This window comes from Arachis hypogaea, chromosome 14, assembly GCF_003086295.3.
Source record: "Arachis hypogaea cultivar Tifrunner chromosome 14, arahy.Tifrunner.gnm2.J5K5, whole genome shotgun sequence".
NCBI lineage: Eukaryota > Viridiplantae > Streptophyta > Magnoliopsida > Fabales > Fabaceae > Arachis > Arachis hypogaea.
Genome location: NC_092049.1, coordinates 126,822,597 through 126,894,685, shown reverse-complemented (window position 1 = coordinate 126,894,685; position 72,089 = coordinate 126,822,597). Strand labels below are relative to the sequence as shown.

The 72,089-nt window shown below is 34.0% G+C and overlaps 3 long non-coding RNA genes and 1 other non-coding gene across 5 annotated transcripts; 2 read left to right on the top strand and 2 right to left on the bottom strand.

Annotated features, from left to right (window-relative positions):
• The first annotated feature begins 17,349 nt into the window (after nt 1–17,349).
• LOC112746708 (small nucleolar RNA R71) lies at nt 17,350–17,457 on the top strand. The gene has a single exon (XR_003174577.1). It is a non-coding gene; the product is annotated as a small nucleolar RNA R71 (small nucleolar RNA).
• An 8,429-nt stretch (nt 17,458–25,886) lies between these two features.
• On the top strand, nt 25,887–30,886 carry LOC140178352 (uncharacterized). Of its 2 annotated transcripts, none has more exons than XR_011871259.1 (4): nt 25,887–26,522; nt 26,621–26,720; nt 26,833–26,947; nt 30,581–30,886. It is a non-coding gene; the product is annotated as an uncharacterized lncRNA (long non-coding RNA). The 2 variants fall into 2 exon arrangements; XR_011871260.1 differs by lacking the exon at nt 30,581–30,886 and adding an exon at nt 28,358–30,574.
• Nucleotides 30,887–33,845: 2,959 nt separating this feature from the next.
• On the bottom strand, nt 33,846–35,275 carry LOC114925103 (uncharacterized). The gene is made up of 2 exons (XR_003813287.2): nt 35,175–35,275; nt 33,846–34,128 (listed from the first exon to the last, which is right to left on the bottom strand). It is a non-coding gene; the product is annotated as an uncharacterized lncRNA (long non-coding RNA).
• A 15,177-nt stretch (nt 35,276–50,452) lies between these two features.
• LOC112740609 (uncharacterized) lies at nt 50,453–51,390 on the bottom strand. The gene is made up of 2 exons (XR_003171247.3): nt 51,278–51,390; nt 50,453–50,769 (listed from the first exon to the last, which is right to left on the bottom strand). It is a non-coding gene; the product is annotated as an uncharacterized lncRNA (long non-coding RNA).
• Between the last annotated feature and the right edge of the window lie 20,699 nt (nt 51,391–72,089).

Below are 72,089 nucleotides of genomic sequence, written 5' to 3'. Positions count from 1 at the left end.
GTTATAACCCTTGTTTGATCTTCAAACCATCATAATTTTTGATTTAGAGCTCTGATTGCCGCACCGTTTGCGGCCATGCGTTCATCGTGAAGAGCTCTACAAAACCATACAATCAATATTTTGAGGTAAGTCAGTTTTATCTTCGAATTTCCAGCCTTGATTTCGAGTTTCATGGGTAAAAATGTTGAGATTTTGAGCTCCTTTGTGTAATAGGATCAAATTAGCTTGAGGAGAAGGCTTGTTCTTGCCTCCTTGGTCATTGGATAAGGTAAGATATCTCAAACCCTAGTGAGAATGTTGGATTTGTGGTTTTGGGTATTGAGCTATTGTGTATTGGTGTGATATTGTGGCTTAGGCATTTTATATATGTATATTGGAGCTTGATTGGTGATTTTGGAAAGTTTGGAGAGGAGCTTTGTGTTTGAAAAATATGTTCTTGGAGGTGTTGAAACCTTGAGAGCTTGTGGAAAAGTGGTTTGAAAGTGGTCCGGGTTGAGCGGGGAAATCGGCTAAGGTATGGTCTCGGTTTCTTGTATCTAAAATGTAATATGGTGGGAAATACTTGGGCTAGAGGCCCTAAGATGGGGATTGAATTATTGAGGTTGTTGAATGATTGAGATATATTGTGTGGTCATATATATGATTATGAATATTGATGTTTTGATGGTATGATGTATGAGAAATATGCATGTTTGATATATGCTTGATGATTGATTGAGGTTGGATTGTGGGTGAAACCATGTTGATGGTGAGGGTGATATTGATTATATGTAATGATGGTTGATTGGATATGGTGTTGTTGGAAATTGGGATAAGAAAGAGTATATGACATGAAAATGTGCTTGAAATTGTGTTATTTGGGTGAGATGGGTTAAAATGATGGGATGGTGTTTTGTCATTGTTGATAAACATGTTAATGTATGAGTTGAGGAGGCTTGAGGTTAATTTTTGGTATGTCTTGGGTTGATTTCAAAAATGGGTTGAAATTGGTATGTTTTGGTTGATTTTGAAAAGAGATGAAATTGGTTTGTTCTGAAAATGGCACTTTGTGGTTTTGTATAAAAATATGGTTTTTATGCATACTTTGACGGGGCATAACTTGGACTCCAGATCTTCGTTTTGTACCAAACTTATTTAGAAATGAAATTGGATCCGGGATGTTCATGCCATTCAAAGAACGGGCGAAAAATGATTTGAAACAGGGAAGTTATGCCCGTCGGAAGATTGGGGTGTGAATCTGTGAATTCTGCAGCTTTTAACTTAGAAAATTTTTTGGCAAAATGCACCCCCACGCGTAGGTGTGACTGACGCGTACGCGTCGTCTTTCGAAAATGCACTATCCACGCGTGCCCGTGGCCTACGCGTGCGCGTCGATGCGCTGCACCAAATGCCCAGCCTAATTCCCTAGAGTTGGGTGAGAATTGTGCCAGTTTTGTGCGTGGGGCACAAACTGTACCCACGCGTACGCGTGGTTGATGCGTAGGCGTCCCTTGGCTGTTTTCCCATCCACGCGTGCGCGTGGGTGACGCATACGCGTCGATGTGTTTTTTTTTTTGGCTTTTCACGCGTGCACATGGGCGACGCGCACGCGTGACCCTATTTTCATCCCAAAGTTGATTTTTTGAGTTTTAAAAGCCAAATTTCATACTTCTAGGCCTCCGATCTCACCCCTTGTGTCTTGAATTATTATGATATACTTAGCGATGGGATGAAGCTAGGGAGATGTGGTAACTTGTGAATGAAGAAAGGGGAGAAATAATGATCAATGATGATCAATGATGATTGTATGAGTTACGGAGGATGGCGGTGGAAGTGCTTTATGTGCCATGAGCCGAAGGGCTGTAATTGTTAATGAATTGGTTGGTTATGGATTTAACCGTGAGCCAGATGGCTGGATGATTGCCGTGCTACGGCAGGGCCATTATTGAATTATGGCTGAGTATAAATGCATATATGCTGTTGAATGAAATGCGAATGTTGCACTTCCACTATTTGAGATACGAGTTTTCCTGGATGAAAGCAGTGGCCTAGCCACCACGTGCTCCAGGTGGAGACTCGATACTCTACTAACCCTATGTCATAAGTGTGGCCGGACACTGTGAAAGTTCCGGATGAGCTCGCCCCCGTGAACAAACACCAATGTAGGTTTTGTATGATTATGATTATGATCATGATGATGATCGAGAATAACTCGAGTTGGGGATGCACGACAGAGGGACAGTCCAACAGTTAGCTACCGGGACTTGTCGGGCTGGCTTTATAACCGCCAGATGAGACTCATCAGCCATTAGGACAGGCATTCATCATATGCATACTATGTGAATTGTTTGGAATTGCCTAATTGATTGCATATTACTTGCTAATTGTCTAAATATCGTATCTATTTCCTATTTGTATATCTCTTGTCTGATATAACTGTGTTTGCCATATTATACTCCTGCTGGTGGTTGGGAGGTCTGAAGGAATTGGAAAGGGAAGTATTAGTTAGACTGAAGATCTTTAGTCAGTTGCCATTTATGGTTTAGCCTGTTTATAAGCTTTGATTTATCTGGTGGAAGTTCTAGGATTGACTTTGACTTTTCCAGGATATTTCATGTTAGATATGTGGGAACTGTTACCATGCTGGGAACCTCTGGTTCTCACCCATGCGAATTTTTGTGGTTTTCAGATGCAGGACGTAAGGCTCCTCGCTGAGACATGCTGGAGACTTCTGGATTAGCGAAGATCCTTTGTTCTTGGGTTTTATGTTTTGCTCTTAGATACTTTTATCTCCACTAAATAATACATACTATGTTGTTTCCTCTTAGAGGATGTTTTGGAGAGCAAGTTTTGTATTTTTCGCCCTTTGGATTTCCTTTGGGTTCCTTACTTTACATTTATGTATATACTTCTATGCTCGGGTCGGTTATCTTCGCAACCGGGTCTTGAGTTTTGATATTCGTGTTTTTGACACTCTTTTGTATATATATAAGCTCGTGTTAGCTCATTCCTTTATCTGTTTCGTTACGTTATCGATCGGAGTGTTGTGCTTTTCGAGTTACGATTTTTGTTTTACCCCTTTTTCTTCAAGGCTCCTAGTTATAATCATTTTTCACACTACTATACGTACTAAATTTTATTTTAGAGGTCGTAATACCTTGCCATCCCTGTTTTATGACTTAAGCATAAGACTCCGTATGGTAGGGTGTTACAATTTTCAAGTGTCCAAACTTATATACTTATATCATTACAAAAGCTATTAGATTGATTAATATTCCTTGGTAATATTACAAAAATACCATCATTGAGTATTAGTTTGTGTGAAAAAAAAAATAAGATAACTTTGCAAATGAATTATTATCCCTAGATTGATAAAAACATTTTTATTTTATTTTTTACACTATTTTATTTAGCAATAATTTAAAAAATGAATGGCTACATTATTTTATAATATGTTGAATAAAATAATTTTTTATTTTGTAATTAATTCTGATTAGTGAGATAAATTTAAATATTTTTTTGCACAAATTTAAATTTAAATTTATAATTGATTAAGAATTCAATTTTTTTTAATTTTAATAACAAAAACAAAATTAGTTAGGTATAAAATATTCAACATTTAATAATTTCAATCATTTAAATTTCAGTACATAAATAATATATATATATATATATTAGTACATAAATAATAATATCTAATATATATTTTATTTATTTTTTGACAAGACTAATGTATAATTTAGGTTTAATTACTTTGTTGGTCCCTATAGTTTCGCGAAATTTTCAATTAGGTCCCTATACTTTTTTTCCTTTTAATTGGGTCCCTGCATCAATTTTTTTTAATTGGGTCCTTACACTTTTTTTTTCCTTTTATTTGAGTCCCTGTACCAAGTTTTTTTTAGTTGAGTCCCTAGACAATTAAGTCAATTACTACTAAGAGGGATCTAATTGAAAAAAAAATTGGTGCAGGGACCCAATTAAAAAGAAAAAAAAGTATAGGGACCTAATTGAAAATTTTGCGAAACTAAGCGACCAACAGAGTAATTAAACCTATAATTTATTGAGGATTGATATAAGTTTTGTAGTATGTGAAAACAGTGATCTTATTTTTATTGTGTAATTAACTTTATTAATAACCTTTACTATTATTTTTCTACCAAAAAATCATGTTTATACTATTTATATATTTTTTCAATACTAATAAATCAGTAGTGATCCGTCACCACCTTATAATAACTTAGTCTTTATTGTGCATTATGAGTTATAACTCGACCTTAATTATCATTCATTCTTTGCTTGTAACCAACACCTTCATTACCGACTTAATGACCATCATTTCCATCTTAATGACCAAACGGTCATAACATGAATATCATTCATCACCTCTATACCTATAAAAGGCACCAATTTTTATATCTCAAAACAGACAAAAAGTACATGATAACTTATACTTCATGTCTTATATTCTATATTCATAGAATTATTATAATAGAACACATGATAAGATCTATTTTCATATCTTACATTATATATTCATAGAATTATTATAAGGACACACACGTGATAAGTTCTATTTCATGTTTTACATTCTATATTCATAGAATTATTATATGCCTCTTAAATACTTACTGACCTGATCACCGGAGTGTCTTTTGCAGGTACCCACCCTCTTGTTATCTCATTGCCGACGTATACCTCATCTGGACAGAGAGCTTACAAGCATTCAACGGCGGACGAGTTATACACCGACTAACCTCTACAAGAACAATTGGTGCCCACCGTGAGGCCTGGTAAACTAATTTCCTGCTCCACCGAATAGATTCAAAGAATTTGAATTATATTCAAATACTTGAATCAATTTTTAAATAACATTTATATATTTTAGCAATTTATGTATTCTATTTTTTTTTATTTCTCAACCTCTATTCAAAACTTAATTTCATAAGGCCAAATAATATTCATTGAGGATTTTACAAATAATTCATTTAGAATAATGAAATGACTATTCACACTAATCTTTAATTTGTTATACTTTCTATCAATAATTTCAAGCCTAAAAATATGCACTTCAAACTCCTAAAAATTTAAATAAATCAATGTATGTCACCTACAAAATTTTTTTAATTTCATGCTCTTTAATTACTTGTCGTGTTCTATCTTTTTTATTCTTGACCAAAAGTAATTAAAAAGAGTACAAAACCTGCTATATTCTTATAATTTTGTTTTTTGCTTTTGGGATCATTTACTATACAGTAGCCTCATCTCTTATATTTTCCTTATCTATTGTCATGAGAGTGTTGATAAAACCTCTCCCTATATATAATTGTCATTTTAAATCCAAACGTACCATGATTCATTCTTTGCATTAGCAATTCTTATCCACATGTCACACTTGTTGAACATGTTTTGCTCTCTATACTCCAAAACAAACATTTGCAAATCTATTGAATTTTTTCAAAATTCATTCTTAAATTTTGATAAACTATAACATCAAATAAAAAATATGAATATTATTTGCTAGTTATTTCTTTAGCACTTTTTTAATTTCAATTTATATAAGGTAAAGTACTAAATTGGTCCCCTACGTTTGGGCGTAATCCTGTTTTGGTTTTTAAGGTTTAAAGTGTTCTATTTGAATCCAAAAAAGTTTCATTTAGCTTCAATTTAGTCCCACCATAGGGTCAAAGTTAAATAATTAATGAAATGTTCTACATGACAGCAGTACAAGAACAAGATCGATAATCTGGAGAACAAGTACAAGCTCCAAAGGTCAAAATCAACTGTGGATACATCAATACATTTATTTATCATTCTCCTTAATTCTATAGAAAATATTTCATTTAAATGGTAAGAAAAATGATAAATAAATGTATTGATGCATCCACGGTTGATTTTGTGCCTCTGGAGCTTGTACTTGTTCTCCAGATTATCAATATTGTTCTTATACTGCTATCATGTAGGACATTCCATTAATTATTTAACTTTGACCTCACGATGGGACTACATTAAAACTAAATAAAACTTTTCTGGATTCAAATAAGACATTTTAAACATTAAGGACCAAAACAGAATTACGCCTAAACGTAAAGGACCAATTTAGTACTTTACCCATTTATAATTCATTCATCACACATGAACAAATTCCAAACATATCATCATGGTGTTATAATTTCTATACCATCATGCTAATTTTTTTTTCATGAATTATATTTATTTATTTATTTTTATTATCATCTATACAATTAGATGAGTCCAAGTCTAAAATGTAATTGAATTTTTTCAAAACTTATAATGAAATTTTTCAACAATACTATTTTAATCTCTATTATTTATTTTATTATCAATGCTTTATTCTTTCTTCCTACTACATTTACAAATTTAAATGTATTTTTGCATAAACTTAAATTCAAAATTGAATTGTTCAAAAATAGTCCTAATAGCTCTATGTCATTTGATTGATTATATATTCTTTATTCTCTAGCAATATATAACTGTTGCACTTTTCATTTTATTGATTTTTATGTTACTATTGATTTAATATAAAAAACAATGTTCTGAAAATCGGTTCAAACCGATCGGTCGGACCAATTGAACCGGGAACCGTTAGCAAATACGGTTCGAATAGATGACAAAACCGCATGATTTAAAAACCGAAGTTGACCCGTCAAACCAGCCGAGAACCGGTTGGTCGAACCGAACCGTGACCCGACCAATTTTTGAAATTTTCCCTAAACGCCGCATTTTGCATGCTGAAGGGCCAAAGGGAACCCTAACCCTAGTCAGTAGTCACTAGTCACAGAGGCACACAGACCTCACCCCTCTCCTCTCTCGAGCCTCCACTCTCACCTCTCATGTTTCCAGTCTCCATTCTCACTCTCCGTTGAGCCACCGCCACTTCTGTCCAGCCACCGCCGCCGTCGCAACATCCGTTGAGCCAACGTTAGCCAACGTTGTTTGCACAGCCACGAACCGTCGCGAAGTTAGCCTTTGAAAATCGCAACCACTGCTAGAGCCAGTTTTCATCGTGCAGTGTCCTCCCACCGGCGTTAGCTCTGTTCGACACTTTCTGTCGTGCCACTGTCCCCGCCAGCTCTACATTTTTTCAGGTTTCTAGCTTCTAACCCTAGGATTACACTCTGTTGATTGTAATAATAATTGTTGAAACATGATTAATTCATTTAATTATTGAATCTGATTGCTAGTTATTAAAATATTTTTCAGAAACTGTTTGTAATGTTCTTCACATCAAAAGTGATTACTTGTTGGTTCTAAATTTTGTTGTTGATTGCTTGAGCCTTGAAGCTTGAATAATTGTTGAAGCTGATTGCTGGTTATTAGAATATTTTTCAGACACTGTTTAAAATGTTCTTCACATCAAGAGTGATTAATTGTTTGTTCTAAACCTTGTTTTTTATTACTTAAAGCATGATTAATTGTTGAAGCTGATTGCTTGAAGGGTGAAGCATGATTAATTGTTGATAGATTTATTTTTTTCTTGTCTCTGTTTCCAGGAAATCATTCAACTATCCTTTTTCTCTCAACCTGATGGCCCAGTGATTAGAAATGGCTCCTTTAAATCGTCATTCTTATTTCCAGGGTATGAATGGGTTTCTATTCCTTCATATCTACCTACATTTGTATGTTTTGTTTTGTTGTCATGTTGACTTTTGTTTATTGATAGTATAAAAGAAGGATTTTATCTGGGTCCACCACCGAAAGATAAGCTTCCCAAGGTATATTCTCCTTTGTTAACCTTTTGGATATTGCCAGTGATAATATATAATCCTGTTTGTAATATTTGTGCAGAATTCTACACAAGATTTTGTATTGTTAGGGTAATTTCATATGGAAAACTGTCATTTTCTAGGGGGAGAATAAAAATTCAGAAAAGCACCCTGCATCATATTAACTAATAATACACAAGGTTCTGTATTGTTAGTGATTAAATGTTTGTTCTAAACCCTGCTGCGGTTGTTTTTAAATTTATGAGTATGCTATTTTTGAATTTTTGTTGATAGATTTATTGATTTTAGAGTTTAGGGTGATTCATAAAATTGAGAATTAGATTGTTGGTACTTTTCTATATGTATAATTATTCTATGTCTTGGTGCTGAGTCTCACAAATATTCTTAATTAATTACAGCTATGGTTTCCTTCTTGAATGAGATTTTATTTTTCCAAAAGAAATCATAGAGGATTAGGGTTGTGGATTTTTTAATTGAGTGATGAGTGTCAAGATGAAGATGATGATGACAAAAGTGCTTGGAAATATATATTTTAAGAGTGTTTTAAAAAAACTTTTGAGTTTGTAAATTGATAAGATCATATAGTTTTGGTGTGTGTATTTATATTTTATTTATTATTTTATTATAAAACGGTTTTTCCGATTCAACCACGATTGAACCGATTAAACCTGTAAACCAGTAAACCAGTAGCTAGAGCGGTTCGATGACTGGTTTGATTTTCAGAACCTTGATAAAAAATTTAGCAAAAATATGTGGAAACATTCAAAATTTACTATTGTTGCACAAGAAATATCACTCATCATACTGTAACTGTTAAAAACATTATAATAAATGTATCATTTAATGATTATTATTTTATTGCTTTATTATCAAATTAAAGTATGTCCTACAAAACAAAATTCAGATATTCATATTTGACATGTATGACATTTATATATGTCGTCTTCTTCTCTACAATAATTATCAACTTTTAAGGTATATTTTTCTACTTTGAACTCTTTTACTTTTACAATATATATTATTATTCAATATAAGTTGCGACTTTGTACATATTCATTTTCTCAATTTATCTTATTCATGTCAGACATTCACTATAAATTGTAAATATTCAATAACTAATTGTTTTGAGCGAGAAATTTATCAGTAAGTTGTTGTGGGCCGAAAAAATTTCCAAGACAGTTAACCATTATATCCTCGGATCATACAATCGATTTCGTCAATGGATATCTATTTCTGAACTTTTCAGTTCATATACAATCAAATGCTAAAATTGTTCTTAAGCGGAAAAGTATCCCCCACACAACTATCTTGATTGAATAACTCTTATCACTCAATTATTTTTTGAATAAGTGCTGACATAATAACCCGACTAAGCTTGGGGCTCACCATATCATTATTCACTTATCTTTTAACCGAGTTATAACTCATTTTATTTTCTAAGCTTAGCCTGGATCATATGATCGGCAGTCAAAGCTTGGGGGCTGTGATCCGTCACCTTATAATAACTCAGTCTTTATTGTGCATTATGAGTTATAACTCAGCCTTAATTATCATTCATTCTTTGCTTGTGTCCGACACCTTCATTACCGACTTAATGACCATCATTTCCATCTTAATGACCAAACGGTCATAACATGAATATCATTCATCAACTCTATGCCTATAAAAGGCACCAATTTCTATATCTCAACAAAGACAAAAAATACCTAATAACTTCTATTTCATGTCTTATATCCTATATTCATATAATTATTATAATAGAACACATGATAAGTTCTATTTTCACGTCTTATATTCTATATTCATAGAATTATTATAAGGACACACACGTGATAAGTTCTATTTCATGTCTTACATTTTATATTCATAGAATTATTATATGCCTCTTAAATACTTACTGACTTGAGCGTCGGAGTGTCTTTTGCAGGTACCCACCCCCTTATTCTCTCATTGTCGACGTATACCTTATCTGGACAGAGAGCTTACAAGCATTTACCGACGGACGAGTTATACACCGGCTAACTTCTACAAGAACAAGTAGGTTTTTGTATTATTATATTTATTTCATAGATAAAGGCTTAAGTTGTTTATTTCACATGTCAAATAATATAAATTTTTATTGTATATTAAATTTATTAATTTACCCATATTAAGAGAAAAAAATTATACAATAAATTATATGTTATAAAGATTAGTTGATTTACACATAAATTATCTTCATAAACAAAAGTTTATCATATATAATAAATTCTTGATATATGTAGTGTCATATACATATTAAGATATTCTATTTTAATTATCTGAGTGATTATTATTATTATTATTATTATTATTATTATTATTATTATTATTATTATTATTCACTTTTTTATTACGTTAGTAAATAATATTTAAAATTAAAAGATAGAAAAAAAGATAATTAAATTTTTTTAGTTTGATTAAAAAATCTTTTGTAAGTATTTATTGAAAGAGTATTGCTACACATACAAGTCCTTTTAGCATACAAGTCACTTACATAACGCGCGTGTAAAATCACATCGTTCCTCTTTGTATCCCGCGTTCCTCCTCCTCCTCTTCTTCCTTCTTCTTCTCCTTCTTTTCTACGTTTCTCCTCTTTTTTCTTCGTGTGTTTTATCTTCATCGTTATTTTTTATTACTGTTGTTGTTGGTGTATTTTTTTTTCTCCTCCTCTTTCAATTGATTTTGTAACATTATATATTTTTTTTGTTTGATTTTTTCCTTTCAAGAAGAATTATGAGAATATGAAATAAGAAGATGAAGAAAAAAAGCAGCAGAAGATGAGGAGGAGAAAGAGAAAGAGTTTTGAATTACGCAGAACTTATCAGCATACATACACCGAAAATTCTTTAACAATACACGCAAATATCTTCGTGTTACATCCAAATATCTTGGTGTTACACTAAAATTTACTGCAAATGCAAAAAAATATTTGCTCTAATACTGCATATATTTTTCTTCTTCTTTTCCTTATTTATTTCTTTCTTTTAGTTGAATGAATGTAAATTCATCCTCTTCCAAGTAATTTTGCAGCATTATGTGTTTCTTCTTCTTCTTTGTTTGATTTTTTTATTTTTATTCTTATTAAAAGAGTAAAACAAGAAGAAATTTGAGAAGATAAAATGTAAAACCCGGTCAAACCGTAATTAATTAAATAATAAATTAAATAGGAGCGAATATGGTTAGAAAATTTAGCAATCGGAATTTGATAATTTAAATATGATATTTGGACTCAATGAATTTTTCTGAGTCGGAAAACATAGTTTCTGAATAAAAAATGTGCACTGAAAATTTGACTGGCAGTACCGGCTGCGGTTAGTCTGGTACTGTGGCTGAGAAAGCTAATTAGAAGTGAATAATTTTAAGAAATAAGAATTTATAATTTGAAAAGATAGAAATATTTAAAATACGATTTAAAAATTCTAATCTTAAAGATTTTGGCCCATAGTTGGGCCAACGGACTAAAACAAGTGAACCGGGCCTAAGTGGATCCAAGACCCAACATATATAAACATTAGTTATGAGCATTTCATCTCATTTACCCTAGAGAATGAGAGAGGGGGCGGATAGAGAGAAGAGAGAAAGAAAACTTAGCTTTCCAAACTTTAAATCACCATAACTTTCGACTTCACGGTTTATCTTTTAGTTGTTGATGCGTGAGTGATACATCTTCGTGATTTTATTTTTACTCTTTTCAGGCTTCTCGATTAATTCTCCTTTCAATTTTACTTATAACTACATATTAAAAATCACCCTCGAGAGTCGTACCACCTTATTATCATTGACTTATGACTCGAGCATAAGGATTTGAATATTAGGGTGTTACATTATGGTATCAGAGCAGTTCGTCATGAGCCTGAGGGATGGAACTGCTTATGCTTCAATGCAAACTCTGAGTCTGTGCCTGTGCTAGTTAGGGTATCTAACAGATACATCTAGCATGAAGTTCATGAGTGTACTTTTGGTAATTTGAAGCACTTAACTTGAGATATTGAGTCTAATCACCTCGATATCGCTTGTCTAGTGTGGACAAGACCCGAAGGGTGTCTCATGGACATGAATGAAGTAACCGGAAAGAGGAATTCCCAAGAATAAACTGGTGAGGAAACGCTGGTATGCGAAATTGTTACTCTGAGGTTGTAAAATTTGTTGTTCGTTTTCTCCCTGGCAATGGCGCCAATAACTGGTGCACAATACCATGGTCCAAACATAACTTCACAACTTCGCACAACTAACCAGCAAGTGCACTGGGTCGTCCAAGTAATAAAACCTTACGTGAGTAAGGGTCGATCCCACGGAGATTGTTGGTATGAAGCAAGCTATGGTCACCTTGTAAATCTCAGTCAGGCGGATAATAATTGATTATGGAGTTTTTGAAAATAAATAATAAATAAATAGAAAATAAAGATAGAAACACTTATGTAATTCATTGGTGAGAATTTCAGATAAGCGTATAGAGATGCTTTCGTTCCTCTGAACCTCTGCTTTCCTGCTGTCTTCATCCAATCCTTCCTACTCCTTTCTATGGCAAGCTTTCTGTAAGGGCATCACCGTTGTCAATGGCTACATCCCATCCTCTCTGTGAAAATGGTCCAAATGCTCTGTCACGGCATGGCTAATCATCTGGAGGTTCTCGATCATACTGGAATAGGATTTCCTATCCTTTTGCGTCTGTCACTATGCCCAGCACTCGCGAGTTTGAAGCTCGTCACAGCCATCCCTTCTCAGATCCTACTCGGAATACCACAGACAAGGTTTAGACTTTCTGGATTTCAGGAATGGCCATCCATGGGTTCTAACTTATACCACGAAGATACTAATAACTCGGGCTCGGTCCCCTGTATTAGATATCTAAGAGATACTCATTCTAGCTTGGTTGCATGTAGAACGGAAGTGTTTGTCAGGCACGCGTTCATAAGTGAGAATGATGATGAGCGTCACAAAATCATCACATTCATCATGTTCTTGGGTGCGAATGGATATCTTAGAAGCGGAATAAGTTGAATTGAATAGAAAACAGTAGTACTTTGCATTAATTCATGAGGAACAGCAGAGCTCCACACCTTAATCTATGGAGTGTAGAAACTCTACTGTTGAAAATACATAAGTGAAAGGTTCAGGCATGGCCGAGAGGCCAGCCCCTAAAACGTGATCACAGGATCAAAAATACAATCCCGGATGTCTAATACAATAGTAAAAAGTCCTATTTATACTAAACTAGCTACTAGGGTTTACAGAAGTAAGTAATTGATGCATAAATCCACTTCCGGAGCCCACTTGGTGTGTGCTTGGGCTGAGCTTGAATGTTACATGTGCAGAGGCTTCTTCTGGAGTTGAACGCCAAGTTGTAACATGTTTTTGGCGTTCAACTCTGGTTCGTGACGTGTTTTTGGCGTTTAACCCCAGACTACAGCGTAGAACTGGCGTTCAACGCCCTTTTGCGTTGTCTAGACTCGGCCAAAGTATGGACTATTATATATATTGCTGGAAAGCCCTGGATGTCTACTTTCCAACGCAATTAGAAGCGCGCCATTTTGAGTTCTGTAGCTCCATAAAATCCCCTTTGAGTGCAGGAAGGTCAGAATCCAACAACATCAGCAGTCCTTCTTCTACCTCTGAATCTGATTTTTGCTCAAGTTCCTCAATTTCAGCCAGAAAATACCTGAAATCATAGAAAAACACACAAACTCATAGTAAAGTCCAGAAATGTGAATTTAACATAAAAACTAATGAAAACATCCCTAAAAGTAACTAGATTCTTCTAAAAACATACTAAAAACAATGCCAAAAAGCATATAAATTATCCGCTCATCACAACACCAAACTTAAATTCTTGCTTGTACCCAAGCAACTGAAAATAAAATAGGATAAAAAGAAGAGAATATACTATAAATTCCAAACTATCAATGAAACATAGCTCCAATCAGATGAGCGGGACTTGTAGCTTTTTGCCTCTTGAATAGTTTTGGCATCTCACTTTATCCATTGAGGTTCAGAATGATTGGCATCTATAGGAACTCAGAGTTCAGATAGTGTTATTGATCCTCCTAGTTCAGTATGATGATTCTTGAACACAGCTACCTTATGAGTCTTGGCCGTGGCCCTAAACACTTTGTTTTCCAGTATTACCACCGGATACATAAATGCCACAGACACATAACTGGGTGAACCTTTTCAGATTGTGACTCAGCTTTGCTAGAGTCCCCAATTAGAGGTGTCCAGGGTTCTTATACACACTCTTCTTTTACTTTGGACCTTGACTTTAACCGCTCAGTCTCAAGTTTTCACTTGACACCTTCACGCCACAAGCACATGGTTAGGGACAGCTTGGTTTAGCCGCTTAGGCCAGGATTTTATTCCTTTAGGCCCTCCTATCCACTGATGCTCAAAGCCTTGGGATCCTTTTTATTTACCCTTGCCTTTTGGTTTTAAGGGTTACTGGCTTTTTGCTTTTGCCTCTTGGTTTTAAGAGCTTTTGGCTTTTTCTGCTTGCTTTTTCTTTTTTTTCTTTTTTTTTTTTGCCATTTTTTTTCTGCAAGCTTTTGTATTCACTGCTTTTTCTTGCTTCAAGAATCATTTTTATGATTTTTCAGATTATCAAATAACATGTCTCCTTGTCATCATTCTTTCAAGAGCCAACATATTTAACATTCATAAACAACAACTTCAAAAGACATATGCACTGTTCAAGCATTCATTCAGAAAACAAGAAGCATTGTCACCACATCAATATAATTAAACTAAGTTCAAGGATAAATTCGAAACTCATGTACTTCTTGTTCTTTTGAATTAAAACATTTTTCCATTTAAGAGAGGTGATGGATTCATATTCACTACTTTAAGGCATAGACACTTAGACACTAATGATCATGTAATAAAGACACAAACATAGATAAACATTTAACATAAGAAAACAAAAAATAGAAAGTTTAAGAACAAGGAATGGGTCCACCTTAGTGATGGTGGCGTTTTCTCCTTGAGGAACCAATGATGTCCTTGAGCTCTTCTATGTCTCTTCCTTGTCTCTGTTGCTTGATCCCTAGTGATTTTGGTGCTCCTATCCTTAGTTGCTCCCAATAGTTGTGTGGGGAAAAATGTATCCCCTGAGGTATCTCAGGGATCTCTTGATTTGCAGTCAAATGTTCTACCACCGAGCTATAGATCCTTTACATGAATCTCTCCATCTCCCTTGACTTGGAGGTGGAAGCTTTTGTCTTCCCTTTTCTCTTCTCTCTCTTTTTTTTTGAGGTTTCTCTGGCCTTAGGTGCCATCAATGGTTATGGAAAAGCAAAATAAGCAATGCTTTTACCATACCAAACTTAGAATGTTGCTCGTCCTCGAGTAGGAGAAGAAAGAATAGATGAAGAAGAAGATGTGGAAAAAAAACTAGGATTATGAGGAGGGAAGGTGGGGATCCTGTGGGGTCCACAGATCCTGAGGTGTCAAGGATTTGCATCCCTGCACCAATTAGGCATGTAAAATGCCTTTGCATGCAATTCTGGCGTTTAAACGCCGAATTGATGCTTGTTCTGGGCGTTCATCGCCCAGATGCAGCATATTTCTGGCGTTGAACGCCAGTTCTATGCTTGTTTCTAGCATTCAGCGCTAGATTTTCCTCACTGTGCATTTCTGGCATCTGAACGCCAGGATGCTGCTTGTTTCTGGCGTTCAACGCTAGATGCTCCTTACTGGCGTTTAAACGCCAATAAGATCCTCCTTCAGGGTGTGATTTTTCTTCTGCTGTTTTTGATTACGTTTTCAATTTTTATATTTATTTTGTGACTCCACATGATCATGAACCTAATAAAACATGAAATAACAATAAAAATAAATTAAAATTAGATAAATAAAAATTGGGTTGCCTCCCAACAAGCGCTTCTTTAATGTCAATAGCTTGACAGTAGGCTCTCATAGAGCCTCACAGATGTTCAGAGCATTGTTGAGACTCCCCAACACCAAACTTAGAGATTGGATATAGGAGTTCAACACCAAACTTAGAGTTTGGTTGTGGCCTCCCAACACTAAACTTAGAGTTTGACTGTGGGGGCTCTGGTTGACTCTGCAGTGAAAGAAGCTTACTGTGCCTCTTTTCCATGTTTACAGAAGGGTAACCTTGAGTTTTAAATACAAGGGAATCCCCATTTAATTGAAGGACTATTTCACCTCTGTCAACATCAATCACAGCTCTTGCTGTGGCTAGGAAGGGTCTTCCAAGGATGATGGATTCACCCTCATCCTTCCCAGTATCTAGCATTATGAAATCAGCAGGGATGTAAAGGCCTTCAACCTTTACTAACATGTCCTCTACTTGTCCATAAGCCTGTTTTCTGGAATTGTCTGCCATCTCTAATGAGATTTTAGCAGCTTGTACCTCAAAGATTCCCAATTTCTCCATTACAGAGAGTGGCATGAGGTTTATTCCTGACCCCAGGTCACATAGAGCCTTCTCAAAGGTCATGGTGCCTATGGTACAAGGTATTAGGAACTTTCCAGGATCCTGTTTCTTCTGAGGCAATCTCAGTTGATCCAATGCATTTAGTTCATTGGTGAACAGGGGAGGTTCATCTCCCCAAGTCTCACTACCAAATAAATTAGAATTCAGCTTCATGATTGCACCAAGGAACTTGGCAACTAGCTCTTCAGTAACATCCTCATTCTCTTCAGAAGAAGAATACTCATCAGAGCTCATGAAGGGCGTAAGGAAGTTTAATGGAATCTCTAAGGTCTCTAGATGAGTCTCAAATTCCTTTGGTTCCTCAGAGGGAAACTCCTTATTTATCACTGGACGTCCTAGGAGGTCTTCCTCCTTGGGATTCACGTCCTCTCCTTCCTCCTTGGATTCGACCATGATGGTTAATTCAATGGCCTTGCACTCTCCTTTTGGATTTTCTTCTGTATTGCTTGGGAGAGTACTAGGAGGGATTTCAGTTATCCTTTTACTTAGCTGGCCCACTTGTGCTTCCAAATTTCTAATGGAGGACCTTGTTTCATTCATGAAACTCACAGTGGCCTTAGATAGATCAGAGACTAAATTTGCTAAGCTAGATGGATTCTGCTCAGAATTCTCTGTCTGTTGCTGAGTGGATGATGGAAAAGGCTTGCTATTAAACCTGTTTATTCCACAATTGTTAAAGCCTTGTTGAGGCTTTTGTTGATCCTTCCATGAGAGATTTGGGTGATTTCTCCATGAGGGATTATAGGTGTTTCCATAAGGTTCACCTAAGTAATTCACCTCTGCTATTGCAGGGTTTTCAGGATCATAAGCTTCTTCTTCAGAAGAGGCCTCTTGAGTACTGTTGGATGCAGCTTGCATTCCGTTCAGACTCTGAGAAATCATATTGACTTGCTGAGTCAATATTTTATTCTGAGCCAGTATGGCATTCAGAGTATCGATTTCAAGAACTCCCTTCTTCTGAGGCGTCCCATTACTCACAGGATTCCTTTCAGAAGTGTACATGAACTGGTTACTAGCAACCATGTCAATGAGTTCTTGAGCTTCTGCAGGCGTTTTCTTTAGATGAATGGATCCACCTGCAGAAGTATCCAATGACATCTTAGCTAATTCAGACAGACCATCATAGAATATATCCAGGATGGTCCATTCTGAAAGCATGTCAGAAGGACACTTTTTGGTCAGTCTCTTGTATCTCTCCCAAGCTTCATAGAGGGATTCACCTTCTTTCTGTCTGAAGGTTTGAACATCCACTCTAAGCTTACTCAGCTTTTGAGGAGGAAAGAACTTGGCTAAGAAAGCTGTGACTAGCTTATCCCAAGAGTTCAGGCTATCTTTAGGTTGAGAGTCCAACCAGATTCTAGCTCTGTCTCTTACAGAAAAAGGGAAAAGCATGAGCCTGTAGACTTCAGGATCTACTCCATTAGTCTTAACAGTATCACATATCTGCAAGAATTCAGTTAAGAACTGAAAAGGATCTTCAGATGGAAGTCCATGAAACTTGCAGTTTTGTTGCATTAGAGAAACTAGTTGAGGCTTAAGCTCAAAATTGTTTGCTCCAATGGTAGGGATGGAGATGCTTCTTCCATGTAAATTGGATTTTGGTGCAGTAAAGTCACCAAGCATCTTCCTTGCATTATTATTATTTTCGGCTGCCATCTCCTCTTCCTGTTCGAAGATTTCTGAAAGGTGCTTGCTAGATTGTTATAATTTAGCTTCTCTTAGTTTCCTCTTCAGAGTCCTTTCAGGTTCTGGATCTGCTTCAACAAGAATATTCTTGTCCTTGCTCCTGCTCATATGAAAAAGGAGGGAACAGAAAAATAATAATAGGGATCCTTTTTACCCAGGTATAGAGGTTCCCCTGTGTGAGTAGAAGAAGAAAAGAATGTAATGTAAAGAAGGGAAGAAGAGAAAATTCGAACACAGATGGAAGAGGGGGTTCGAATTTGGGTGAGATGAAGTGTTAGTAGATGAATAAATAAATAGAAGGAGATGAGAGAGAAAGAGGATTTTCGAAAATTATTTTTTGAAAAATGGTTAGTGATTTTCGAAAATTAGGAATGAAGTCAAATTAAAATTAAAATTTGAAATAATTATTTAATTAAAAAGAAATTTTGAAAAAGAGGGAAGAGATTTTCAAAAATTAGAGAGAGAGAGTTAGTTAGGTAGTTTTGAAAAAGATAAGAAACAAACAAAAAGTCAATTAGTTAGTTGAAAAAGATTTGAAAATCAATTTTTGAAAAGATAAGATAAGGAGTTAGAAAAGATATTTGAAAATCAAATTTTTGAAAAAGATAAGATAAAAAGATATTTTTGAAAAGATATGATTGAAATTAGCTTTGAAAAAGATTTGATTTTTAAAATCACAATTAATGACTTGATTCACAAGAAATTACAAGATATGATTCTAGAATTTAAAGTTTGAATCTTTCTTAACAAGCAAGTAACAAACTTGAAATTTTTGAATCAAAACATTAATTGATGATGATATTTTCGAAAATTAGGAGATAAAGATAAGAAAAAGATTTTTTAAAAAATATTTTAAAAATTTTCAAAAATAAATAAGAAGAGTGAAAAAGATATGATTTTTGAAAAAGATAAGATTTTCAAATTGAAAATTTGATTTGACTCATAAGAAACAATTGAATTTTAAAAATTTTTGAAAAAGTCAACTCAAATTTTCGAATTTGATGAGAAGAAAAAGAGGGAAAGATATTTTTTTTTGAATTTTTAATGATGAAAGAGAAAAACATGAAAAAGACTCAATGCATGAAAGTTATGAATCAAAACAAAGAATGCATGCAAGAATGCTATGAATGTCAAGATGAACACCAAGAACACTTTGAATGTCAAGATGAACACCAAGAACTTATTTTTGAAAATTTTTATATGCAAAGAAAATATGCAAGACACCAAACTTAGAAATCTTTCATGTTTAGACTCTATGAATGCAAAAATGCATATGAAAAACAACATATGACACAAAACAAGAAAACATCAAGATCAAACAAGAAGACTTACCAAGAACAACTTGAAGATCATGAAGAACACTATGAATGCATGATATTTTCGAAAAATGCAAGATGAACATGCAATTGACACCAAACTTAAAATCTGACTCAAGACTCAAACAAGAAACACAAAATATTTTTGGTTTTTATGATTTTATGATTTTTTTTTTTGGATTTTTCGAAAATTAATGTGAGAAAGAAAAATAAAGATTCCAAAATCTTTAAGAAGAACTCCAGGAATCTTCCAATATTAGCCCAAAGCTCCAATCAAATGGTTGGACATGGCTTAATAGCCAGCCAGCTTTAGGATATAAATCAGGCATGCAACAGCTGATATTCAAATTAACTTGCCTCTATGTTGATGGTTGGAAGCCCCTATCCAAAAGAATTAGACATGGCTTTACAGCCAGCCAGGCTTCAACATGCTTCATGAAACTCTAGAATTCATTCTTAAAAATTTAGAATAATTTTCGAAAACAGATGAGAAATTTATGAAAGATTTTTGAACAATTTTTGAAAATAAAACAAAAAGAAAATTACCTAATCTAAGCAACAAGATGAACTGTCAGTTGTCCAAACTCGAACAATCCCCGACAACGGCGCCAAAAACTTGGTATGCGAAATTGTTACTCTGAGGTTGTAAAATTTGTTGTTCGTTTTCTCCCTGGCAATGGCGCCAACAACTGATGCACATTACCATGGTCCAAATATAACTTCACAACTTCGCACAACTAACCAGCAAGTGCACTGGGTCGTCCAAGTAATAAAACCTTACGTGAGTAAGGGTCGATCCCACGGAGATTGTTGGTATTAAGCAAGCTTTGGTCACCTTGTAAATCTCAGTCAGGCGGATAATAATTGATTATGGAGTTTTCGAAAATTAATAATAAATAAATAGAAAATAAAGATAGAAACACTTATGTAATTCATTGGTGAGAATTTCAGATAAGCGTATAGAGATGCTTTCGTTCCTCTGAACCTCTGCTTTCCTGCTGTCTTCATCCAATCCTTCCTACTCCTTTCTATGGCAAGCTTTCTGTAAGGGCATCACCGTTGTCAATGGCTACATCTCATCCTCTCTGTGAAAATGGTCCAAATGCTCTGTCACGGCATGGCTAATCATCTGGAGGTTCTCGATCATACTGGAATAGGATTTCCTATCCTTTTGCGTCTGTCACTATGCCCAGCACTCGCGAGTTTGAAGTTCGTCACAGCCATCCCTTCCCAGATCCTACTCGGAATACCACAGACAAGGTTTAGACTTTCTGGATCTCAGGAATGGCCATCCATGGGTTCTAACTTATACCACGAAGATACTAATAACTCGGGCTCGGTCCCCTGTATTAGATATCTAAGAGATACTCATTCTAGCTTGGTTGCATGTAGAACGGAAGTGTTTGTCAGGCACGCGTTCATAAGTGAGAATGATGATGAGCGTCACATAATCATCACATTCATCATGTTCTTGGGTGCGAATGGATATCTTAGAAGCGGAATAAGTTGAATTGAATAGAAAACAGTAGTACTTTGCATTAATTCATGAGGAACAGCAGAGCTCCACACCTTAATCTATGGAGTGTAGAAACTCTACCGTTGAAAATACATAAGTGAAAGGTTCAGGCATGGCCAAGAGGCCAGCCCCCAAAACGTGATCACAGGATCAAAAATACAATCCCGGATGTCTAATACAATAGTAAAAAGTCCCATTTATACTAAACTAGCTACTAGGGTTTACAGAAGTAAGTAATTGATGCATAAATCCACTTTCGGGGCCCACTTGGTGTATGCTTGGGCTGAGCTTGAATGTTACATGTGCAGAGGCTTCTTCTGGAGTTGAACGCCAAGTTGTAACGTATTTTTGGCGTTCAACTCTGGTTCGTGACGTGTTTCTGGCGTTTAACTCCAGACTGCAGCGTAGAACTGGTGTTCAATGCCCTTTTGCGTCGTCTAGACTCGGCCAAAGTATGGACTATTATATATTGCTGGAAAGCCCTGGATGTCTACTTTCCAACGCAATTGGAAGCGCGCCATTTTGAATTCTGTAGCTCCAGAAAATCCACTTCGAGTGCAGGGAGGTCAGAATCTAACAGCATCAGCAGTCCTTCTTCTACCTCTGAATATGATTTTTGCTCAAGTCCCTCAATTTTAGCCAGAAAATACCTGAAATTACAGAAAAACACACAAACTCATAGTAAAGTCCAGAAATGTGAATTTAACATAAAAACTAATGAAAACATCCCTAAAAGTAACTAGATTCTTCTAAAAACATACTAAAAACAATGCCAAAAAGCGTATAAATTATCCGCTCATCAAACGCCATGATAGGAATCTTGGCAGTGGTATATGTGAGAATGGTGTGTTGATTTTGGATTGATGAGTGGGACACTTAGAGGTGGATAGTTGTTTGAACGATTTGTTTAATTAGGCTTGAATTGATTGTGACATGACTATTTAGAGTAGATGGGGCTTGTAATTGACATTGGTATAGTTGGATTTGAATTAGGATGAAAGTTTGTGAAATTGAGCACTTGTGTAGAAATCGTAGAATCACTAGTTGTTAGACAACTGATATTATAGGTTTTGAATGATTAGAATGTGAATTGGGAAAACATTATGTAGATGGTGAAATTGTTAAGTGTTGAGGTAGGTAGGGTATGAATTGGGCTTGAACTTTGCTGAGTTTGATATTGGTTGGCATGTGATGGTAGTTACGATAAATGGGATTCATCAGATGCTTAATATGTAAGGTTGTGTCGTTACACTTAAGGAAGAATAAGTGGAGTGAGAGATTTTGAAATTTGTTGATTGAGGTCCTAGGTAATGTGTTCATGAAAATCAAGAATTTTGAGGAAAATTTTGATTTAAACATAGAGATGCACAAAGGACCTAAGTTACCATTGGATTCTTAGTGGATGAACATCAGAGTGACGCAGCAGAAGTTTGCTAGAGCGTTAACATAGTATGGTAATAATAAGGAATAGTAAGGTATGATTAGAAATTTTTCATGCTTTGAGTACTTAAAAGGTTAGTGAACTAATGCAGATAATGATTCTAGATAATTGGGATAAATTGTGGCTATGAGCTTTGATGGTTCTAAAATGGATGAGAAAATGATCGTTGATGCGTAATTGGATTTAGATGATGAGTGAGTGCAAGACTTCGTGTTTGAGGGATGAGCACTATGACATTTGGTCATGGTGACCTTGGATTTAGATTGAGATTTATAATGATTGGTTTTGAAAGACGAATTTGAAAACCATTAAATTGAAATGCTGATGTTGTACTGAGATTAGTTTGAGGGAACCCGTGACGGGTGGCAAACTCTAGTTTTTAGGGGAGGAGATATCGAAATTTTCCCAAGAATTTGAAAGAGTGTTGGTTATAGTTTTGAAAATGATTTTTGATTTGAGTAACTTTAACAAAAGAGATGTGTTTCGAATGCTTTTATAGATTATTAAAGAAAATCGGATTCTTATAATTTTGTTAACTTGTTATTTCAAACTCATTTTATTTCTAAAAACGAAGAGAGTTTTGATTAATTAGTCAAAGTCTTTAAAACAGCAATTTATATATAAATTCAAGGGTTTGGGAATAAGAAAGTAAGTCTGGAGGTTATGCTTGGAGTTGAGCTGTGATTAGTGGTAATTGGCTTGACAGAGAGAGAGAGGATAATAGTGGAGTGTGATTAAGGTATGGTGATAATTTTTGGTTGATTATAGTGATGTGGGATGATGACTATGATTAATGATGATGGTGATATTATTGATGACATGATTTGAGATTTAATAAGGTGTGAGTTGATGAGATGACGAGAGTAATGAACGAGGCTGTTGGTCGGCGTTGGACAAATGATCTAGACCCTCGAAGATAGAGGAATCAGAGCGCGGCAACGGAAGCTCGCAGAGTAAAAAGACATTGAGACTACTATGCGTTGGATATATATAAAGGCAGACTACGATCACGTACTCGTAGTGGCGAATGGAATTTTCGAGGGCAAAAATTTCTGTTAGGGGGTTAGAATGTAAAATCTGGTCAAACTGTAATTAATTAAATAATAAATTAAATAGGAGCGAATATGGTTAGAAAATTTAGCAATTGGAATTTGATCATTTAAATATGATATTTGGACTCAGTGAATTTTTCTAAGTCGGAAAACATAGTTTTTGAATAAAAAATACGCACTGAAAATTTGACCAGCAGTACTGACTGCGGTCTGTCTGGTACTGTAGCTGAGAAAATTAATTAGAAGTGAATAATTTTAATAAATAAGAATTTATAATTTGGAAAGATAGAAATATTTAAAATACGATTTAAAACTCTAATCTTAAAGCTTTTGACCCAAAGTTGGGCCAACGAACTAAAACAAGTGAACCGAGCCTATATGGGCCCAAGACCCAACATATATAAACATTAGTTATAAGCATTTCATCTCATTTATCCTAGAGAATGAGAGAGGGGGCGGATAGAGAGAAGAGAGAAAGAAAACTTAGCTTTTCAAACTTCAAATCACCATAACTTTCTCTCCGAAACTCTGATTGACGAGCCGTTTGCGGCCACGCATCGCTTTTTTCATCTTCTTCGATTTTATCTAGTTATTGTGGTGAGTATTTCATTTATCTCTGCCCAGTTTTCGAAATTCCCCACTGTTATGCGTTTTTGAGTAGTTAGTGTTAAAATCTTGTGATTTTGGTTGTTTAGGGATACTCTAACATGGATTCTAAGTGAGCTATGTCCTTATTTCATATGGACTAAGGTAAGAAGTGCTCAAACCCTTGTGATCTATCATTTTCATGATCCCTAGGTTGATTGTAAGTGTGAAATTGGTTATGTTAGAGTATTGGTTGATTTTGGTGCACAATTGGGAGGTTGGTGTTGCTTTTGGAGCTTTGGTGAGGCTTGGAGCTAAGGGTTGATGGAGACTTCCAAGAAGAAGCTCAATTATTTTGGCTACCAGAGGTACGGTTTAAGTTTCATTTAAGTACCGTGTGGTGTGATGAGAATTCTTAGGTTAGATGCCCCTAGGATTAAGTTTGGATTGTGTAAGTGGTTGGTACTAAAATGTATAGTCGATATGCAATGTAAATTAATGATTGGGTTGAGAAATGTGTGAATTGTATGTTTGGTGTGTTGAGAAATTGATAAATTGGATAATGAATATTAGTTTGTGGAATACGCATTTAAATTGTGAATTTGGGCCGGAGGCCGTGAATCTTGGGCCAGAGGCCGCAAAGAGGTAAAGAAGGTAAGTGATGTGTGTATTGTGTGATATCGTATGAGATTGAAGGGAATTGTGATTGTTGTTATTTGGTTACAAGGGATTGTATGGATTATGTGGTTATTGGTTTTGAGGGAGGAATTGATGTCTTTGTTGATAATGCACGTGAGTTGTATATGATAACATGGATTTATATGTATTGGGGTTGATGGAATTGGTATTGTTGGAACTTAAGATGTGGAATGAAATATATTATATGGTATTTTGATTGAAATTGAGTTATTTGATTGAGATTGGTCAAAATGGTGGATTGGTGGATTGTGAATTTAATGAGAATGTTGAAAATATGAGTTCTACAGGTTTGAGGTTGATTTGGTAAGTTTTGGTTGGTTTTGAAAAGGTTTGAAATTGGTTTGTGTTGAAAATTTGGTTTTGTTGGTTTTTATGAAAGTTGTGATTTTGGCCTACTTTGACATAGAAAAACTCGATCTCTGGATCCCCGATTTGTATCAAACTTGTTTAGAAATAAAATTGGATCCGAGATGTTTATGCCGTTCAAAGAACGGGTGGAAAATGATTTGAAACGAAAATTTATGCCCGTCGGAAGTTTGGGGTTTGAAAATGTGATCCTGCAGCTTTTTAAACTTAGTAAAATTTTTGGTAAAACATACTTCGACGTGCACGCATGCCCGACGCGCACGCATGGCCAACGCGTGCACGTCACTCACGATTTTTACTCTCTCACACGTGCGCCTGGCCGACGCGTACGCGTCGCCGTATTGATGCAGGTGCCCTAGTAGAAAATCCAGAGAGTTACGCTGGTACTGTGCCAGTTTTGTGCGAGGAGCACAAAATGTACCCACGCGTACGCGTGACTAATGCGCACGCATCATACTACCTCTCTGATTTCCATGCGTGCGCATGGGCGACACTCACGCGTCATGTAAGACCCAGAATTTTCAAATAAATCTTATTATGAATTAATTTTAATTCATTTGTTCATTAGAAATTTTATTCTCAGAAATTATTTTATTAAAGTTAATTAAATCAAAAAAATTAAATCAGGTTTTGATAATTAATTAGAATTTTAGCTAATTTTATAATTATTGAATTATTTTCTATATTTAAATTATAAGATTGCTAGTTATGAAATAATAAGAATTTTATATGATTTGATTTTAGATAATTTAATTTATATCATTTAATACATTAGTTAAAGATAAAGAAAAAAAATTAATTATATTACTATGAATTTTCAATTAGAGTAATTTATTGAGAATTAATTAGTGTTTTTATACCACAAATAATATTTTAAAGTAACATTAGAGATTAAATTAGTTTTTCAAAAATTAATACTTTATGCTCCAATTTTATTAAAATTATTTTACTCAAATCAAACCTAAAATCCCCAATTCCATATACAAACCCTAACCTTAATTAACACACATTTTTCCTTTATTCCAAATGAACCATAGCCGCCACAATTGTTTTCTTTCATTAACTAAACATATCAGAAAAAAGAAAAAGGAAAGAAAAGAAAAAAAAATGTTGAGGGAGAGAGGGAGAAACAGAGTCAGAGAAGAGAGGAGAGGGAGACGGCCAGCGCTGGTGGCCCGAGCTGTTCGCCGCCATCGCTGATTAGCACCGACGCGAAGGAGGGAACCCGAGGAGAAGAAGAACAACGTCGTTCTATCATTCCTTGCCGCGGATGAAGCTCGCCGCCGCTGCACCATGCCTCGCGAACCACTGCTGTGCCGTGCCTGTCGTCGTCTTCGCGGGTTCCGGTCGTCATCGTCATCTCTGCTGTGAAGCCCGTCGCCGCCGTCCTTCTCGCCATGAAGCCAGCGCCGCCACACACCACGTCGTTCGTCACCATCGCAAAGAAGCTCAGAACCGAGGGAGAGAGCCGCGCGAGAAGAAGGAGGTGTCGCCGTCTGTGGAGCTCGCGTCGTTGCCGTCGCCGTCGACGCAGATCTGACCAGAGGAGAAGAGGGAAACGTGACCAGAACGGGATGGAAGGGAAGGAAGCCACCTTCGTCGCCGTCGAGCCATCTCCGCCGCTGTTGCCGTCGGAAACCGCCATTGAAGCTTCTGTTTTCTTGGTAAGCTCTAGCCCTGTTCTGGTTTATCTTCCTTATCCATCAAAATTTGTTACCGTAAGGGTCGTCGCTTGAGTCGTATATGTTTGATAATGTTGTAGTGAGTTTTTCCATTGTGGGCTGAAGCCACTGCCGTTGAGGCTTGCCGGAGTTAACCGCTGAAGCTGCGGCTGCGCTGTACTTTAGTTCCTTGTTGGTACCGTAAGTCGTTCTTGCTTCGAAATTCTTTTAGTCGCTATTCTGTTATGTGGCTGGGGTTTTGCAATGCTATTTGCTATTTGATTGAGTTTCGGTTATTTCTTGTTGCGATTAGAGTAACTATGGTTGCTGCAAAAGTGGTTTGGAGCCGTGGTTGAGGCTGCCGCTATGATGAGCCAGGGGAAAAAGCGATTCAACGCGTTTAATTATGCGGATTGTGAATAATTGAGGTAGGGTTTTTCTTAAAGTCTATTTTACATTACAGAGTTGTGATAAATATATATTAATGCAAAAAGATATATTTCTGTGATTATATTTGTCTTGTGGATGTGATGGTTTGTTGGACTGGATTATTGGGTGCTTGATTGCTTGAGTGAAGTACGGTTGTTGATAAGAAGTGGATTTGAAAAGTTATTTACTTGATTATTAGGAAAAGTGGTTTTTCTTGGTTTGAAGTTAAAGCGGTTTGATTTTGATTCAGTCTCATTTTATAAATGATTGGAATTGGTCTGGTTTGAAAATAATTTGATACTGGAATTGGTTGAATTTTGGAAAGTGATTGAGATTTGGAAATGGTTTGAGAAATGTTTGGATGGGACCCGAAAAGGGTGGCAGTATCCGAGTTTTAGAGGAGATGCTGCCGAAATTTTATAAAATTAGAAGTTTCATTGAAAGTAGTTATTTTAAAAAGGTTTTAAGTATTATATGATTTAAAACTACCTCATTTATCAAAGAAAGAGTTATGTTTTGAATTGAGAATTGTTAGTGAACGGAATGGAAAGAAGGATGATTGAGAATTTTCTCTGAAATATGGTTTTTGAATGAATTTGAAAATGAGATTTGGATTGATGAATGATTATGATGTTGAGAATGTTGAGATATGATATTTGAATTATTGATATGGCTTATGAATTTGATATATCTGAGATACGAGGTTCCCTGGATTAAGTGTCGTGGCTTGCCACCACGTGTACCAGGTTGAAAACTTGATACTCTGTTGACCCTATGACGTAAGTGTGACCGGGCACTATATAAATTCCGGGGAATGTTACCCCCATTGAGCAATATTGATTATTTGAGAAAAACTATGCATAGACTCTTGGGGATGCACGTCGGGGGACAGTCTAAGGACAATTCAGACTTGTCAGGTTGGCTGGATAACCGACAGATGAGCCTCATCAGCCATAGGACAGGCATGCATCATATGCATTTGTATGCTTTGTTTGGGTTTGAACTTGTTTTGGTTTGCCTAATTGCTAAACTGTCCTTAACTGCTACTTGAACTATTTGCTGTAACCGCTACCTACTTGTGCTTTCCTTGTCTGCCTTGCCTGTGTTTGTCCTGGTGTACTACATTTGAGAATGAACTTTGATGCTGAATTAATGATGGTGTTGTTTGATTGCGTGGTTGGTTTCTGATTGAGATTTTTCTTATAAGAAAGAAAAGGTTTCGGATTTCTAAAAGATTAAATATTGTTCCTTTGAAAAGGTTTTGAACGATTTCTTATTGGTTTTGAAAAGATTCATAAGGCATTGATAATCACTGAGCTTGAGAACAGTTTTCTTATTAAATATCTTTTTATGACAACTTTGAAAATTCCATGGTGAGACCGTGTGGTTAGGTTCTCACCCCTCTACAGCTTTACCTTTTCAGGAACCAAATGAGGAAGCATTATAGAGAGTTATACTGCGTTTGGTTTATATATGTTGCTGTATTAATTAGATTATTTTCTTCCCTCGTCATTGTTATTACAGGTTTGTAAGAGGGATAGGAATTGTATGTTTTATATGTATAATATATTGAGTCATTATGTAAGGAGTCTTGTATATGAATCTATGCCTGCTTGTATTTTTCTTAAGATAAAGTATTTATTTCTGGTTTTCAAAGAATTCAGCGATACAATGTCGAGTCACAGGATCCTATTTTATTATTTAGTATGTAAAGTAGTCGTAATATTTCTTGCTATCAGAGTAGCGCAGCCGGAAGCGTGACTTCTGATAGCGAGAGTGTTACACGTCACTCTACTTTTCTGCCTTCCATGCGTGCGCATAGGCAACGCGCACCCGTGACCCTGTTTCTAGCAAAAATTGATTGTTGAGTTCTTAAAGCCGAATTTCAGACTTCTAAGCCTTCATTTTCATCCTTTAAGTCCCAAATTTTTATAATATGCCTAGTAATGAAAAGAAGCTAGGGCATGTGGTAACTTGTGGATGAAGTAAAGTGAGAATCAATAATGAATGATGAGTGATGATGATTGTATGAGTTGCTGAGGATGATAGTGGAAGTGTTGTGTATAGTATGAGCCGGATGGCTGTGATAAGAATTGAATTATGGCTGAGTATGTATATGTATATGATTAATGATTAAATGTGGTAAATGAATAATGATGGAAAATGTTAAATGTGATATGTGACCCCGGGTAGTAGGCAATAGCGTTGTCCACTTGCTCCGGGTATGAGATGGGGAAGGAGGATTTCAATAAATGAGTTTAATTATGGAGTTTTGAATGAATGTATGTTTGAGATGCCTGGCTAGTAGCAAGGGTTGTGGTTCGTTCCACTTGCTCCAGGTCAGAGATTGTGACGCCTGGGTAGTAGCAGCAGTAGTGGTAATTCCACTCGCTCCAGGTTAAGCTTTTAAACACCTGCCTGGGTAGATGCAGTGGCATTGATCCACTTGCTCCGGGATGTGGTGAGATATACCTGCCTGGATAGATGCAGTGGCATTGATTCCACTTGCTCCAGGTTTGGTTTGCAACTCCTAGGGTAGATGCAGTGGTTAGCCCCCACTTGCTCCCAGTCGAGGTTTATTTGAGATTTGTAAAATTATCTGAGTTTCGGATTTCTTTGGATAGATGCAGTGGGTTGGCTCCACTTACTCCAGGATGAGATCCAAGATTCTGTTGACCCTATGTAGTAAGTGTGGCCGGACACTGTGAAAGTTTCGGATGAGCTCGCCCCCATAGATAAACACCAGTGTGGGTGTTGTGTGATTATGATTATGATTGTGAATAACTCGAGTTGGGGATGCACGACAGAGGGACAGTCTAATGGTTAGCTACCAGGACTTGTCGGGTTGGCTTTATAACCGACAGGTGAGACTCATCAGCCATAGGGCATGCATACATCATTTGCATATGTTTGAATTGTTTGGGTTTGCCTATTTATTTTGGATTGCTATATCATATATGCTATGTTACCTGATTATGTTCTATTTGTTTTACTTGTACCTTATTGTGTATTATTTGCCTGTATTGCTTGTGTTTGTACAACTGAGAGGTCTCTCATGCTGGTGTCGGTTGACGCTGAGGGCTGTTCTTGATGAGATGAGATGATGATGTAATTGAATAATGATGATGATTATTGAATGAGGTAATTTGAATTCCCTGGGTAGACGCAGTGAAGTGATTTCACTTGCTTCAGGTAGAGAATGAGATAATTTGAGTTCCCTGGATAGACGTAGTGAAGTGTTTTCACTTGCTCCAGGTAGAAAATGAGATAATTTGAGCTCACTGGATAGACGAAGTGAGGTGATCTCACTTGCTCCAGGTGAGGATATGAAATAATGATATAAAATTGATGAGACAGAATAGTTGGGGATAGTTTTGTTTATATTCCTGATTGTGAATTGTCGGAGAGTTAGAAAGTTGGGAAGCATGAGGAATATGAATCAGATTTAGCATTCCCCTTATGACAGTTTCCTATTTATGGATTAGCGAGAACATAGGATGAATATAGTGTAAGGAAGTTCAGGATGTTTAGTGAGTTTTTATTACAATGTATTGTATTTATTTAGCACTTTTATCGTATTGGGAACCCATGGGTCAGGGGTTCTCATTCCGTATATATCTCTTATTTTTCAGATACAGGTACAGGTGCTCAGAAGTGAGCTGTGGTTCAATTGAGAGACGGCGAAGATCTTTATATTCTCTACTTTATATTTTTCTTAGAATCTCTCCACTTTTATTTGAAAAAGCTATATTATGTATTAAACTCTTTTGAAAACTTGCCTATAGAGGTTTTTATGTTTCTTTTGGGAGAGATTAGGAGATACTGTTGTCAACTACTGTTATACTGTACCCTAGCCAGCCTAAACTTTGGGGGTCGCGGCTAGTGGTTATTTACTTATGTTATATATCTATATATTGTCCTTCTGTTATTCTCCTTAATGCCTTTATCTGTATATCGCTTTCGACTTCACGCTTTATCTTTTAGTTGTCGATGCATGAGTGATACATCTTCGCGATTTTATTTTTACTCTTTTCAAGCTTCTCGATTAATACTCCTTTCAATTTTACTTATAACTACATATTAAAAACCCCCTTGAGAGTCGTACCTCCTTATTATCATTGACTTATGACTCGAGTATAAGGATTTAAATATTAGGGTGTTGCATAAAAAAAAAGAAAAAGATGAATAAAAAAAAGAAAAAATGGTGATGATGATGAAAAAAGAAGAAGAAGCAGCAGCAGAAGATGAGGAGGAGGAAGAGGAAGAGTTTTGAATTATGCAGAACTTATCAGCACACATACACCGAAAATTCTTAATATAAATAATACACTCGAATATCTTTGTGTTATAACCAAATATCTTCGTGTTACACCCAAATTTGCTGCAAATACAGAAAAATATTTCTTCTAATGCTATATTTTTCTCTTCTTCTTCTTATTTCTTTCTTTCTTTTAGTTGAATGAATGTAAGTTCATCCTCTTCGAAGTAATTTTGTAGCATTATGTGTTTTTTATTCTTCTTTATTTAATTTTTTTGTTTTTATTCTTGTTAAAAGAGTAAAACAAGAAAAAATTTGAGAAGATAAAACAAGAAAAAAATATGAATAAGAAAAAAAGAAGATGATGATGATGAAAAAGAAGAAGAAGCAACAGAAGATGAGGAGGAGGGAGAATAAGAGTTTTGAATTATGCAGAACTTATCAGTACACATACACCGAAAATTCTTAAACAATAAACTCAAATACATGTTACACCCAAATTTGCTGCAAATAGAGAAAAATATTTTTTTAATGCAGAAGTTTTACATACATTCAATTTAAACCATCAATGATGAAACATTATTCACCTACAAAATCATAAACTACTAACGAAAAAATTAAATAGAATCGAACCACACCTCAACCACTTGATTGGATTCAGAACAATAATCAATTTTATTTTGGTTCAATTGACAATTTGAACTTGAATTATTCGTTATCTTCAACAACGAGATAACTGGTGATGGAGGAGAAAGAGAAAAAGGAAGGAGGAGAAGAAATTCCAATAAAAAAGAAGGAGGAAGAGGAGGAGAAGGAGGAGGTGGTGTTGGTGACGACGATAACGAAAGAGCAAAATAACGAAGAAAAAAAAGAACGTGCAGTAACGGCACGAAAAAGAACGTGTGCGCGTGCATGAATATAAATGACTTTTATAGACTTGCATCAAAAAATAACTTATATGTGGAGAATAATTGTTATAAAAAATATTATAAATTAATGATGATTTCTATTAACTATTAATGTGATGGTAAAATTTGTCATCAATTAAAAGATTCTATACCATATCTTGATTCTCTTTTATATCTTTAAAGATATTATAGACTTGTTTGGGTAAATTTTTTAAAAATATTTTTTTGAGTTATTTTTTAATTTAAAAAAATTATTTAATTTTATATTTGGATATTTTATAAAAAATATTTTTTTATTTGTCAATTATGTTTAGATACAATAATATAAAAATATTATTTATTTATTTATTTATTATATAAAAAATATATTTTTAAAATTTTTTTTTTAAAAAGATATAAATGATAACTTTTTAATTTTTTATTTTGTTAATATTTTTATTTTATTATTAAAAAAATTATTAAATATGTTAAATTTTTTTTTATTAAATTTAATGATACTCAAATAACTACTATATAAAGTATTTTATTTAAAGTTAATGAGTACATGTTCTAGAGTCGGTGTCGTCTTTTATAGTGTTTTTTTTTCTAGCTTCTAACTATTTTGTACAATAATTTATATTTTTTTATTTCAAAGTTTATCTTTAAAGATAGAAATTAGAATTCCGTTATTTGTTTTATTTAATCTATCCGTACTTTTATTTATTTAGTTATATAATGTTAGGCAAGTTTGTAATATACTCCTTTCATATCATATTAGGTGTCTTTTTTAAGTTGTGTACAATTATTAAGACAATCATTAGGTTTTATTGAAAATATTATTTTTTCTCTATATTAACTCTTTAATTTAAACTTCAAACTTTCTCTTTTTAATTATTTAATAATAAAGAGTATCATTAATAAAAATTAATTAATAACTTTTTGAAATAAGAAAATAATATTTAATTTGTAATAAAAATAAAAATAAAAAAACATTAAATAAGACATAAAGACGATACGTTTTACTTTATTTCTCTTTCTACTATTAATAATATCTAACATAAATTATTATCTTTTTTTATTTTAAATAATAAATATTAAATATTAGTCTAAACTATAAATTACTATTGAATTGTCAAATTACTGACAAAAGACTCTAAATTTCTTAACAACTAAAATACTTTCAAAATATTTTAATTTGTCACGTTATCTATAAATAGATTTACCCTTATGAGGTTGATCGTGTGATATTAAATATATTTTTTTATGAATTTAATTTTGATGAACAGTCAATATAAAATAATTTTATACATATATAATTTAATTATGTAACAGTAAATCAGTAAAAATAACTAATTTTTATATTAATTACGTAAATAGTCATCCAAAAAAAATGTATATAATTGGATGATCATGCATATAAAATATTTTATATTATACATAAAAATTAAACTCTCTTTCTATTATATATGAAAGATAAATTTTGTTTTATCTTCTCTTATTTCTTATTAATCAATTTTAATACTAATAAAAAAATACACAAAAATTATGCATACAATATTTCTTCTACCAAATAATAACAAAATCTTAACGAAAAAAAATTAGTAACTACTAACTACTCATAACATTTTGTTTGAGAGATGATAATGCCATTTTTTATTTTGGGAGATGATTTCCCTGATTTTTTAACCTTATAATAAAGTAAAAAGTAACTAGAAACGAGAAAGATGGTAAATAAAATTGGAAACATCAGTCTGATATAATATTTAAGCTTTTTATTATTCGTTGTCCCCTATTGGAAGTTTGAAACACATTTATGGAAAAGGAAAACTAATGTTTTAGAGATAGGACTAAAAATTGTCACAAGGAGGTGGGTATTCACAAATACATTTGTTGGCAATGCAATCTCCACTTGCTATTCTTCCATATGTGTCTTTGCAAAAAGCATTGCACGGCGGACTTAATTTACAAACTACATGAGGGAATGTTGTTTTGCAGTAGCTAACCTCTGCTGTTACTTTCGATAGTCTTTCATTTCCTACACATACATACACATCAAACAGATACAACAATTATTAGTACTCCTGTATGAAACAAGAATATTTTACTTAGTTGTTGTGTCTAATTATTCGTGTATCGATCGGACACATTTCAGACACAACACTTATTTAATATTCATCTTACATGAATAACTTTTGTACCAAACCGAAACTTGATAAAAAAAAAAACATAAAATTACTTTTTAGACATGTTTAAACATATTTAAATATTATCACGTGTCAACGTGTTCATCCTTATTATTCTTAATATACCTTCTTAAAATAAGTTTAGAAATAGTATATATTATTATTTATTAAAATAAAAAAAATTTTAAATACGTTATATAATTAAGGAAAACGTTAAACTAGTTAAAAAATTCATTTATATTTTAATATTAATAAAATATTAAAATATTATTATAATTTATTAAAAAGTATTTTATATATTTTTTATATACATGTCATGTCCCATGTCTTATAAAAATTTAAAATTTGTATATCCTTGTGTCTCATATTATATCATGTCCCGTATCATGCATGTTTTATACAGCCAGTTTCTTATAGAAAAATAAATCAATTTTTACCCTTTTTTTACATAAATTTTTATAAATTAATCAGAAATTCTTCAAAAAAAAAGTTTTTCAGTTTTTTATATAAAAATAAAAAGAATATATTCTAACTAAATAATTTTTTAAGTTATTTTAAACGTGAAAATAAATCAAATTGTAAAATTACCTTTTTAATGATCATAAATAAGCACAAGTGCACAACCTTAAAATGTGTTCCTTATGACATTTTCTGGCACTTTTTTTGGGTTTAAAAACGATATTTTTCATGTATATGCAAAAAATAATTAGATTTTTAAAGAAATGAATTTCCAATTTTATAAGTAAATAAACATAAATCAGTTTTCAATTATTTTTAACAATATAAAAAACCATTCTTCTTTTTAACAATAAAATAAATTATAAGGCAAATAGTCTCATTTTCGTGCAACAGGATAAGAAAATTAAACCTTATTTATTAGATAACTAATAAAACATACCGATGCCAATGGAAAAAATAAAGAGAACGATGAGAACATAAGTAAAGGCTTTCATCTTAATTCTTATTAGCTTGAGCAGCCTTCACTCTTCAGGTTTGCCTTGTTATGTACATGAAACAACTTATACATGTCTATCCATATATATATGCCTTTGATGGCATCTTTTATTTACTATAGTATACTAAAATTAATTACATTTTAACAAAATAAGAGGAGGGTACATTCTTGTTATGGTACCTAATTAATTTTATAATTATTCTATTATCAAAGTCAAACCACATAATTACCATTTCTAATAAAAAAATAATTAATTAAGAAATTAATAAGTAAAATTTAATTTTAATACAGCACGAATAATATAAAGAAGTTTTATATGTATATCTAATTATGTATCATTACTATATCAACAAAATAACTACTTTTAATAATCACTACCAAAAAAAATATTGAATATTATTGGATTTATTGGCAAATTTACGAAATAAATTTGATGGTAACATACTTTCCCATCAGATTTAACGACAGAATAAATCTGACGGTATAAATTTTACCGGTAACTAATTATTGTTGGATTTATTTTTGCACTGGTAATTACCGTTGGATTATGATTTCAAGACATGAAAATCAAACGTTGCTAAACTTATTGGCGTCGTGCGCTATGTATTTTGCTCTACGCTAGAGTCGAAAAAATTTGACGGTAAATCTCATTGTACATTTTTATTTTTAATTAAACTGGTTGATCTTTACCGTCGAATAATTTTAACGGTAGATTTATTTTTAATTAAATTGGTTGATCTTTACCCTTGGAGAATTTTGACCTATTGATTTTCTGCTCATCTACTTCTCTGTGTTCTGTTCACATTCAATACCCATCCTTGAACCAATTACGGTAGAGCTGAAGTGTTATATCCGAAAGTCCTAACCATTTAGTCAGCCGACACTTATAGCACAAACACCTAGATACACCTTGAGACCTAAACGGTTCCATATTGAATACATACGCAACAAAATCGTTAACCCCGCAAAGAACTCAAATTTTAACCCCCTCTCCCGCCCACCGTTATCCCCATCATACATTCATAGATGATGACTTGGAATTGTTTTGTCACAAAACTCTTAAATTCAACCAACAATACAATTTATTAAAATTTTTAAAAAATTTGGTAGAATTTCTTCTATAATTAGAATTTTTCATCAAATTTAACTTTTATTTTTTTACAAACCAAACATGTTTTAAACAATTTAAACGAAAATTCGGTAGAACTTTTCATTAATTCAAAAAAATCCACCAAATAAGTTTATCACTTTTTACAGAGGAAACAATTGCAGGGATAATATATTAGAAGAAATAACATTCAATAAAATATAAAATCATAGCCGTTCTAGTGCGTAACCCCTTATTACTCCACAATTTTTCGACAAACAAAGATTTTGAGAAGGCTCCACTACGCAAACTTCTTCCACTTTCGTCCTAAAACTCTATCATAGAAAAAGTAAGTTCAACGTAAAACATAAAGAGCATAGCACGTTTACAGATATAAAACCAACCTGAGTATTGCATGAACAACTTATGATTAAAGTTATACAACTTTAAAAAAATCCTAAAATAGAAATAAAGTTAGTAAAATCTAAAAACTAATAATCAAAACTTAAAAATCTAATCTGAAAAATTAATAAAGGAAGTGAAATATAAAAATTAATAACCCTAAATGTTTATTTACTTTTATCAAAATTAAACTTAAAAAATTTGTAATTGATCTTATGTTTTAAACTAAAAACTAATTAGAAAAATATTATATTACCTTATAATAGAATATAACAAACAATGTTATTCTTTTTTCCATTCATGTTATTAATAAGAAAAATTAACAACTTATAATTCAGTAATCATCATTCTAATTACATATTTTCTAACTCATAACAAATTAAGATTTAAGATTTAAGTACTCTAAAATTCTTAGTGAGTGAATTATCTAGAGACAGTGATGGTGCAAAAAAACTTCTCCAGCGTGGTGGTGGCAGCAGTAGTAACCAACTTGGATGGATACATTTATGCATTTAAGATTTCAGTTTAAAAATTATAAATGTAAAATAGGATACAATATGAAGAGGGAGGAATCTAACCTACCCAAACAGAGGAAGGAGGCAGCTCCGACAAGCAGTGACGATAGCGACAAAATCGGCGGTGGCACCACGACGTTCCATGCGGTGTAAGTTGGTGGTGGCAGCGATCAGTCCACGCGTGGTCTTTGGAGATTGGTGGTGGTGGCCAGTGGAGAGAGAGAGAGAGAGAGAGAGAGAGAGAGAGAGAGAGAGAGAGAGAGAGAGAGAGAGAGAGAGAGAGAGAGAGGACGTGCGATTCCAAATTTAGGGCCAATTTTACTGTCGGCTTTTTCAACGGATCATTCCAACGGTAACCTCATCATGCGTCACAAAAAGCAGCGTTCCTTTAAGTGAGATTTACTGACAGATAAATCCGCCGGTACACAACGCGCCAAATTTCTCATTCTTTCCTCTAAATATTACCAGCACATTTACCAGTGAAAATCAAATTCGACAGTAACATTTTTTTCAGATGAATTTATCGCCTAATCCACCGGTGCTTTCGACGGTAAATTCGTCACTAATATCCAACATTAAATCCGACAGTATTCAATGTTTTTTTATAGTAAATCAACACATGAATGATCATCTAAAAGAACAGATATATAATTGAACGATGGTATAAAATAGTTTATACTATCAATACATAAAAATTAAACTCTTAATAAGTATGCTAACGAATTAATTACGGTGAAAAAAAATCTTCTAAATTGAAGAAAATTGTAAAGGAATAAAGTAATGGATTAATTACTATTGAATTTATAATTTTTATTATGCGTGGACTTTACCACCTTGATTTAAGTTTGATTAGACGTGTTTGGTAGTAAAATAAAATTATACAAAACAAAAAATTTAAATATTCAATTACTTGTAATATATTTATTAAGAAAAAAATTAAAAAAATCTAATAATAATTTTAAACAAAGTCTTAAGAGCACTTTTTAGTAAAAAATTAGATTATAAATTATGTATTTTTTTTCAATAAACTAACTAATTTATTACTAATTAAAATATAAAAAAATAAATTTTTAGTAAACTTTTCCATTTTCCATTTTAAAAGTGGATATTAACCAAATCCCTTAGATATTTTATCATATTACACTTTTCATAAAATTTCTCTTCTTTATTACTTTTTTTCCCTACAATTATTCTCTTCCTTGTAAATATGTTATGCTTTTTGTGTTATGTGTTATGATTTTGTTTCCTAGTTTTAATTTAGCTTTAATTTATCTGGTTATAATTTTATAATTTTGATGAGTTGGTTGCTAATTTGCTGCCTTGCTAGTTGTAATTTGGCAATTTAGTTTTAATTTTGTTCTTTTAGTTTGCTGGTCAGTTGGTGGTATTTGAAGAAACTGTTTTGACATGACTTTTAGAAGAGTTCAATATATCAAATAGGAAGCATTTCAGGTGAAGCAATGTACTTTCATAGCATTTCAGTACACCATTGTGTATTACCATTGAAATTTAAAATAAAATATTCTAATGGTGAAAATTATGTTAAAAACTTTATAATGTGGACATATAGATTGAAGGGTGCATTGTTGAACTTTAACCTAATGCTTAAGTCATCATTTGCTATATTCATCGAAGGTCAAATTTGCCCCCAACTAATGTGACTGGTGGGTGTGTTGTGACTTGGGTCAATGGCTTGGAGGTTCATCTGAAATGGGTTGTGGATCCGGATTTGAGCCTCTTGGTTTGTCTATTTTTGGTCAGATATAACACATGATCAAGACAAAAAAATTCAAGATAAAATGTCTTGGGTTCATCATGAAATTTGAAGATATCTTTATACACTTTCTCAATCCAATTGAATAAGGTTTCTCTAAAAGATGCATGTTCAATTATATTGAGAATCATAATAAAGTACTCTGAAGTGAAAGTAACAAAACTAAGAATGATGATTATTCATGGAATCTAAAATTGGAATACAACATATAGCAATAGCAAATAAGTTACAACATAAATAAGTACTAATAGTATCTAAAAGTGAACCGAAATTTTCTAACACGAAAAAAGTAATAATAAAGAAAATTTATGATAAAAGATTAAAGTGAAGATACAAATAAAAATAATAATAATCCCTAAAACTCATAATAAAGATAAAATTGAAATAGATTTAAGTTAGTTTAAAATTTTTATGATTATATTGAGGTTATTTGTAGTAACAATAAATATAAAATGGATGTAATATACTCAATCATATGATTTCTAAAATCAAAAATAATATGCATGGTGAGACTGGAATAGAGGAAAATCCAAAGGATCAAAATTGATTTATATTCACGTTACATTTTTCTTGAGTTACTTAGCCACATTTTTGAACGATAAAAAAGCTATACGTCTCTAGAAAATCAAGTCTATTATTTTTTATTTACTCTGATATTAATTTTTATGATTAAATAATATAGAACCTATTGTTTTATTTTAATTTCATTTTAGACAACTTTTGTAGTTTTGATAATAATATTAATAATACCAAATAATATTAAATAAAATATTACAAGCTAGAATACCATGTAACATAATTCAGCTAAATACGAGAAATAGCCAAAATTTCTATGTAATGCGATTGCAACATGCAGAGTGTTTCAATCATAATTATATTGTTCGATTAAGGATATTAAGAAGTATTACATAAGCGTTTACGCATTTGATAATGACCTACCTCCTTTTACTCTTTCTTCTTGCTATCCTGTCCACAAATCAAAAGACTCCAGTTAAAAATTTGTCTTTCTCATTTTAGAGCTGTGCATAATAGACTTTTCCTATTCAAAATTAAGGGTAGAGGAGTCATTCACCCCCCACCTAAAAAACAAAAAGAAAATTGGAACTTGCTCGTACATACCTCACCAGTATGCCAAGCCCGTACAGTTCGTCACCTGAAACGTTTCCTATCAAATAAGAGTGTTGTCTTAGTTGTCTATACCTGATCATGATTAATAAATTGTTAGGTAAAGTATTAAATTGACTCTTACGTTTGGATCTAATCCTGTTTTGGTTGCTAAAGTCTAAAGTATTATATTTGAATTTTAAAAAAATTTATTTAGCTTCAATGTAGTCCTACCGTAAAATTAATCTTAAATAATTAATGTAACACCCTAACTTTTAGTACCTCATGATCGCACTAAAAGCTCAGGTATTATTTACCTCTAAACCTTCAATTTCATACTATATTTATTTTATATTGAGCCTTTACGAATACGAACTGTGTAACACCCTAATATTCAAATCCTTATTCTCAAGTCAAAAGTTAATGATAATAAGGGGGTACGACTCTCAAGGAGGGTTTGTTTTTTTTTAATACATAATTACAAATAAAATTGAAAGGATTATTAAACGAGAAGCTTGAAAAAAATAAAAATAAAATTGCGAAGTCGTATCACTCACGTATCGACAACTAGAAGATAAAGCGTGAAGTCGAAAGCGTTATAAGAATAAAGTCATAAAGGAGAATAAGAAAATGACAGAAGGTATATATATGTATATATAGCATAAGTAGACATAAGTAGATAGCCACTAGACGCGATCCGCGAAGTTTAGGCCGGCTAGGGTATAGGATATAAGTAGTTGACATTAATAACTCCTAGTCTCTCCCAAATGATACATAAGGGCCTCTATAGGCAAGTTTTCAAAAGAGTTCAATACATAAGCTTTTCAAAATAAAGGTGGAGAGATTTTAAGCAAAATATAAATTAGAGGATATAAAGATCTCCGCCGTCTTTCAGATGAATCACAGCTCACTACTGAGCACCTGAACCTGCATCTGAAAAAATAAGAGATATATACGGAATGAGAACCCCCGACCCATGAGTTCCCAGTACGGTAAAAGTGCCAAATAAATACAATGCATTGTAATAAAAACTCACTAAGCATCCTAAACTTCCTTTCACCCAATATTCATCCTATGTTCTCGCTAATCCATAAATAGGCAACTGTCATAAGGGAATGCTAAATCTAATTCGTATTCCTCATGCTTCCCAACTTTCTAGCTCTCCGACAATTCACAATCAGAATTATAAACAAAACTATTTCCAACTATTCTGTCTCAGCAATTCTGTGTCATTACCTCATATCCTCACATGGAGCAAGTAAAATCACTTCACTGCGTCTACTCAGGGAGCTCAAATTATCTCATACCCTACCTGGAGCAAGTGAAACAACTTCACTGCGTCTACCCAGGGAGCTCAATAATCTCATTCAATAATCATCATCATTATTCAATCACATCATCAACTCATATCATCAAGAACAACCCTCAGCGTCAACCGACACCAACATGAGGGACCTCTCAGTTGTACAAACACAAGCAATATAGGCAAGTAATACACAATAAGGTACAAGTAGAACAAGTAGCACATAATCAGGTAACATAGCATATATGATATAGCAATCCAAAACAAATAGGCAAACCCAAATAATTCAAACATATGCAAATGATGTATGCCTGTCCTATGGCTGATGATATCATCTGTCGGTTATATAGCCAACCCGACACGTCCTGGTAGCTAACCATGGACAGAAACACCTATGCGGAGCAAGTGGACTTGAGCTACAACCCCTTTTCTACTACCCACTTAACCCAGAGCCAGTGGAACAACCACTACTATGGCTACTACCCAGACGGGTGTTTAAAAGCTCAACCTGGAGCGAGTGGAATCACCACTACTGCCGCTACTACCCAGGCGTCACAAAGTGGGACGAACCACAACCATTTCTACTGCTCAGGATCTCAAAACATACATTCATTCAGTTTAAAATCAATCATCATTGTTATCAAATCTCAAACATTAACCTGGAGCAAGCGGAACGAATCACAACCCTTGCTACTGCCCAAGTATCACAAATACACATTCATTCATAATCACTCTTCATTATTACCAATTCTCAAACAATGACCCGGAGCAAGCAGGACGAACCACGACCCTTGCAACTACCTAGGTATCACAGACATTCATTCATTCAAAACTCCACAATTAAACTCATTTATCATAGTTCTCCTTCCCCATCTCATACCCGGAGCAAGTGGACAACGCCACAGCCTACTATCCCGGCACAGTCTTTCTGTTGCGCCTTATTACTATTAGAGGGAATCCATGCCCTGTCACCATTAGAGGATATCTGTGCCCTGTCACCATTAGAGGGTATCGGTGCCCTATCCATCATTATTCATTTACTACATTCATTCATTAATCATATATGCATCTCCGGCATACTCGCCACATGTTCAAGCTTCCTCAATCAGTCATAATCATTTAATCATTACTCATATACATATACATACTCAACCATAATTCAATGCTTATCACAGCCATCCGGCTTATAACATACACAGCACTTGCACCATCATCCTCAGCAACTCATACAATCATCATTACTCATCATTCATCATTGATTCTCACTTTACTTCATCCACAAGTTACCACATGTCCTAGCTTCTTTTTATTACTAGGCATACTATAAAGATTTAGGACTTAGAGGATGAAAATGGAGGCTTAGGCGTATGAAATTCGGCTTTAAAAACTCAAAAATCAAGTTTTGTTGAAAATAGGGTCACGCGTGCGCGTCTCCCACGTGCACGCATGGGAAATGGAGAAAAGTGGGTGACGCGTATGAATCGCTCATGTGCACGCGTGGAAAGTAGAGAGGTAGGGTGACGTGTGCGCGTCAGTCACGCGTACGCGTGGATGCGTTTTGTGCTCCTCGCACAAAACCGGCACGCTACCATCACAACTCTCTGGAATTTATACCACGCACCTGCATCAATACAGCGACACGTACGCGTTGGCCAGGTGCACACATGAGAGAGTAAAAATCGTGAGTGACGCGTGCACGTCGGAGTACGTTTTATTAAAAATTTTTCTAAGTCTGAAAAAGCTGCAGAATTTTATTTTCAAACCTCAAACTTCCGCCACACATAAATTCTTCAACAAAATTGTTTTTTCAACCATTTCCGAACCGTTGGAAAGATCGTTAAATAAACTTTCATAAAAAATCCAGTTTTGAGGAATTCCTAACTCCGAGGATTGAGTTACGGACCACCGAAGTTGTTCAAAAATCAGTTTTTACCCAAAAACAGAAATCACCAATTATTCCAATGTTCACAAGACAAATTCATTTCCACTAATCCAAATGACCACAACCCAACCACATTCACATAATTACACTCAACCAAAACCAAACTTACTTCATCTACACAATTCAATCCAATTTCGTCACCTTCCACTCCTAAATTTCTAATTTTTTATTATTCTATATTCCTCCCATTTATTCACATACTCAATATTCAATATCCATTCAATCTCATATGAGATCACACAATACACACATCACCTACCTTTCTTACCTCTTTCTGACTTCCGGCCCAAGATTCACGTCATTTGGCCCAAATTCACAATTTAAATACATATTTCACAAACCAATATTCATTATCCAATTCATCAAATTCTAAACACACCAAACATACAAATTCACACAATTCTCAACCCAATCATTAATTTACATTACAAATCAACTATGCATATTAGTACCAACTATTTACACAATCCAAACTTAATCCTAGGGGCATCTAGCCTAGGAATTCTCATCACACCACATGGTACTTAAATGAAACTTAAACCGCACCTTTTGGAGTGAAACCAATTGAGCCTCTTCTTTGGAAGTCTCCACCAACCTTAGCTCCAAGCCTCACCAAAGCTCCACAAGCAAGACCAACCTCCCAATTGTGCACCAAAATCAACTAATACTGTAACATAACCAATTTCACACTTACAATCAACCTAGGGTTCATGAAAATGATAAATCACAAGGGTTTGAGGGTTTCTTAACCTTAACCCACGAATTTGGTTAATGAAGCTCACCAATGGCTCATACTAGAGCACTTCTAAATAACTAAAATCACAAGATTTCCTCAAAACCCAAACCAAATTCGAATTTAAAGAGAAAAACGAAAATTGGTCAGAGGATGGTAGAATACTCATCACAAAACTTAGATAGAATTGTAGAGTATGAGAAGAGCGACGCGTGGCCATAAACGGCCTGTCAATCGGAGTTCCGGATCAAAAGTTATGGTGATTTGAAGTTTGATGGAGTTAGGATTTTCTCTCTTCTTCCTCTCTTCTCCATTTCAGCATCCCACACCTCTTTACGGTTTGACCGTACAAACCAAAACTTTTAATTAAGAAAACGAAGATTCTTTATTTTAAACCTCTTAACTACAAAGGTATATATATTCACATAGCATTAAATACATAGACTTACTACAAAATTCTCAAAAAAAAAATCCTACCCCTCTAAAATCCAAAATAATAAACGACGAGGGGAAAATAAATTCTAACAACTCAATTTGTAAACAGAATCTTCTATGTTCTTGTAGTTTCACACTAAGCCTTCGCACCTATAGCTAAAAGGGGTGAAAATATAGGGTAAGAACTGGAGAGTTCTTAGTAGGGTTGTGGTATAGAGTTATATTCATTTTATATATATTTGGTCCGCAGTAACAGTCAACAAAGTACTATCCAAGTCAACAAACAAAGAATCCAATTACAAGCACACACAATCATAGAAAACACACTCACAAACAAATATGCGTAAACAAGTATGATGTATGTCTATCCCTAGTACAGGTAATGAGCTCATCTGTCGGTTTTGACCCGCTCCCGACATAACTCAGCAACCTTTGTCTGAGTTTGGTTTCATGTGTCATAACCTCTGTAAGTAATCGCTGTCTTACAGGTGCGACTCTCTTGAGCCGATGTATGCAAACATAATCTCTATAAGCAACCTCAGTCTTACAGGTGAGGCTCTCTCTAGCCAATGTATGTATCGATAACCTCTGTAAGCAACCTCTATCTTACAAGTGCGACCTCCCCTGAATTGGCCAATGTATCTCTGGAAGTAAATCTTGGTGGACTCACCACCATATCTTTGCTCATTTTCAGCAAGTACACAATCATCTCAGCTCGTTTTCAATGCCAAACAATACTTCTACTTATCTCCTTTTCGTTTTTTTCTTTCTTTTGTTTTTTTATTCCTGCTCTCTACTCTCCTGTGGCAAAGGTTCTTTAGATTCTTTTAATCTTTGCTTTCTGCTCTCCTGTGGCAGAAGTTTCTTTAATATTCTTCTTTCCTCTTCTTTTATTTCTTCTTCTTTTCTTTAATCTTTTAATTCTTTATCATAACTCTACTGCATACTCTGAGTGTCTATCATGCAGTAGGACTTGTCCTAATGACAAGAGTTTGAGTTTTAGATGCATGACCGTCTATTGATTAATGTTGTTAGTCGACCATTGTATTTCTCATGGTATTAGGTCTGGCCAACTTAATACTAATGATTTGTGTATACAAAAACACTAATGGATTATCATAGACGAGATAGAAATAATAGATTATGTGAATCACGGGGTTTGGGAACGTTAGAAGTTACGTTTTAACGATTCGTTTCGACGTATACTCTTTATTCGTGATGTGTGACTTGGTGTCATCTCTTTCATTGTTTTCATTAGAATTTTTTGTTTCGGATTCCTTCCTTTAAAAAAATGTGATTTGAATACTTCTTTCAACCACACCTTATCGTTCATGCATATCTTTGCTTGATTGTGATCCAATCTGTTCACTTGAATCTTTTCGAGTGTTCATCCTTGGCGTTGCATGTATTTTTCTCATGAATTTAGTCCCCTTTTGTAGAGTTTGAACTTATTTTAATGTATCAATTTTCGAGGACGAAAATTTTTATAAGTGGGGTAGGATGTAACACCTCGAATTTTTTGAAAATTAAATAAATAGTTAATTATGAGTTATTATATTATATTGAGATTTTATTTTTAAGAAATTATTTTTAATACTATACCCAGTCAGCAGTAACAACCGAATCACGCATCAAACATAATAACTATAGAACATAAAGAGAAAACAAACACAACACATACACAATCACGGAAAACAGAATTCATAGAAGATATGCTCAAACAATCATGATGCATGCATATCCCTAGTGCAGGTAATGAGCTCATATGTCGGTTTCGACCCGCTCACGACGCAACTCAGCAACCTTTGTCTGAGTTTGGTTCAGTGCCATAACCTCTGTAAGCAACCTCTGTCTTACAGTGTGACTCTCTTGAGCCGATGTATGCAAACATAACCTCTGTAAGCAACCTCGGTCTTACAGGTGAGGCTCTCTCTGGCCAATGTATGTATCCTCTCTCTGGCCAATGTATGTATCAATAACCTCTGTAAGCAACCTCTGTCTTACAGATGCGACCATCCCCTGGATTGGCCGATGTATCTCTGGAAGTAAATCTCGGTGGATTCACCACCATATCTCTACTCGTTTTCAGCAGGTACATAATAATCTTAGCTCGTTCTCAAGGCCAAACAATACTTTAACTTATCCCCTTTTCGTTTCGTTCTTTCTTTCGTTTCTTTTATTCTTACTCTCTGCTCTTCTCTGGCAGAGGTTCTTTAGATTCTTTTAATTTTTGCTCTCTGCTCTTCTGTGGCAGAGGTTTCTCTAATTCAAGGCCAAACAATACTTTTACTTATCCCCTTTTCGTTTTCGTTCTTTCTTTTGTTTCTTTTATTCTTACTCTCTACTCTCCTATGGCAGATGTTCTTTAGATTCTTTTAATCTTTACTCTTCTGTGGCAGAGGTTTCTCTAATATTTTTCTTTCCTTTTCTTTTCTTTCTTCTTCTTCTTTTCTTTCCTATTATTCCATAATATAAATTATTTTCGCATTATTCCCTCACCTCTCCCTAAGTGTCATATGGAAAAGAAATATAAAGTTCTTTAATTAAGTCTGCGTTCTTTAAAGCTTTTAGGATTACTTTGCTTGCTTCATTAATATTACATATTATAATATTCTTATAAAATAATATCTTTGATAAATACTAATTATAGTAATGATTTATTTTGATATAAATGAGTAATTTTAAAGAAGTATTTAAAATAATATTTATAATCTCCTTTTAAAGAAACCTCTGCCACAGGAGAGCAGAGAGCAAAGATTAAAAGAATCTAAAGAACCTCTGCCACAGGAGAGCAGAGAGCAGGAATAAAAGAAACGAAAGAAAGAACAAAACGAAAAGGAGATAAGTAGAAGTATTGTTTGGCATTGAGAATGAGCTGAGATGATTATGTACCTGTTGAAAATAAGCAAGGATATGGTGGTGAATCCCCCGAGATTTGCTTCCAGAGATACATCATCCAATCCAGGGAATGGTCGCACTTGTAAGACAGAGGTTGCTTATAGAGGTTATCGATACATACATTGGCCAGAGAGAGCCTCACCTGTAAGACTGAGGTTGTTTACGGAGGTTATATTTGCATACATCGGCTCAAGAGAGTTGCACCTGTAAAACAAAGGTTGCTACTAGAGGTTATGACACTAAAAACCAAACTCAGACAAAGATTGCTGAGTTACGTTGGGAGCGGGTCGAAACCAACAAATGAGCTCATTACTTGCACTAGGGATAGACATGCATCATACTTGTTTGTGAGTGTCTTTTCTATGATTGTGTGTGCTTGTGATTGGATTTTGTGTTCTATAATTGTTGAATTGGATAGTACTTTGTTGACTGTTACTACGGACCAAATATATATAAAATGAATATAACTCTATACCCCGACCCTACTAAGAACTCCCCAGTTCTTACCCCTTATTTCCACCCCCTTTCATCAGCTACAGGTGCGAAGGCTTAGTGCAGAACTACAAGAACATAGAAGATTCTGTTTACAAGTTGAGTTGTTAGAATTTATTTTCCCCTCGTCGTTTATTATTTTGGATTTTAGAGGGGTAGGATTTGTTTTTTAGAATCTTGGAGTAAGTCTATGTATTTAATGCTATGTGAATATATATATACCTACCTTTGTAGTAAAGTGGTTTAAAATAAAGAATCTTCGTTTTCTTAACTAAAGTTTCGGTTCGTATTCGTAAATGCTCAATATTAAATAAATATAGTATGAAATTGAAGGTTTAAAGGTAAGTAACACTTGAGCTTTTTGCAATCATGAGGTACTAAAAGTTAGAATGTTACAATTAACGTCACTGTTCCACCAAACTTTAATATCCTTTCCTAAAAAAAAGGTACAAACTCAAGAAGTACCAGATCAGCAACAGATGTATCACTGCGAGCCATTGTTCTTAGTTTAAGCACATGGAGAATATTTTTGAGAATTCACTTTTAGCAGAAAAATTTGTCGGTGGCAACCAGGAATTTAAACACTGAATTTCATTAATTATTTGACATTGACTTTATAATAGAACTATATTGAAACTAAATGAAACATTTTTAGATTCAATATTTTAAATTTTTGTGACTAAAATAAAATTAAACTCAAATATAAAAATCAATTTAATATTTTACCCTAAATTATTATTATTTTTTTAAATAATGAATAAAGAAAAATAAGGCATACTAGCCATCCTACCGTTAGATGGAGCGGGCATGAAATTCAAAATCGTTGGAAACTTAGAATAAGAAGGGAGGGAGTTAACCCATTTGCCACCTTTATTTCACGCCAAAGTCACAAATTATTTTCTTTGGAAGAATAATTAGTTCCTATAAAATATTCTTAAACTGTTTCTCATACCTCCACACCCTATATATGAATTATGATCTCATCCTTATTAATGCTGGATCCAACATAGTGAAAGTAAAAATAATAAAAAAGATAATGAAAAAATTAATATAAATATATTTAGATATTTAAAATTTAAAATAAATTAATAAAGCTTTTAATTATTTAATTAACACATCAAAATTAAATGTATATTATTTTAAAGTTTTTTTTATTTTAATATTTTGATCATGTTGCATAATATATTTATGAGAAACGTTAAAGGATTAGCAAAATATATTATTTTTTAATTTGGTCATTATTTTTAATTATTAATTTAATTTTTTTAGTCTAATAATTTTATAATATACTTTTAGATTTTAGCTTACACTTTTAAATATTAATATCTAACTATTGACAAAAAAAATAAATTATGCTATTTCTCTATGTTTATTATTAATACTAATATTTTGTCAAACACTTTGTATTTCTCAAATAATATTTTTATTAATTATTTTTATATAATACAAAAAAATTTATAACTCAATAATTATTCAATAATTTTGTAGTATTTTTAAGTGTAAGGTTAATTAACACTCTATAATATTTGTGGTAGAATTTTTTGGACAAAGACAATTATTATATATAAGGCCATAATTAAATTAAATAAAACATTAAAAGAAAGATAAATAAATGACATATATATAATTTCAATTAATTTTTAAAAAAATTATTAAATACCAATAGTCTCATTCATATTTAAAAAACTAAGCTTAATTTTGGATAAATAACTAATTAGATTATTATTATTTTTATTTTATTATTATTGTTATTGTTGTGGTTGTTATATATTGTTGTTGTTAACTATCAATTTGGTACTAAAATAATTCAACCGCTGACAAAAAATTCTTGAAAGATGTTACGTTATCGACAAAATAACCCATGATTTGAAAATGCGAAAAAAAAAAACTAATAATTATTATATTTTTGTAAGTGACCAAAATTCTTTTATATTTAACAAATCGTTTATCCATTTTATTTGAAGTTTATTTTGTGATAATATTTGAATAAATATTTAGAAGATAAATAAATAGATTCGAAATAAAATTTGATCTCTAGATTTTTTTTAATTTAAAAAAAATGATAATTCACAATAATTTTTTTAAATCTCGTGACATAAAATTACCACATTTTAAGGATTAAAAATCTTATTTTTTAATAATGAATCCAAAAATTTGCATCCAAATTTGATTTAAAAGTTTTTTTAGAATATATTTAATATTTAATTTTTTTGTTTTGTTTTTTAATATTTTGGTGGCTCAATTGTCATTGGTATCTTTATTTGGAGTTTTTTTTAATCAGTAATGTAAATTTTTGGATATTATTTTAATAGTTTATTATTATTATTATTATTATTATTATTATTATTATTATTATTATTATTATATACTTTTTTATTTTTAATTGAGTAGAGTTATTTTTTTTCTATCTAAATTGATTAGATCTATCTATATAACACGATAATTTTTTTTATCTTTCTATTGTTATTAAATAATATAAGTTTTTCACACATTTTTTTTTAAATGTTGAGACAAACACATTATGATAATAAAAGCATTATGTAAATTCATATATTTATTTATTTATTGGTTTAATGGGGCCCACACCTCCACATGTAGATCCATCCCTGCATTACCCAATTACCCATTATTTAAATATTTATTGAAAAGGGGACAATGTTGTAAAAGTAAGGGTACTACAAATTTAACATGGGTAATAACAAATACAATCTTCTATTGCGTTGCAATGACCAGATGCTCGCCCTCCATGTATTCTCTTGCAGACACTGTTGCATGTGTTTTCTATACAGCCTCCTTCACTCTGTGTTTGTTGACACTCTTTTGCCTCTGATACTTTCAACAACCTTTCATTGTCTATGCATATTTACACATCAACCATATAATAAAACCATTAGTACTTTGATGTAAAATTTAAACTATGCTTAAAGAATATGCATTTTGATTTGTGCTTTTTATTTTCTGTTTTTAAAATTTTGTAAAAAAAAAATAAAAAATAAAAACACAAAAATAAGATTTTATTATTTTGGTTATTTTCTCTTATTCCATCATAAAATCTTTAAAAGAGAGAATATTAAAAATAAAAATACAAATAAAAAACATCCTTAGTGTTTAATTATTTGGTTTGAAAAAAAAAATTTGTTTTTATTTTTAATATTTTTAGCTTTAGGATTTTATTGAAGAAAAATTGAAAATAATAAAATTTTATAAGTAAATAAACATAAATCAATTTCCAATTATTTTTAACAATATAAAAAATCATTCTTCTTTTTAACAATAAAATAAATTATAAGGCAAATAGTCTCATTTTCGTGCAACAGAATAAGAAAAGTTAAACCTTATTTATTAGATAACTAAAACATACCGATGCCAACGGAGAAAATAAAGAGAACGATGAGAACATAAGTAAAGGCTTTCATCTTAATTCTTATTAGCTTGAGCAGCCTTCACTCTTCAAGTTTGCCTTGTTAGGTACATGAAACAACTTATACATGTCTATCCATATATATATGCCTTTGATGGCATGGAAGAATGCTAGAGTGCGTTATTAAAATAAAGTAAATAAAGAAATTGAGATGATGGTTAAGCGATGACAAAAAATAATAAATTTTGATGATTTTTTAATATTTTTTTTATTTATTATAATATATTAAAATTAATTACGTTTTACTAGAATAAGGGGAGGGTACTTCTTGTTATGGTACCTAATTAATTTTGTAATTATTTCATTATTAAAGTCAAACCACATAATTACCATTTTTAATAACGATAACATTAAAGAAATAAAAAAAGCCAAAATTTGTTTTATTTATTCTTTATTAATTGTCATAATAATTAATAAATAATAAATAAGATAAATTTTAATTATTTTTAGTTATTTTTTTTTGTTGTCAAATATTTTTGTTCTAATAAAAATTAAAACCTTTAAAAGGTTAATAAGTAGAATTTAATTTTAATAAATTGATAATATAAATGAAATTTATATGTATATTTAATTACATATTATTATATCAATAACAATAATTATTTTTAACAATTAACATCTGAATGGTCATCTAAAATAATAGATATATAATTGAACAATAACATAAAATAATTTATACTGTCAATATATTAAAATTAAACTCTTAATAAGTATTCTAAAGACATTAATTAAGATGAGAAAAAGATCCTCTAAAATAAAAAAAATTATAAAACGATAAAATAATGAATTAATTACTATATATTCCATTTGTAATTTTAATTGCGTGTACATTGTGGAAGTCAACACCTTAATTTAAGTGTGATTAGACTTGTTTGGTAGTAAAGAAAATTATAAAAAACAAAAAAAGATGAAAATTTCAATTTACTTGTAATATATTTATTAAAAAATTAAAATTTTAATCAAAGTCTTAAGAGCATTTGTTAGTGAAAAATTATATTATAAATTCTATATTTTTTTTCAATAAACTAACTAATTAAAATAAAAAAAAAATAAATTCTTAGTAAAACTTTTGCATTTTCTATTTTAAAAGTAGATATTGTATTATAAGAGAAAGATGCTAAATATTGCGGGCGTCCATTGCCGCCGGTGACCCCATCCTCTAACTGCAACCACCTACCTTCTCTCTTCCTTTTTCTCGTCTTCTCCATATCATATTCCTCTGCTATTTTCGCGACAAGAACAATGAGCCCCTGTCTCTGAGTTCCTCCGACGCTAGCTCTGCTTCCATCACTGCCTCCATAGCCGCCGCCTCTGGAGTGGTAGCTCTTCCCTCTTCTAGCCTTCTGTATGTTCAGCTTCTTCCATATTTCTGCATTTCTCAGGTTTACCCTGCATTCCGTGCTGCATTCTGTTTACATTCTGTTTAAGTCGTAGAGTTAGCATTGGTTAATTTTTGTTCAATTAATTAGTTAGAAATGCATGTTTAGTTGATTCTAGGTGGTTAGGTAGTTTTAGGATTTTGGTTAGTGGATTTAGGATTGATTTTTGCTATTGATGCTATCTGGAATGGCTGATTCTCATTTGTTTTGCTGTGTGATGCTGATGTTGATTTTCTTTTGGTTAAGCTATATGTTACTGTTGTTGCTACTTTGCTTGCTGCTGTTCAATTCATATGAATTTACTGGGATTTATGCTGATTGAGTAATCTGAATTTATATGAACTAAGTTTATTTTGTTGTTTGCTTAATCCGGCAACGCTCAATTTACTGTCGGAATGCTGCCGAATTTTTCTGAAATCTTTTTGCTATTAATTTCCAATTGTGAACTGAACTCGGCACATTTTGACTTTAGTCCTACTTGATTATTGCCAAATTCAATTCATAAATTGGTCAGCTGGCATTTCGGCTCTTTAGTTCCCTTTATTCAAATTACATCATTGGTGATAACAAGGAACTATTTGACGAATTTCTATGTCAATTAGAACCTTGATTGACCAAGTGATTTTGAACCTCTTTGATGTTTTTCATCACTCAAGTTAGGTCCAAATTTCTATCCTTCATTATCATATTTCAAGTGTATTTCTCGTTGACCATTGAAGTTGTTTTCCTAAACCTTCAAGTGGCCTAATCTTGTTTCTTTTGTCTAAGGTTCTTTTAAGTTGTAATTATTGGTGCAATTTCATTTATGTAGCCGTTTTCATTGTTCCAATTTAACTTTGGTTACATGAGTGCATTTTTAATTATTCTACACCAATTTTTGCACTTAAGTGATCAAACACATTGATGATGACTTGTATTTTTCTTTTGTACTTTTGTGCATTACATATTTCATCATCAATGACTTGCATTGTATGCATGGATATGTGAGCTTGCTTGTTCTTAAACTTTGTGAACTTCTTTTGGTTAAGAACTACATTACCATGCCACTAATTTTAACCCACTTTTCTAACTTTTGACTTAATTGACTTTCTAACTTTTCTTTTTAGTTTTCACCCTTTTTCAAACTAACTCTTTTAATTTCTTTTGAGGCATGATACTTATTGTTTCTTAACAAGCAAGCGTTCTGAATTTCATTGTATAGATTCTTGGATAGTGATTTCTGATTAATTTTTTTTAATCCTACCTTTCTTTCATTCCAAGGATTTATCTCTTTTTGAATCACTTCAGGTTTTAGCTTTAACTCCTCTGTTGCTTATCTTCTGTTTGTTTTGCTTACATATTATTTGCCTTTTTGTTTTTCTACTTTGATTTGATAATCTGTACCCTGGAAATTCTGTTTTTCAGGATGTCTGATAGGAAAGGGAAAGGCAAGGCTAAGGCCAGCTCCAGTAAAAGGAAGAGAGGACAGTTGACGAGCGAAACTCTCGCGCGATCTAGAATTTTCACAAATAAATTCCCGTTGTAAGTACAGTTTTTAGACCGACAAGAATTTCTTTCGTACAAAAGTTTGGTTGTCACAAGTAACAAAACCCAATAAAATTTATAACCGAAGTATTTAAACCTCGGGTCGTCTCTCAAGGAATTGCAGGAAAGTATGATTTATTATTGGTTATGAAAAAGTATCGTTGGGTTTTTGAAATAAGGAACAAGTAATTTAAATGACAAGAAAAATAAATTAATAATAAAGTAAATTAATTATCATGAAAACCATTGCAAGGTATGAGAACTGGAAATCACATCTTAGTTATCCTTATCAGGTGTGATGAGAATTGTTATTGCTCCCACTTAGTTAACCCTTACTAAATAAAGGAAAGTCAAATGGACTAATTAACTTGATTCCTCAAGTCCTAGTCAACTCCTACAGAAAGACTAGCTTTAGAGGGATCCAAATCAATCAGCAAATTCCAATTTTTAATCAACCGCTGAGTTTGATAACTCAGGTGTCACCAATTACTCAACCAAAGTAAAGGGGGGGGGGAATCTAAATTATTTATATCATAAATAGAAGAAAGCAATCATAAATTTGAAATACCTCAAATTGCATTTAAACATAAATTCAAATCTAACATGAAGGGTTCATAAGCCAAATTGGCTAAATAAGTAATTAACAAGTGAAATCATTAAAATAAATAAAAGTAGAAGAGAAACTAAATTGAGGAACATTGAACTTGGAATTGAGGAGAAAATAAACATACTCTAAGAGAAGTCCTAATTCTAAAACCTAAGAGAGAGGAGAGAACCTCTCTCTCCCTAAAACTACATCTAAAAACCTAAAATTATCAATTCCATGTTGTATGAATGAATGAATGCATTCCCCCACTTTATAGCCTATAATCTGAGTTTTTTGGGCCAAAAACTGGGTCAAAAACAGCCCAAAAATCGCTGGGGGCGACTTCTGTAATTTTATGCACGTGGTGTCGGTCACGCGTGCGTGTCATTTGGAAGTTTTCCTTGTCACGCGTATGCGTCAGTCACGCATACGCATCGCTCGTGCTTTTTGCTAGGCACGCGTTCGCATTGTCCATGCGTGCGCGTCGCTGCCATTTCCTTCAAAACTCTATTTTGTGCATTCCTTCCATTTTTGCATATTTCCTTTATGTCCTCTAAACCATTCCTGCCCTATGAAGCCTGAAAATACTTAACACACAAATCACGGTATCGAATGGTAATAAAGGATAATTAAAATTAATATTTTTAAGGCATAGGAAACATGTTTTCACATATATCATAGAATAAGGAAGGAATTATAAAACCATGCAAATCTTATGAATAAGTGGGTGAAAAATTGATAAAAACACTCAATTGAGCACAAGATAAACCATAAAATAGTGGTTTATAAATCTCTCCACACTTAAACATTAGCATGTCCTCATGCTAAGCTAAAGAGAAGCTATAAGAGAGTGAAGGGAAATGGTAAAACTTATGAAATGCAACCTATCTATATGAATGCAACTAAATGCAAAAATATTTCTACCTACTTGGTCAAAGTAAATAAATCTTTCAAGAACAGACATGAACTGGATTTCACTAATTCAAATCATAAAATAAAGTACAAGTAAACTTGCAGAAGAAAATAGCTCATGAAAGCCGGGAACAAAGAATCGAGCACCAAACCCTCACTGGAAGTGTATACACTCTAATCACTCAAGTGTTTAAGGTTCGATTCTTTCAATTCTCGACTAACCTTGCTGTCTAAGACTTGCTCTTCTTCTACCAATCAAAAGAAATTTAATGCACAAATACACAAATCAAGAGGTCTTTTAAGGGTTGTAATGGGGTCAAGGTCAAGGTAGGATTGTATTTGGTCAAGTGGACTAAAATCTGAATCCTTAATTAACTTAAACTTTCCACCTAACTTAAGCCAATCCATGTAATCAGAATATAAAACCTAACTATCCATTAACCATGTCTTCCACATATTCATGCATCCAAATTTCGAGTACAGTACATATGCATTGCTTTCACCATTTACTTTGGGGAATTTTGTCCCCTTTATTATTTGCTCCTTTTTTTTCTTTTTTTTCTCCTTTATTTATTTTTTTTCTTTTTATATATATATTTTTTCTTTTTCTTTTGATTTTTTTTCTCAATGCATATGATTAAATTATTGAATGCATGAACATGTTCTAAACATTTCTTTCACATTTTTATAAAGATATATAACACCCAATTCTTAAACCAAATATTTCCAAACCCACTTTTCCCCACACTTAATTCATGAGCACTCTCACTAGTCTAAGCTAACCAAGGATTCAAATTTAAGGACATTATTGTTTTTCGCTTAGAGTTAGTGATGAGTTAAAGTAAAGAACAAAGGGGTATAATAGGCTCAAAATTGGTTTGCAAGTGATAATGAAAGGTAAGGTCATATGGGTATGTAAGCTCAGTGAAACAAAGGCCTCAATCATATAAGTATATGCATACATCAAACAATGGAAATATAGAATTAAGCAAGACAAAGATCACAATTTTAGAGAGAATAACACACACCAAAATTAAATTTTGGTTGATAAAATGCAACCAATCAAATAGGCTCAAACTCTCACTGGTTTTGTTTGTTCGAGCTCTAAACTATGTTCTAGTATAATATTCCTTCAAACAAGTTTAACACAAATTTTCAATTTAAATTAGTGAAATGCTGTAAAAAGTTTCTTGAAAAAGAAAATATTACTTTAACCAAGTGGTGGTAAAATATGCACAAAATCAAACAAATATGCAATTAAAGATGCAAATGCAACAATGAACAAACAAAGAAAATAAAACATTGGTGTTGAGAGGAAAATTACTAACCCACGGAAGTCGGTATCGACCTCCCCACACTTAAAGATTGCACCATCCTCGGTGCATGCTAAGATGTGCAAGTGGACAGGTTGCTACACTGATACTTTTCTCCAAAGAACGTGCGTAGGAACTTGTTTGTCGCCCCATGTAAACGTTTTCTGTTTCCCTTCCTCGGTGGTCATCCTGAAAGAAGAGAAAAAAGAAGAAAAGTAACCCAGAAATAAAGATAAGAAAACAAATAAAATATGGTTGGGTTAATACCAAATAATGAGGGTTCCAACTACATGGTAGCTACAACATGCAAGTGAGAAAACAATAGAAGAAAATGGCATATCAATAGTGCAAAATTTGCAACAATGGGATAAATAATATCATCCCATCAATGTAAAACAAGTCACTAAGCACCAAAATAATACCAGAAAAGATACAACAGTTGAAAAATAAAATTTAACACCAATGGAAAAATAATAAATTTAGAAAAGAAAATAAAAATATGCACAAAATTAAAATACAATGAATGAAAGTATGCAAATAAATTAAGTAAAATAGAATGAAAGTGAAGAGGGATGAGAAGTTAAAGGGATAAAGAAGAAGAAAGTAAGAAAGGAAGAAGAAAGAATAAGGAAAGATAGAAGAAAGAAGAAAGAATGATAATAGAAAGATAAGCAGGATTGGAGAAGAAAAGATAGGAATTCTGGCGCTGATCTGGATAAACTGTGCATCGCATGCGACGCGAACATGTGGACGCGTGGGTCACGCATTTGCGTGAAATGAACTGTACCATTGGCGCGAGAGCAGCCTCTCGTACGCACAACTCTCTGTTTCGTTCACATAATGCCAAAATTTAGGGTGACGCGTGCGCGTTGAATGGCCTCTTTTTGAAAAATGACGCGGACGTGTGGGGCATAGGGGTGGCAATATGTACCCTACCCGCGGGTACCCAATCCGACCCCACCCGATCGGGCAGGGTTGCCAACCCGATCCGCAGCGGGTAGGGTAGGGTGCGGGTAGGGTTCTCGTGCAGGTTGGGTAGGGTGCGGGTTGAGCCTCAACCCTACCCGACCAACCCGCACTCTATATATGTTTATGTTATATACTTATACAAAAATATGTTTTAAGTGGATGTTGAATCAAAGACCTCTCCCTAAATGCAAAAGATCCTTAACCACTAAAAGAAAATCATTAATTGATAATTTAATATTTTTTTTACATAAAAATCAGTTCTATTTTAAATTATCATCAAGTTATATAATAATATTGTATATTTTTTGTAACCCGCGGGTAGGGTCGGGTACCCGCAGATTAAGAGCGGGTAGGGTTAGGGTTGGGATATTCTCAACCCGCAGGTAGGGTAGGGTTGAGTTTATATAAAAATCTCAACCCACCGGTAGGGTTAGGGTTGGATCCAAACCCTATCCTACCCTACCCATTGCTACCCCTAGTGGGGCACGCGTCGCATGATAGGGCTTGTGCTTCCAGCACCGTTCCAGCCCCACTCTATCATAACTCTCTGCCATATACCTATTTATGTCGATTTCGCAGGGTCACGCGTGCGCATGGGCGACGCGCACGCGTGGGAGGCTGATTTTTCAAATGACGCAGACGCGTCAGGGACGCGTTCGCGTGGGCATGCTTGTGCCTAAGGCACGCCTCCAGCCACGCTCCCGCGTGACTCTCTGCTTCTTTTCTTCTTGTTTCGAAAGCAGTTATGACGCGGATGCGTCAGCGACGCTTGCGCGTCACGTGCATTTTATTTTATTTTATTTTTTTATTATGCAGAATGCAGAATGAAGATGCTGATGCAGATGTTATGAATGACACTAATAAACATAAAGCAGAATAAAATAAAATAAAACTAAGACTGAAAAGGAACGATTATACCATGGTGGGTTGTCTCCCACCTAACACTTTTAGTTAAAGTCCTTAAGTTGGACATTTGAAGAGCTCCTTGTTATAGTGGCTTGTGCTTAAACTCATCCAGAAATCTCCACCAACGTTTGCAATTCCAATAGCCTCCAGGGTCCCAAACTAGGCACGTAAAGCCTTTGAGCAAGTTAAAGCAGGTTTTCAGGCTCCAAGAGTATTGATTGTCAGGATAAATTCCAGGATCCCAAACCTTGCTTTTGTTCCCGTCTCCACTTCTATCTTCATTATTCCAACCGGGCGGTACACAACCTGAATTTCTACTGAGATGCCCAAACTTCTTCCGATATTCATTCAATCGAGCTCTATACCAATCCTTACACTTCTATTTGGACCGTGGAACCGTATTGAACTTTAGATGCCAACTTCTATCACTAACCATCTCCCTCTTACTCTTAAAGCCACAAAGAGCTCTAAGCTGGCCATCTGTTTCAAGCAAACCATATTCAAGTGGAAAAGTAAAGATAAAGGCTAAGGATTTTACCCACTTGAAGTTTGTATGAGGTGGTAATGGCCTTGGGAGAGGTGTTTCCGGTGGTTTTTCAAGCTCCACTTCCTTATATTTCTCTGTGAATTCTTCCACTTCCTGATAAACCTCTTTGACTGCAACCACGTCTTGATCAAAGTCTTCGATGTCTTCCTCATCACTCAAGTCATAAGTTGGAGGTTGAGAAAAGTCTACCTCCACATCATCTTCATATTCACTTGGGGCAGATTCTTTAGTCTCAAAGAATTCAATTACGGCTGCAAGTTCATCACTAGGAGAGCTTGATTCATGATCATCATTACCAAGAAAAATTGCTTCTTGATCTGTTCCGTCCAATTCTTCATAAGATCTATGCCTTGGGGGTTGTGCATTATCCTCCTTAGCATCAATTGCAACTTTTTGGGCGGAATTTTCCACAATTCTTGATTCCCATGGAGGTTCAGCGTCCCCTAAGTCTTCAACTAATTCTTCTTCCTTGATAATTTCAGCTTCCTCTACTTGTTCCAGTACAAAGTCATGCTCCGTACTGTCAATCGGAGCTTCTAGTGTCTCCTTCGTGCTACGTTTTTTATTAGAGTCTCCACATGAAGCCATGGGAGTCTTTTGAGTGCCCGAACGTTGGAAAGCTAATTGATTTATCGCTCGTTCCAGTTGATGAAGGGTTGCATGAAATTGATTTACTGTTTCCTTGAGGCGAGCTTGTGATTCTCGGGTCGATGGATATGGACATGGTGCATATGAAAGTGGTGGTTCTTGGGAGTAATTGGATTGAAATTTGGGTGGATAAAGGTTAGGGTCATATGGAGGTGAATGGTTATAATTGGCTTGTGAGTATGGTGGTTCGAAGCTATGTTGAGGAGGTGGTTTATAGGCATATGATGGGACTTGTTGGTAACTAAAAGGGGGTCCACCATATCTATCATCTTGGTATACACCTTGGAATCGCTCTTGACCATAGTAATCAGGTGGAGGTGGGTTGTCACGAAGGGGTCCACCGTAACTATTGTCTGGGTGTGCATCGTAGAATGGTCGTTGTCCCTGGTACTTTGGAAAGTGTTGTTGCCGAAATAGTTGATCAGATCCTCGTGGCTCCTTCCATCTGTGATTGTTTTGACCTTGACGCATGTTCCTGTTGTAGCTTCCATTCCTTTCAACAACATTAGAACCAAACTCAAAGTGACGGGGGTGAGAACTCATAGTAGCTAATAAAAATTAAAAACAAAAATAAAAAGAAATAAACAAGAAAAATAAAATATTTACAATAACCAATAATAAGGCACACAGTTGCAATTCCCCGGCAACGACGCCATTTTGACGAGCGAAACTCTCGCGCAATCTAGAATTTTCACAAATAAATTTCCGTTGTAAGTATATTTTCTAGACCGACAAGAATTCCTTTCGTACAAAGTTTGGTTGTCACAAGTAACAAAGCCCAATAAAATTTATAACCGAAGTATTTAAACCTCGGGTCGTCTCTCAAGGAATTGCAGAGAAGTATGATTTATTATTGGTTATGAAAAGTATCGTTGGGTTTTTGAAATAAGGAATAAGTAATTTAAATGACAAGAAAAATAAATTAATAATAAAGTAAATTAATTATCATGAAAACCATTGCAAGGTATGAGAACTAGAAATTCCATCCTAGTTATCCTTATCAGGTGTGATGAGAATTGTTATTGCTCCCACTTAGTTAACCCTTACTAAATAAAGGAAAGTCAAGTGGACTATTTAACTTGATTCCTCAAGTCCTAGTCAACTCCTACGGAAAGACTAGCTTTAGAGGGATCCAAATCAATCAGCAAATTCCAATTTTCAATCAACAGCTGAGTTTGATAACTCAGGTGTCACCAATTACTCAACCAAAGCAAAAAGGAGGGGGGAATCTAAATTATTTATATCATAAATAGAAGAAAGCAATCATAAATCTGAAATACCTCAAATTACATTTAAACATAAATTCAAATCTAACATGAAGGGTTCATAAGCCAATTTGGATAAATAAGTAATTAACAAGTGAAAGCATTAGAATAAATAAAAGTAGAAGAGAAACTAAATTGAGGAACATTGAACCTGAAATTGAGGAGGAAATAAACATACTCTAAGAGAAGTCCTAATTCTAAAACCTAAGAGTGAAGAGAGAACCTCTCTCTCCCTAAAGCTACATCTAAAAACCTAAAATTATCAATTCCATGTTGTATGAATGAATGAATGCATTCCCCCACTTTATAGCCTTTAATATGTGTTTTCTGTGCCGAAAACTGGGTCAAAAACAGCCCAGAAATCGCTGGGGGCGACTTCTGCAATTTTCTGCACGTGGCATTGGTCACGCGTACGCGTAGGTCACGCGTGCGCGTCATTTGGAAGTTTTCCTTATCACGCGTACGCGTCGCTCGTACTTTTTGCTAGGCGCGCGTTCGCGTTGTCCATGCGTGCGCGTCGCTTGTGTTCTGCGCGAGGCACGCGTCCGCGTTGTCCATGCGTGCGTGTCGCTGCCATTTCCTTCAAAACTCCATTTTGTGCGTTCCTTCCGTTTTTGCATGTTTCCTTTCTGTCCTCTAAGCAATTCCTGCCCTATGAAGCCTGAAAATACTTAACACTCAAATCACGGCATCGAATGGTAATAAAGGATAATTAAAATTAATATTTTAAGGCATAGGAAACATGTTTTCACATATATCATAGAATAAGGAAGGAATTGTAAAACCATGCAAATCTTATGAATAAGTGGGTGAAGAATTGATAAAAACACTCAATTTAGCACAAGATAAACCATAAAATAGTGGTTTATCAACAGTCATCCATCGTACTATTGGATGAATTTTAGTGTGAAAAGAAATTTACTGATAAGGAAAAAGCTGATCAACTTGTACCTGCTTCCGACTCAGTTAGATTTGCCAATCTTTACTGTGAACTCAGGTTTCCGATGTTTGTGGAAAAATGGAAACTCTACTTGGAAATGAAGCTCAGAATACCTACCGATTTGAGGAAGTATACTGAACATCAAATTGAACAGAGAGGTTAGGTATTTCTGGATAGAGATCTGGCGGATGTGAATGCATCATGGGTCCGTGAATTCTATTCCAACTATTATTGGACAACCCTTGATGCAGTTCAGCTTAATGGCAAGCAGATCTTGGTACAGTGGAGGCAATACAAGAAATCCTCCACTTCCGGCCTAAAAAAGATGATACAGATGGTTTTCAGAATGCCGAGGAAGCTATTAGATTTATGAGTTTTGATTGGAATGTCGTCCAACGTACTATAGCCATTCATCCTAATATTCCGTGGGCTATGGGAAAGTCGAAGAAAACTCCACGGGGTATCAAGGTTGATTATCTCAATGATGAGGCTAGGCTGTGGCAATAGATACTGAGCAATTATGTCATGCCTAGTACTCACGAGTTGGAGGTGCCAGCAGCTATGATCCTTCTTATCTGGTGTGTCTTGGAAGGCAAAGACCTATACCTTCCAAGGCTCATCAGGAAATATATGTCTAGAGTTCATGTAAGAGGCACCTTGGCATTTCCGTATTTGATCACTCAGATGGCTATTCGAGCTGAGGTGCCCTGGGATCCCCAGGATGAGAGACCATCGATTGCCGACCATAAGAAGGTCATTCTGCACGGCAAGCGGTTTGGACCTCTAGGCCACAGACCACCTACTATTACTTCCACTGAGGCGGCCACATCTTCAGCAGCACCTCTGGCATCACCTACTTCAACAGCACCATCATCCACTTTTTAGCCAGTTTACCACCTTGTGCAGCGCCTATTCGAGTGCATTGATCAGATGGAGTGCCGCAATCAGCGATGCTATGAGCAGTTGGAGTGTCGCAACAGGCGACGACGCTATGCACATCTGAAGCTAATTCTGACTTCTGAGCGTACTGACATTCTCTCTGAGCCTGACACACCCTCGGAGCACTCTGAGAAGGAGGCAGCCCAGCAAGAGGACCAGCAGGAGGTTGCACAGCAGGAGGAGACTCAGCCTGTGTAACAGCCCAGACCCCACATCGGTTGGGGAGGAGAACAAAGCATGCCTTATAAGGGTATAGATACCTCTCTCTAGCATGACGCGTTTTGACGAGTGAGTGTGGGGGGCTTCGGCTATCATCCCTGTCGCCAAAGGAAAAACCGTGAGGCCTTGTGTGCCAAAGCGGACAATATCGTGCTAGCGGGTGGTCTGAACTGTTACAGCCTGAGCATCTAACAGAGTCACAGACACCTGCAGCTGACAGTGGACCAGTGGACGATGATCCTTCTCACCCAATTTGATCGAGAGCATCGAGGACGATGCTAACATTTAAGTGTGGGGAGGTCGCCTTTGTCGACAAAGTTATTTTGGGTGAATCATTCCATTTTAGACACTTCTATTTTGTTTTACTTTTCAGTGTTTTCATTTTTATTTTAGCACACTTTTAGATTCTTGTATATATTAGTCGTCTGGATACCTTTTTTTTATTTGCTGCTTTTTGCACTCTTGCTTTATATACCTTAGATTTCTAGTTTGATTTGCACTTTTTAGTTTGATATATATATATATATATATATAGTATTTTAGTTTATTAGTTGTGATTGAAAAAAATGCGCATAATTGAGCTTAGTTTATTCCGTTGTATATGGAAAATTCATTTGGTTGAAAACAGGATTAAACTAAGAATTTTAACTTTTCACAATCACATCATATCATTTAGGAGATATATAAAAAATGTTGGTCAAATTGATGAAAATTTCAAGGAATGTTTCTTTTTCTTAAAAAGGGAATTAACATTCAAATTGATTTGAGTTAAAACTTTTTGAAACTTGCATGATGTATATATAGTTTGGAATATATTTTTTGAGCTAAGAACACACAACCTGTGAGTTTTTTAGCCTAATTGCATGGTTATATTATTTAATCATGATTTTTATTCTTGTGTGTTTTCTTCTCTATGATTGCAATCTTTGGTTTGTTTCATTCTATATGTCCATTATTTAGTGTATATTCATGCAATTATGTCATTGAGGCCATCATTTGATTATATCTCACTTATTCCAAATAGCTTACCATTTCATTTGCCTTTGTTTGCCCCTTTGAGCCTTTTTAAACCCCCTTTTGTTTTTTATATTACCACATCACTAGCCTTAAGCAGAAAAACAATTAATTGTCCTATTTGAATCTTTGGTTAGTTTAAGATAGTGAGTGTGTGTCAACTAAGTGTGGGGGAAATATGAGAACTTTGGTTGATGAGAATGTATTTTGTTTTGATTGACAAATATTGAGAATTTGGGTGTATACTCGTGTGAAATTATAGAAACCGTATGCATTGATGTATTATGCTTTCATATATGAAAAAAAAAAAGAGAAAAAAAAGAGAAATAAATAAATAGGGGACAAAAATTACCCCAGTGTGAAGTTCAATAAGAAAATCAATGCATATGTGATGGAAATGGAATTGATACATGATGTGTGAAAATATGCAAAAGTGAGATTTTGGGTGGCTAAACTTGATTTTAGAATTGTATAGAGTGTGTGTATGTGTTAGGTGAGAACTTAGATTAGTCAAAGATTCAAATGATAGCTCACTTGGCCATACATATATCCTCACCCTTACCTTAGCCCCATTACAACCTTGAAAAGCCCTCATGATATTTGCATTTGTACACTAGATAATTATTGATTGGTTAGATGAAGAACAAAGCTCTAGAAAGCATAATTAGAGGAGATTTGAGTGGTTTAACCCTGAACACTTGAGTGATTAGAGTGCATATACACATTCGGTGAGGGTTCAATTGCTCATTTCCATATGTCCATATTTGATCATTGCTTATCTTGCAAGTTTGTGAACTCTTTTAAGTAACTCAATTCAACTCTGAATGTGTTTGATATGATTTATTTAGCCCTTGATTGTACATATATGATCTCCTGGAAAATTGACTCACTTTGACCACACACACACACACACACACATATATATAGTAATTAGAACAGCTAGGTAGCTTGCATTTAGATAGGTTGCATTGTATAAGTCCTACCATTTTTCTTTCACTCTTTTGGTTCTCTTAAATTTAGTATGAGGACATGCTAGTGTTTAAGTGTGGGGAGATTTGATGAGCCACTATTTTATGGTTTATTTTGTACTGAATTGAGTGAATTTTGTCAACTATTCTCACACTTATTCATGTAAATTGCATGTTTTAAGTTTCCTTTCTAATTTTGTGCTATGATTGAAAACATGCTTCTTTGGCCTTAAAATTGCTAATTTTTAATCCTCCTTTATTACCATTCGATGCCGTGATGTGTTTGTTAAGTGTTTTAAGGTTTTATAGGGTAAGAATGGCTTAGAGGATGGAAAGGAAGCAGGCAAAAGTGGAAAGAATACAAGAAAGTGAGAATTTCAGAAGCTGGTAGCGACGCGTACGCATGGATGACGCATACGCGTGACTAGTGCAGCAGGCAAGCGACACGTACGTATGGATGATGCATACGCGTGACCAGAAATTTTTTCAGCGACGCATACGCGTGGCTGACGCGTACGCGTAACAGAGCGTCACGTGCTACACTTAACAGAAATCCTAGGCTGATTTGGACCCAGTTTCAAGCCCGAAAATGAAGATTAGAGGCTGCAGAGTGGAGCAGAATGGGGGATCATTCATTCACACTTTCATTCATTGACATTAGTTAGGTTTTAGATGTAGGTTTCTAGAGAGAGAGGCTCTCTCCTCTCTCTAGGTTTTAGGATTTCTTCTTTCAATTTCTCCTTAGGTTCAGGTTCAATCTTACTTTAATTTAGTTTTCTCTTACTTTTACTTGTTTAAGCACTCTAGTTCATCTTCTTCTCTTGTTAATTTCCCTTTTTTCGCCATTTTTATGTTTATGAGTTCTTGTTACGTTTGATTTCTTTTAATGCAATTTATGTTTTCTATGTTTATCGTTACTCTCTTTAATTATTAGTCATTGATGCTTGCAATTGGTTGTTTAGATTTAATATCCCTTGTTAATTTTCTATATTTTTATTTTGTGCCTTCCAAGTGTTTGATAAAATACTTGGGAGGATTTTAATTTAGATTTTTATGTCTTTGACTTGGATTGATTATTTAGAGACTCTTGAGTTATCAAAAGTCTTTTGTTGATTGGTGATTGAAGATTGCCGGTTAACTTGAACTTCACCAAAGCTAGTCTCTCACTATGAGTTGACTAGGACTTGTGGACTCAAGTTGATTGTATGCACTTGACCTTCCTCCATTGGTTAGAGGTTAACTAAGTGAAGGCAATTCACATTTACCATCACAATTGACGATGATAATAAGGATAGGACTTCTAATTATCGATCCTTGCTAAGAGCTTTCTTAGTTATTAGTTTATTTTCTTGCCATTTTACTTCCTTGCTTATTAAACTTAAAATCCAAAAAGATACAATCTCATAACTAATAATACATACACTTCCCTGCAATTCCTTGAGAGACGACCCGAGGTTTGAATACTTCGGTTAATTTTATTGGGTTTGTACTTGTGACAAACAAATTAAATATTGATTGAGATTTAATTGTCAGTTTAGAACTATACTTACAACGCGATTATTTTTGAGAAATTCTTTACCGACGATTTTTCCCTATCATACCTAATTAATTTTGTAATTATTTCATTATTAAAGTCAAACCACATAATTACCATTTTTAATAACGATAATATTAAAAAAATAAAAAAAGCCAAATTTCGTTTTATTTATTATTTATTAATTGTCACAATAATTAATAAATGATAAATAAGACAAATTCTAATTATTTTTAGCTATTTTTTTTGTTGTCAAACATTTTTGTTCTAATAAAAATTAAAACTTTAAGAGGTTAATAAGTAGAATTTAATTTTAATAAATTGATAATATAAATAAAAATTTACATGTATATTTAATTACGTATCATTATATCAACAACAATAATTACTTTTAACAATTAACATCTGAATGGCCATCTAAAAGAATAGATATATAATTGAACGACAGCATAAAATAGTTTATACTATTAGTATATTAAAATTAAACTCTTAATAAGTATCTTAAAGACATTAATTTAGATAAGAAAAAGATCCTCTAAAATAAAAAAATTATAAAACGATAAAATAATGGATTAGTTACTATATATTGAATTTGTAATTTCAATTGCGTGTACATTGTGGACGTCGCCACCTTAATTTAAGTGGCGATTAGATTTGTTTGGCAGTAAAAGAAAATTATAAAAAAATTTGAAAATTTCAATTTGCTTGTAATATATTTATTAAAAAATTAAAAAATCTAATAATAATTTTAAACAAAGTTTTAAGAGCACTTGTTAGTGAAAAGTTATATTATAAATTGTGTATTTTTTTCAATAAACCAACTAATTAAAATAAAAAATTAAATTCTTAGTAAATTTTTTGCATTTTCCATTTTAAAAGTAGATATTGTATTATAAGAAAGATACTAAATACCGTCGAATGTAACAGCCCAGACCACCCGCTAGCACGATATTATCCGCTTTGGCACACGGTCTCACGGTTTTGCCTTTGACAATAGGGATGATAGCCGAAGCCCCCCACACTCACTCGTCAAAACATGTCATGCTAGGGAGAGGTATCCACACTCTTATAAGGCATGCTTCATTCCCCTCCTCAACCGATGTGGGACCTTACAATCCACCCCCTAAGGGAGCCCAGCGCCCTCGCTGGCACATCGATTCGGGTTTCGGCTCTGATACCATCTGTAACAGCCCAGACCACCCGCTAACATGATATTGTCCGCTTTGGCACACAAGGTCTCACGGTTTTGTCTTTGATGATAGGGATGATAGCCAAAGCCCCCCACACTCACTCGTCAAAACGCGTCATGCTAGGGAGAGGTATCCACACCCTTATAAGGCATGCTTCGTTCTCCTCCCCAACCGATGTGGGACCTTACAATCCACCCCCTAAGGGAGCCTAGCGTCTTCGCTGGCACATCGATTCGGGCTCCAGCTCTGATACCATCTATAACAGCCCAGACCACCTGCTAGCACGATATTATCCGTGTTGGCACACAAGGCCTCACGATTTTGCCTTTGACGATAGGGATGATAGCTGAAGCCTGACGATCTGGATTCTTGTTAGTAAAGAAATTCACAAATAAATTCCCGTTGTAAGTGTAGCTTCTAAACCAACAGAGAATCCTTTCGTACAAAAGTTTTGGTGGTCACTTAAGCAAACCCAATAAAATTAATAACCAAAGTATTGAAACCTCGAGTCGTCTCTCAAGGAATTGCAGGGAGGTATGATTTATTATTGGTTATGGAAAAAGTATATTTTGTTTTTGGGTTTTTGAAATAGAGAACAAGTAATTTAAATGATAAGAAAAATAAATTAATAATTATAAAAATCTCTTGCAAGGTATAAGAACTGGAAATCCCATCCTAGTTATCCTTATCAGGTGTGACGAGAATTGTTATTGCTCCCACTTAGTTAACCCTTACTAAATAAAGGAAAGTCAAGTGGACCAATCAATTTGATCCTCAAGTCCTAGTCAACTCCTGTGGAAAGACTAGCTTTAGAGCGATCCAAATCAATCAGCAATCCCAATTTTTAATCAACTGCTGAGTCTGATAACTCAAGTGTTACCAATTACTTAACCAAAGTAAAAAGGGCATAAATCTTAAATTAAATTAAAAGCATCATAAATAGAATAAAACAATCATAAATCTGAAATACCTCAATATGTATTAATTAAGAAAATCAATCCTAACATGGAGTTCATAAACCAAATTGAAAAGATAAATAACAATTAAAGTAATAGAATAAATAAACGTAAAAAATAAATTAAAGGAACATTGAACCTGTGATTGAAGAGAAGTAGCCTAATCATAATAGAAATCCTAAATCCTAATCCTAATCCTAAATCCTAAGAGAGAGGAGAGAGCCTCTCTCTCTAAAAGCTACATCTAAACCTAAAATTATGAATAATGAATGTTGTATATGTTGTATTTTGAATGGATGTATTTCTCCACTTTATAGTCTCTAATCAATATTTTCTGGGCCGAAAACTGGGTCAAAAATAGCCCAGAAATCGCCCCAGTGATTTCTGGTACATACAGGTCGCTGCAAAGTCACGCAGAAGCGTCGTCCACGTGTTAGCGTGGATTGGGTTTTTGCCAGGTCACGCGTTCGCGTGATCCACTCGTGGGTGTCACCTAGATTCGGGGCAGCTATGGCAAATTATATATTTTTGTGAAGCCCCGGATGTTAGCTTTCTAACGCAATTGGAACCGCGTCATTTGGACCTCTGTAGCTGAAGTTATGGTCGATTTAGTACCAAGAGGTCAGGTTGGACAGCTTTAGCAGTTCCTTCAGTTTCTTGTATTCCTTCCACTTTTGCATGCTTCCTTTCCATCCTCTAAGTCATTCTTGCCCTATAATCTTTGAAATTACTTAACACACATATCAAGGCATCGAATGGTAATAAAAGAGAATTAAAATACATAAATTAAAGGCTTGGGAAGCAAGTTCCAATTATAGAACAAGATTAGGAAGGAAAATATAAAACCATGCATTTTATATGTATAAGTGAGTAAAGAGTTGATAAAAACCACTCAATTGAGCACAAGATAAACCATAAAATAGTGGTTTATCAAAGCCCCCCACACTCACTCGTCAAAATGCATCATGCTAGGGAGAGGAATCCACACCCTTATAAGGCATGCTTCGTTCCCCTCCCCAACCGATGTGGGACCTTACAATCCACCCCCTAAGGGAGCCCAGCACCCTCGCTGGCACATCGATTCGGGCTCTGGCTCTGATACCATAATGTAACACCCTAACTATCAAAAGCCATGCTTTCGGCTGCGCCACTCTGATAGCTCGGATATTACGACGACTCTTATACTATTTAATACTAAAATATGAGCCTGTTTAAAACTTAGACCGAATTTTTCGAAAAACACACATTCATACTTACAGTATAAATTACAATACTCACAGGAAATACATATATATACATATACATACATATTAATTTACAAGCATCTCATAACCAAATCCTATCCCTCTTACAAAACTTGCAAAGTTAAAGGCGAGCGAAACATAAATACTAATACAATATAGAAATATCGTCTAATAGAAAAGAAATAAGCTCTTCCGAACTTCGTCGTCCGTAACCTGAAAAAGAAAAGACCTGTAGGGGAGTGAGAACATCATCCTCTAAAGGGTTCTCACTATAGGTTGTAGAATTACTATAATAGGATACGCGAGATAAAATCGTTACAGTGATTAATAAACGCCTTATGCATCTTTTCAAAAGGAAAGGTTTACTATAAAGAAAAATCCGAAATCCTTTCTGAAGGAGGAAACTGTTCATTTCTTAAAAATTCAAAAGCCTTTCAAAAGATTCATCCATGCTGAACCAAATTAGTTTTTCATACTTTTCTAATCCAGAAACATCAACTAAACATGGCCTTCGGCACACCTCATGGTCAACCACGGCCCTAGGCCTAAACAGTCCAAACAACAACCAATCACCACAGTCCAACAGAATCCCAGTCGCAAACACAAGTAGAAAGGTTCAAGCACAAACAAACAATTACTTCAAGTAGAGCAATTAGCAGTTAACCACAATTTATCACATAGGCAAACCAAGTACAACATGCACACCCAAACAATGTCACATAGATGCAAATGATGAATAACTATCCTAGTGGCTGATGATATCATCTGTCGGTTATAAAGCCAACTCGACAAGTCCTGGTAGCTAACCATTGGACTGTCCCTCTGTTGTGCATCCCCAACTCGAGTTATTCACAGTCATAATCATAATTTACATCCAACACCCTCAGTGGTGTATATTCACGGGGGAGAACTCATCTAGAACTTTCACAATGTTCGGCCACACTTACGACATAAGGTCAGCAGAGTATCGAGTCTAATCTCAACCTGGAGCACGTGGTGGCAAGCCACTGCTTCTACCCAAGAAAACTCGTATCTCAGATAATTGGAAGTGCAACAATTACTTTATCAATTCAATAACCATTCATACTCATACTCAGCCATCCGGCTCATAATATATTCCACAACCAGTCATGGTTCATTATCATATACAGCCATTTCGGCTCATAACATATTCCACAAACAGTCATAATTTATTATCATATACAGCATTCCGACTCATAACATAATAGCACTTCCACCATCCAACATCATCAAACATATAATCATCATTCAAGGCATAAATCACTTTTTCTCAAATCGCTTTGCTTTGAAATCAAAATCAATTCTTTCCAGCCTTAACTTGAAAAATCACATTTCTCAAATCACTTCTAGTTTATAAGCCATCTTTTTCAAAAGAAGTCTCCTCTTTCAAAACCAGCCACATCTTCACAACATCCTTCTAAAACTTCCAAACGATTTGGCAACTAGTCCAAATAAAAATCTCTTTTGAAGGATCCAAAAATCAGTCATCCCAAAACTGAATTTGATAATAAAAATTTCTCAGCAGAGCCTCAGGACTTTAGGAAAGGACAACCTATCTCAATTTCTTAAGGTATTCATTGAAACTCTTAAAATCATAGATTCTTGGTTTAAGTAAATAGAAATAGAATTTATTATAAAACCGAATCATATAAAGGCACAAGTCCCAACCTAATCTAAA